This window comes from Lampetra planeri, chromosome 34 (assembly GCF_965212315.1).
Source record: "Lampetra planeri chromosome 34, kcLamPlan1.2.h2, whole genome shotgun sequence".
In the NCBI taxonomy this organism is placed as follows: domain Eukaryota; kingdom Metazoa; phylum Chordata; class Hyperoartia; order Petromyzontiformes; family Petromyzontidae; genus Lampetra; species Lampetra planeri.
Window position 1 is genome coordinate 9,803,387 of NC_136140.1, and position 72,089 is coordinate 9,875,475.

Here is a 72,089-nt window from a genome sequence, read left to right on the forward strand (position 1 = left end):
ATTACCGAAAGAACCAAAGAGTAATTCATGCAGTCACGAAAGCTTAAAATCAAGTTTATACAGCATGCGTCAAGATCGGGTTCCAACTCACGACTTCCTGTATACCAGGCGAGGTAGTTAACGCTTGTTCAAAGTCGCCACGCTGGCAAGACGTTATCTTGTGGTAGAAAACCGGAGAACCTGTAAAAAACCCACCCATACACACGAGGCAGAAACGCTCAAAAGATCTACAGGGATGGATCCCAGAATCCATCACCGTACCCGCCATCTGCTGGCCACCTTGCAGATCCAAAGGACCGCTCCTCGCACTCAAGCTCCGACACGGACGCATACATCTCAGCCGTTTAATTTTTGCGAGACAACCAAAAGCAGTCAAGGCACACAACAGCAAGCATCTGCAGCTCCTGTTAACGCGATGGGAACACATCCAACGTGGGGGGGGGACCCCATTACAAACTGAACGTCATAAAATAAAACATAAAACAATTGCGACGGGCTTACTTCGGGTGTTATCCACTCGGCACCATAGCATCAAGTCCCATCACTCAACAGCGAACGCCACAAGGATAAACGCACGTTAATTTTTGTGAAAAAACCCACTTGTGCAATTCCACCACTCCGGTGGGTAGCTGTGAATTATGGAACGGCTTTGGAATGATACGAAACGTTCAGCACATTTGGGTGCGGGTTTCCTTTGACTCGAAGGTCACAACAAACTACATTTTCTTTCAGTCTATGACGGAATCTACAAAAACAGGTTCACTACTAAATCACCTCCCTGCAGGTGATCGTTTAGAGCTAGCCGTGCTCTGTACGTTTCAGTGTGCATGGGAGAAGGAGTGGCTGCGATTGTTGAAACCGCTCAATGAAGGCACTTGGATCGTTCAACAGAACGTGACGGCCGTACGGCTTCAATGTTACAAAATCAGGACTGACGACAGTTTGCAGCACGAGAGACATTACTTTTAAATCATACAACCGAAGTGGTGAAAACGGGGAAATATCAGATTCCTGAATCGAATTGCTGGGACCCAGAATTGTGTCAACGTGAAATCGCAACAGGGGATTGCATGGATTCAAACGGTAACTTTATTGTCGTGATTAAATCGCGCCGAATTCTCGCGTGCGCATGAGCGATCGGTTACTTACATCTTGCGCAAATTATCTTGCAAACGACTTGCAAATTGCATGGAGTGAACGAGAGTCTACGAGATGGAAATCATTTGAAACAATGCAAGAGCGTTGTCAAAAGCGGGACCAAAGATAAATCACATTTCATCGAATCGCATCAGACAATTCGGATGGCGACGGACGGATTCATTAATAAATATATTGTCTAGATAAACACATGGAATATCGTGTACGGGAATTATTTATAATGTACACAAGAAAGGTACACTCCCAACAATACGCTAATTTTATATCTCAGCTATTGGAGTGAACGAAAGTGTACACACGAGAAGATGCAAACTAAATTGAAAAACAATACAAAGGCGGCAAAAAATATATATATATTCTTAAGTCGAATCCTGAGCGCGGATTTAGACAATCCACAGAATCACTTGCGAGGAGTGAGATAATGAATCGCGACATGCCCAACGAGATACGCAAGCGGTAAACACACACACGGAGCAGCAAAAACATTCCGTATAATTCCACATTTTTTCCCTGCGCAGGGGGCTTCCGAGGCCTGCGCCGATGTGTCTCTTGGAGATGGCCACCAGGCGCGGTCGCACAGGTCGCCAGTCCGCTTGTGGGTCAGCAGAGGTCGAGATCGGGGGCTGGCGCCACGCTCCTGACTGCCACCCCACCGTTGGGATCCGTACCGGGTTTTTTTTTTTGACAAGTCAGTTGCCCGCCGAGCCACACCGAGAGGCAGAGGAGGGGACGGTGACGAACGAAATAAGGGGGGGGGAAAAACTCGGAGCTCCTGCGAAGGTTTTCCATTCGGTTTTCGCCTGGAGTGGCGTGGCGCTCACCCACAAATTGAACGTGCGCCTGGAAACCTGAAAAGAATGAAAGTCCCATGCTGGGCAGCACACTATGTACTCACGCATGCCCGCGCGCGCGTGTGTGTGTGTACGTATAAGTCTCAAGTGTCATGGAGTGGAGCCGCGGTACTGTGCTACAACAAACCCAGTGACCCAAGTTCACTTCCTCGCTCATGGGTAACATCAGCGACGCGTGGTATCTGAACCTGTCATGGACATCCCCTCCCCATTAGGTACCTGGTGCTGTGTAAACGGGAGCACTGCGGAGAAAAAAAGGCGGCTGGAGAACGGTGCCGGCCACACCATGTTAGCCTTAAATGGTTGCTCGCTATACAACATTTTCTGCCGCAGCCCGAAAATAAAACACGTCATCTTTGTTTTTGTGAGAAGCAAGTGAAGTGTGCGCGTGTGTGCTGCCCGCCTGCGCGTGCGTGCATCTCCACCCGCAGGCCGACGATGCCACAGCCGCCATCCCTACCCCTCCATCCCTCTCACAGCGCCGTCTGGAAGCTGGTGCCATTGTCGGTGACGGTGACCCCCGCCGGTATCACGCGCACCTCCCGCGCCGTCGCACCGCGCGCCGCATCCTCGTGTGGTGACGACGGCAGTGACGACTGCGATGACGGCGATGACGGCGCGCACTGCCGCTTTGCGGACCGCGCGTCATCGAGCCTCGCGTATTTTTTATTGGCGTCGTTGTCGCTGCCTACGTCGTCCATCTCCGTGTCATTGTCGTCGTCGTCCTCTTCGTCGCTGGACGAGGGCAGCGAGAGGTCGTGGCCGTAGGTGCGGAACGCGCTCACGACCCGCAGCTGTGGGGGGAGGGGGGGTGGGGAAGAAACGCGCGAGCCGCTTTCGTAAAGCGACCGGATCGATCGTAGGCACGTGGGCGCCGAGACAGCAACCCGCGTTGGAGGGTGCGCGAATGATCACGGTTAAAACTGCGGCGCATGTCAGGGGCGGGTGTGACTCGGTCAAAAATGTCAAAGTGCGACCCTGCAATTACTCGCTCTCGCACCACACTTGAACCGGACCGCACGAGGACCTTGCCGATCGACTTGCCGTGGTGAACACATTTACACAGCGGGGGGTAGAGATTGGCAGGGGGAGTGGGAGGACTTGATTAAACTTGCTTCATTGTTTCAACCACTGCGCCGTCGGGAGAAGAGACATTGCACCGGTGACCTTGGATCGCAGCTTTCAAGAGTGACCCCCCCCAATCTTCCTCATTGTTGGCTGTATCTCGCCGACGAGTTCAAAGTAATAATTCGGCACACTCACCGTTACCACTGCCTCTTAATAAAAAATTAAGTTCTCAACGGGCTGATGTATTCTAGATTGGGAAAACTAATTTCATTAAAACTGATTTTTTGTGCTTAGTTTGTTGTCCTTCCCCCCGCACTTCCAATTAGCACGTTTGGCTATGGATGGTGTGCAATAAATTCAACATACATACAAAAAACGCGGGTTACACACGCGGGACACGGTGCATGCACCTGCAGTATAGAGGACACGCCGCCTTGTTACAAAGAACCTCGCCAACCCCCAGAGCCACTTGAGCATCTCAGAGCTAGTGCTCCGACTTATTTTCACTGCTGTCATCCTTTTCCCACTTGGTTTTAGGTTTTATTCCGATTGTACTCCAAGCGGATCTCTCGCGCAGCAGTTGCAACCTTCCGTGTTCAGAGAACGTCCCCGCGGAAGCGGATATCACAGAGCTGCCTCGGAGATCCATTCTTAGACAAATCGGAGGTGCGGGGAAGGACAAACTAAACATGAAAGGCAGTTCTAAAGAAATGAGTTTTCAGTCTAGATTTAAAAGTGCATAGCTCCAGTGGCTTCCTAATATTGGAAGGAAGAGCGTTCGAGATGGCTGCAGAAGCGCATCTGAAAGCGCGTGATGCATTGATCGTCTTTGTTCAATGGACTAGTCAAAAGCCGCTGCTGCGAGGATGGCCGGAGATCACATGATGGTTAATGCTCTTTGACGAGATCAGCAAGGTATTGTGGTTCATTTGTGGCGAGCACTTTGTGTGGCATGAGTGCGACCTCAAAATGTATTTGTTCGCCAACCAGAAGCCAATGCAGCTCGGCGAGCACTGCACGGACACGGTCGGATCTTGCAGTATCCGTCACGACACCGCGTTGCCGGGAGGGGAGGGGCACAGGTAAAGACAGAGCGTGGTGGGGGGGGGGGGTGCTGGGGAGGGGTGGCGTGCGGGTCGGCGTCGTCACCTGCGTCTGAATGCGGTTGAAGCCGCGGATCCAGAGCAGCTGTGCCGCGCGCAGCTCAGACGCGTGCCCAGGGCCGTCGTACCCCTCCGACGACTCGGAGCTCCCGTCCCCGGCGTCGGACTCCTCCAACTCGGAGTCATCGAGCGGCCCGAGCTCACCGCGCTTCTCGTCCCCACCGGCGATGCGCTTCTTGCGGCAGAAGCGGTTTATGTTGAAGCTCGCGATCAGCTGTTGGCGACGAGCACGCGCAGGCGAGGAATACACTCATGGGTCTCCGTCTGTGAGTCTGCATGTACGTACGTAGAACTTTCGCACCGTACGTAGCCAAACGTGCTCATCGAGGGTGTGGGGAAGGATAACATAAAGTCGATGGGAGTTAATGGTTTTCTGTGCAAATCCATGGGTGTCTGTGCAAGTTTCGGGTCTTGAGGCAAGTCCATGGGTCTCTGCGTTAGTAACTACATGAAATACATTCGTGCGAGCCTAAGGGTCTGTTCTCTCCGCGAGAGGCCCAGAAGCCGTTCATATCGCCACTCGCTACTAACGTTAGCCATCGCCAAAAACCCAAATTCCGCGTCAAACATCATCAGGGCAGTGCGCCAACCACTCCACCACTGCTTAAATCAACGCGACAAACAAAAATGTTGACCTAGCGGAGTTGAGTTTTTGGTACTTCTGTTTGCACAATTGTGGACATGGGGTCCCTGCGGCGGGCGTTACGCTCGCTATCGAACGCGGCCTGGGGCGGCACTCGCGCGTGCTTCACCTGCCCCCACGACAGCCCTGGGGGCGGGCACTTGCACGTGCTTCACCTGCGCCCACGACAGCCCTGGGGGTGGCACTCGCACGTGCTTCACCTGCGCCCACGACAGCCCTGGGGGCGGCACTCGTGCGCACCTCACCTGCCCCCACAGCAGCTCGCCGAGCCCCAGGAAGACGCACCACAGCCACTGCTCGATGGTGAGCGGAGTGCAGCTGAACGGCTGACCTCCGAAATGCACGATAATCACCTGCCACGTGCGCACACCGGCACAACAACAACAACAAAGACAAGAGATCCCTCTCTGTGTAGCCTGTAAAATGAGACTGTTGGGGCAAGCGCTGCGAGTGAGGCACGTATTTAAGGTCGGCACAGCACATGAGGGAAGTGGGTGGCCAGCACCACACCTGGCCGCCTTTGTCTACCCAGTGGTGATGTTAAGCCACTTAATCGAGTGATCATTTGTGGCCAGGTAGCTTCTGAAAAAGAAGCCAATAGCTCAGCGGGCTTTACCTTGTAAAATAAAGAGTTTAGTTTTAAGTGTATATATTTTTTTGATCACCTTTTCTATACGTTACACTACTATCGTGTTTTTTTGTATCGTTTGATGTTGTAACGTTCAGACCCCATGTCCCTACTGGAAATCTGTAAAGGAGATTTACAGCTCATTGGATTTCCTTCAGTACAGATATTGATTTTGTTTACAGACCGCAGCTGCAACAGGTATTCATGTAAGACAAATTCGAACGAGGGGAGGCCTGTAACCCATTCAGATATGCATCACCGACGTTGGCCGCGACCTGGAATCAAAGCTCGGGTCACTGGATTTGTAGCACAGTGCGCTAACCGCTCATCACGCATAGACAGACATATTCCTCATGTAGCCCACACAGGATGTAGGGTCAAGTGCTGTTAACGAGTAGCACCTATGAAGGCCGGCACTGCACACGATGGGGTGGGTGACCAGCACAACACCCAAATTAGACAGAATCAGAATCTTTATCTATACCAGAGAAATCTTATGAGCTATGAAGCTTTTTTCACAGAAGTCCAAGTAGGGGCAGGTCAGGAAGCTACAACAACAAAACAAAAATCGATAGGAGTGCAAAGTATAGGAAAGGTGAGCAAGTCACTAAAAATAAACAAATAAAAATAGTTAAAGTGGTATAACAAAAAATTGCCAAAGTCTATCAATTCCTGCAAATTTTTTCAACAATAAATGCAAGCTTTGGCAAGGCATCAAAACAACAACAACAACAAGTCGCTGACCACAGCAAGACAGCGCACATTACAACTGAACTATCGATTCACGGGTAAGAATCAAAGTTACAAATCACATTGGCAAATGTGGTTGTATCCAGCACCAATCTTCTGTTTCAGGATATTTTTTGATGGAAACTTGAGGTTGTTCCAAAACGCTGGTGCTGCAACGGCAAAGGCTTTGTCACCCATTCCAATTCTTGTTCTTGGGGCAGTCAAGGAGGTAATTAGATGGACGTCTCAGGTTGGACAATGGAGTTAACGAATTCGCCAAGTATAGCGCGGATTTGTCAATAAGGATTTGATGGATGAACAGGGCCGAATGTAGATTTTGTCTTGCATGAAGTGATGTGAGATTGAAGTTTAAGTCGAGGTCACAATGGTGGGTCCTGTATAGCAGGGGTCCCCAACCCCCGTGCCGCGGACCGGTACCAATCCGTGGCCTGTTAGGAACCGGGCCGCACAGCAGGAAGTGAGCGGTGAGTCCGCGTGTGGCCCGCCCCCATTATTTTATTTACCACTTCCGTCCGCACCTCTTTCCCGCACTGCGAACTTGTCTCAGTCACAGTTTTGGTAAGCCCACAAGCTGCTAATCCCAAGCCAAAATGAAAAGGGGGGAAGACCCAATTATGACCCCCCCCCCCGGTCCGTGAAAAAAATGCCTTCCACAAAACCAGTCCCTGGTGCCAAAAAGGTTGGGGACCGTTGCTGTATAGTACATCCAGTGAAGCGCAGAATGATAAAGTGGGTTTAGTCTGTGTGGGGTTTCATTAGTAGCTGATCCGCAAGCAGCATCACAGTCGTCAAACAGTGCTAGAATGATAGCTTCAACAATTTTCAGGCACGATCAAAACGGGAAAAGAACGTGCGTTTCCGTATAAAAACCCTACATTTGATTTTCTTTGAGATGTAAATCAATGCACGGACACGGTAATATCTATCTACATTTTCAGCCCTTTGCTCAATCGCATCGTATTTCCCCCCCCCCAGGCACTTAAAACAACCAATTCAGGAAACACGTGAACTCGAATCTATTACAGCCATGGCAGTGCCGTTTGTTGCTGACAACTTGATGTTCTGGGATATTGGGCCTGTGCTTTAATTATTATTTTGTATGCATAGTGCCCATGTAAGTCTATGGATCTCGATGTAAGTTAATAGATTTATTTGCGAGTCACCTTTGACTGGGCTGAGACCATCAACAATCTCAATACACCTAATAAACCCAATTTAATCAGAGGCCACAGAATCTAATTTAAACCCAGCCCCTTGCCAATATTGACTCAGTTCCCGTACTCTGTACAAGTCATTGATTCCCCACGTGAGTCTAGGGTTCCCCACGCGGGTATAATGGTTCTTTCGGTGGTACCGGCTCTGGGGCCCACCTCTGTTTTTGGTGCCTTGAGGAAGAGCACTGCATTGGAAACGCGATATAAAACCACGATTTAGGATGATGACCTATTGGGGTGGGGGGGGGGGGGTCAGATCAAACTGGGCAGCCGCGGACTACAGCGATGGACGGGCCAGTGACGAGGTGAGCGACAGCGATGGGGCACCTGCGTGGCGGCGGTGCCGACGACGATGACGATGAAGGCGGGGTTGCGGTGGATCCCCGCAAACACGTTCCTCTCGCCGTGCACCTTGCGCGCGTTGATCTCGTTGAAGATCTGCATCATGACGAACGCGTTGAACAAGATGGTGTAGTGCTGCGTGGGCGCCGAGTGCAGGAGCGCGCTGCGACCGCTGTCGATGTCGAACAGGAGCTCCCCTGCAGAGGGACAGGTGGGACAAAACGGACGGACAGTTAAAACGACAACTGGGTTCAACAGACAGACAACCGATTGGACAGGTGGGAGGGACAGACACCAGATCGACAGACACATGTTAAACAAATACTTTTTTGTCTTTTTACTCCGAGAGTCATATTTGGTGTCGTGCTAGGAGCCGAGCAATCCATTGTCATCTCTTGCAGCTCTGTGATATCCACAGAGCTGAGTCCGAGAGCCCTTTAAAAAGTGACTCTGGTCCACACAATAGGGGGCAGCGCGTGTCAACCCACCATGCCACACCAAGTAAAAAAAAACCACGCTGCATTAAACATTTGGCTGCATTAAATTTACACATTATGATGAGCCACTTCGTAGGGCTATTATTTGTGGGCAGGTCGCTTCTGAAAAATAAGCTAAACGTTCAGTGGGCTTTACCTGGTTCGATAAAAAAAAGCTTAGTTTTATTTGTATATTTCTTTTAAGTTATTTTCTCAACTTTCCTATACTTTGCACCTCTATCATGTTTTGTATTGTTCGTTGTTGTAATGTTCTGACCAACCCTTCAGGATATCTTTGAAAAAGAGCATTATAGCTCATCGGATTCCTCAAGTAGAAGTAAATATTGCGATTCTGAGGTCACAGCCCCTGCTCATGAGAATTACAAATACCCACGTGGTCATCGTGCACTCTATGAACCGCACGGAGCTGCTGCTGATAAAACTGGAGCGGTGCGGCATTGGCACCGGACAGACGCGGACAAAAAAAAGGGGGGAGCCGGCGCTGGCGCCCGCACCGGCAAAGAGGATGGTGAAGGTGACGGCGAGCTGGTAGATGGCGTGGCCCAGGATGAACTTGGCCATGGTGCGCGACACCAGCGGGCGGTCGCGCCCGTATGGCCGGCGCTGCAGCAGCGCCGGGGTGGGCGGCTCCGTGGCGAGTGCCAGTGACGCAAACGAGTCCATGATGAGGTTCACCCAGAGCATCTGCACGGCCTTGAGCGGGGAGTCCTGCACGCATTGACCCACCCGGCGACACGCTGGAGCCAAGGATGATGATGTCTTGCTCGATTTCCTGCCACGGGCTGTCCTACCTCCCCCCAACCTCTCAACTGACTACTCCCCTCCACGCACTCTCCTACCTTTCCCTTCTCAGCTCATTCTGCTCCGCTTTGCGTACCCTCCCACCTCTCATCTCTCCACTCCCCTCCACGTACTCTCTGCTCCAGTAACCAAGGCTTTGCTGCGGCATCCTCAGGCTAGCTTCACTCAGTGGAAGGTCGCTCTCTCTTCTACTGCTCCCTCCCACCTGTCATTCGTGCTGTAAACTCCCTGCCAATGTTCAAAATCAGGATCAATACCGTAATTTGTCCTCTGCCTCTATTGAATAGAGGTAGGTCACAAACAGCCAATGAATTCAGATAGTCACATTTCATCATCATCAGCAAGGATGATCCACTGCTGGATGAATGAGTCCCCAATCCATCGTTGTTCTCTCACGGTCCTGCGATATTGGGCAATCCACGTCACTAGAGTGGAGATGTAGCAGTGAACTCTGCTTGTGTGGAGGTCACATTTAAACACGAAACAAACCCACATTGTCCATTTACCCTTGGGACACCACCCATGCCGGGTGCGTTAGCTCACCATGAACACACGGAACGTCATCGGTGTCATGTGGGCGAGGACATTGTGTCTCACGTGATGAGACAAAGGCGGTGCACGGTGGGGGGGGGGGGGGGGGGGGGGGGTGGGGGGGCACGGCAGGGGGGCCGGGGAGGAACCTGCGTGATGCAGGCGCCCGTGAAGGCCACAATGACGGCCGACACGTTGACCGTGAGCTGGAACTGCAGGAACTTGGCAATGCTGTCGTAGACGTTGCGCCCCCACATCACCGCCTTCACGATGGAGCTGAAGTTGTCGTCCGTCAGGATGATGTCCGACGCCTCCTTGGCCACGTCGGTGCCCGCGAGGCCCTGGGTGCACACACGAGGACGAAGACAAAGATCCCCCGTGTAGCCTTAACAGGCATATTAGGGCAAGTGCGATAAGCGAGCACCTACAATGCCCGCAACGGTACACGAGGGGGTGGGTGGCCGGCACCACACGCGACCACCTTCGTCTCCCCAGTGCCAATGATTTTACACACTGCACTACGGTACTCCTTTGAGGCTGAGTAGACCTAGGGGAGGCCCAGGAGCGGTTCAGATAATCGTCACTGGTGCTGGACGAGAGTGCCACACATGGCCCGAGGGGTGACACACTGCCCTGGCTGCCCCTCTGGGGCTCATTGTTGTCATTCATTCTGGGTGCCGGGTCCCAGTTGCCCCGTTCCATGCTGTGGTGTGGCTATGCTCTCCCTCGTCGCTCGCAGCGTTTCCCTCTGCTCGATTCCCCCCAACCGCCCGCCTCCCGCCTCCTGCCACCCCCAACCCACTCCCCGCTTTCACCATCACGCCGTATTACGTCTGCGAAGTGTCGAGGCATGGCTGTGTCGAGACGCGATAGAGAAATCGCAAAAACACCATGGCAAAGCCGATGTCTGCCTTCTTGAGTGCCGGCCCGTCATTGGTGCCATCCCCGGTCACGGCCACCACCTGCCTCCGGTCTGCCGCTGTGCTCTCGATTATTCCTGCACGTCGCACGCGAAGCCAAAAAAAAAGGTAAAGATCATGACGCTTAAATTGCATCACAGGTATCCCTCTGTTGACCGTTGAGGCAAGTGCTGATAAGGGAGCACCTATGAAGGCCGGAGCGGTGCACAAGAGGGTATTTTGTGTTTACACACTGCACCGGGTGCTCATTTGAAGCCTAAGTCAGCCTAGAGGAAGCCCAGGACCGCTAAAGATATCATTCACCACTGATGCGAGCTGCGGCTGGGAATCGAACTCTGGTCGTTGGGTTTTTGCTGCGCATTGCACTCACTAGTGCCACTGCTACACCCCAGCTCAGATAATCTTATATGTATTCATTGACCAAGTTTACAGATTTCCAAACTGAAATTGTTTCTCTTTTAACGGTTCACCTACTCCCCTGCCAGCCCTGCCCACTGCCCGTATCACGAGTAAAGTCATAAGGACAGACCATTTTAAACCAGTGACAATTCTCAGTGTCACAGCAGTTTTGGGACACCCAGTAGAGTCGTTGCCGAAACCAGGACGGACATTCGGCAGCTTTAAAACGCGAGGAGAGCTGCGACGTGATGCGAGTTTTGCGACGGGTCCAGGAGTGCGTGGCGTGCGCGACCTTTGACCAGGGTGTACTTGTCGGTGGGCGATGATCTGGCGAGCACCCGCAGCCTGGGCCACACCTTGTCGAACCGCTCCTGATCCACCTGCCAGGGCATCAGGCGTGAGACGACCGTGAGACGGGAGGGTGGGTGGTACAACTCGCTCACCTCACTGCCCCATTAAAATGGGGAATGTACGACTACCCAGGGTGCCAGTTAGCCAATGAGCTAAGGATGTTAGTCAATATCACCTGGTGATAATGCGACGAGGAATCCACCATAGACAGAATCATTACTACGTACATATCTGTTCATGGACAGTCGTCCTATTTATTTTCACCTTCAGTATGTCTCCTCTCAAATTTGCTTTGGTGTTCTTCCCAAAACTATATTTTGTACCGAACATGGTGGCCTTATTTAACAACATTTTCTCACACAAAAGCTGCCGCGATGAGCTTGCTACGAGACGTATTTCGATGGTATACTGGATAAAACGCTTCTATAAAAAAAAAATCGGTAGCATGATTCGCCACCGTGCGGGTGGTAATGACAAGCCACTTTTGAGTCTATGGCTCAAGGATCCAAGTTGTGACCCGGGGCGAGCCCCAGGAGTATGGGGGGGGGGGGGGGGCATGCACACACCTTGCCACTCTCGTCGCAAATCCTCTCGTTGAACTCCTTGCCTTCGAGGCACAGGAAGTCATTGCCAGGCACCAGGATGCCGCACTTTGTGGCGATGGCACGCGCCGTGCTGATGTTGTCGCCCGTCACCATGCGCACCGAGATGCCCGCCCGTTGGCACTGGGCGATCGCTCGTGGAACCTGCGGCGGGAACCCAGTTGTCATTAAATGTCGGGCTGACGTCGGGCCGACGGTTACAGCCACATGTTCAACATTGACCCAACGTTGCAGGTTTACTGGGAAGATGGATTACCCTGGGAACGTACGCACGCACAAGCGTGGCACACCATCGCGACTTTACACGGTATAGTTTTCGCGATAGAATTTTATAACGCCAATATTCCAAAGATCACAATGTGGCGATTATCGTAATATCAATTACAATAACTGACAATTTCAACTTGTAACGCGGCGGGAGCACCACACGGTATTTCGTTCCTCGCTCTCAAAGAGAAAAAAACAACTCAGGAGGTGCCAAGAGAAGGAATCAGATGAGTCAGGAAAGGCTGCAACCACGTGGCTAGCCGACACCAATTCCTCCCCAAGTTCTGCAATCCATGATGTAAGGTGTTATTGTGCCAGTTAGTGAATGTTAACTCGCTAATCATACTTTTTACAATTTTCTTGAATAGTTTTTTTTGCTAAGCTGAACTTCCAGTACGAATAAATATTACACCAACAGTTATTCAACAGTTCTCTAGAGGCCGACTGAAACTGAATTTGTGGTTTTGGCCAAAACCGAAACCAGACCAAAAGTTAAAAATTCACTTTCAGCCGAAACCGAAAGAGGCCATTTGCCAACTTTCGGCGCCGAAACCGAAACCGAATTTCAGTCGACCTCTAGTTCACTCAACATTAGCTCACCTAAGTGTCCTAATCATTGCTACTGTAGAACCTACAGTAGCTGTTGGGGCAAGTACTATGATTGCTGAGCACCTATTAGCCTCACCCACAAACTAAGTGACTGTGACATTACCACAATGCTCGTTCCAGGCTAGGCGCTCTGAGGAAACGACTGGCAGGAGGTCACAGAACAGGCCCAATGTGCCATGGGTTGACCGACTGCTGAGATGGCCAGCAGATACACCACCTGTGCTCCCCACTGCGCCAACTCGCTGCATCTCAGCCACCCGGCGTTGTTGTGAGCATAGCTCCTCCGCCCTTCGTTGTCACTGGCGCACGCAACTGCCTCCAACTGCCCAGGAGCGACCTTCATGAGCCTCCTCCTCCACCGAGGTCGATGTTGACACCGCCAGGACCGGTCACACCCCCCACACCCTCACCTCGGGCCTCACGGGGTCCTCGATACCGACGACAGCGATGCACACGAGCTGCGCCACGACGCTCTCCTCCTCGTCCCACGGGGGCTCCTCACCGGGGGGGAAGGAGCGGCTTGCGACGCAGATGGTGCGCAGGCCCTCGCGCGCCATCGGCTCTATCACCGCGCGCACCGCGGCCTGGCGCTCCGCCGCCGGGAATGGCACGGGTCTGCCGGTGGCGTCCAGCACCTGGGAGCACCTGCACGGTGGGGGACGACGGTGGGTGCGTGTGGTGGGGACGAGGGCGGGTGGGGAGACACCTACAATGTCACATTCAGGTGGTCGAGGCAGATAACTGCGGCGGGAGTAGCGGAGTGGCATCGCTGCGACGTCTCCTTTGTATTTGTGGATTGGGCATTGCGTCGTTGTAAGGTATCTGTTCTGGGTGACCGTAGTTGCACACTGGAGAGTTTTTAACTTTTCCATTTGTGCATCAGGTATCTGCATCTGCCATGGTTTGTGCGGATGCAGTTGAGGGTGGACCCCAGCAATATGGGTACACTACCAGTTTGTCGATTGGCAAGTCGCATGTGGTGGTGGGGTAAAGTGTAGGTAACTACCACCCCAGCAGTAAGAATGGGTGCACCACGGTTTACTATGTACGGCGCAAAATAAGTTCAACATATACATAGGTTGGTCCGCAGGTCACACGTGGTGGCATAAAGCAGGGTTCTGACCAACACAAGAAGAGTTGGCCAAAATGAATCTCTCCAGAATGTAAGCAAGCAATTGCGGGGCTTCACTTTTACCTTTGAATATGCAGTATTACTTCAAGAAACGGACGGCACATCCCGAAGGAGAGAGAGGGACCCTGAATGTGGGATAGCTCTGCGGATGGACGCGCGAGGCAAGGAGGCGGAAACAAAAACGAGGACGGAGACACAAAGGAGGGCAAGGGGAGCGGTCGTCCGAGGCAGGAGGGGTGCTGCAGCCAGGGCAGAGTGGAGAATGAGAAGCGGAGCTCCAACCCCATGCAGCCACGACGAGGAATTAGAATCGGGAGAGGCCCAGGACATCCGCTGCTCCGCACACCTCTGCAGCAGGATCTCGGAGGCGCCCTTGCTGTAGAGGCGGAATCCGCCCCCCGGCGCGCGCACCACGGTGCTCATGGACTTGCGCGTCGAGTTGAAGGTGTACACCTTGTGGAGCCCCTCCTCGGGAGTGACGTCACGCACCGCCTGGTAGTCGCCCCCCAGCGCCTCCACCAGGCCCAGCAGCGCGCACTCCGTCTTGTTACCCACCTGGCGGGGCAGCCCACCCTCCCGCTCGGGGGGCTAGGGGGGTGGGGGGGGTCGGAGACGATGAGCTTGGAGATGGACCCACGAGGCACGTGACGAGTACAGGCACGAATGAAAACGCACGCATGCACAGACACGTGGATTCATGCACGCACGGACACGTGGATTCATGCATGCACGCACGCAGACGGCACGTGCGTACAAATACGTATGCGTGCGCACCACGCCAGACCACCTTTGTTTCCCCAATGGTGATGTTTACACACTATTCTATTCTTGCGCACGCCAATATATTCAGGAGCTAAAAGCCAATATCGAGGTATATTGGCCACAACGAGAGGGCTTCAGCATGGAGGGAGACTATCTAGTTTAGCCATTGCTCTGTTGAAGGTACACACCAGGTACTCTTTTTATTTTAAAAGGTCGATATTAAGAGGCCCCAGAACTGCTTTAGGTAATCGTCACTGGTGATGGTTGCCGTGAGCGGAAACCCAACTTGAGTCGCCGGATTCGTAGTGCAGTGCGCTACCACCTCTCCCACATACACACGTGTAATGGGTTCCGGAGACTTGTAGAGGGCACGTCTTTATTCCACACACTACGTACTTATACACACACGGACTACGTCTACCACTTATCCCCAGCCTATCTTCTTAGCGTGCCTAGCCTCGTTTCGGTTCCCAGGTCCTCCGGCTACGGTTACCCTAGGGGATGTTATCTGACCCGAGCCAGCCAAGGTGCGGGTCCAGACCACTGGCTTCCTCGGACCTCGCCCTTACATGGGCGTTGGGCCGGGAGTCCCAGAGTCTCACCACTGGCCCGCACAGCGTCCTGGTCTTCTGGCTTCTGTCTGCGACTAGCCCCGAGCTTCTGGGGAGGTCCCCCTTTATGCCACTTGCCCATCGAGGGGCGGGGGTTGTGTGGGATCCTGGAACCCCCGCAGCCCCTCCCCCCCGCTCTTGGGCTGGACAATGCAGCCCCTCCCCTGGCGGTACGAGGTACCGCCGTAGATGGGCCCTGTCCACCATTGCAGGTAAGTGCGGCTCATCTACAGTCGCTACACATGCATTCCCACTCGCATACAGACGCAGCAAAGACACATGCACGCACCAGGATCTTGCTGGTGTAGGCAGAGTTGATGGTCATGGCGTTGCACAGCTCCACGAGCATCGCCGGTGGCAGGATGGGGGGTCCCTGGCCCCCATCGAGCTTGTGATGCTTCCCTCCCACGTACACCTGAACCCACCAACACAGAGCGAGAGATCACCAGTGCGGCCTACACGAACGAGCTTCCGGGGCAAGTGCTGTTAGCGAGCACCTATTACGTAGGGAACGGCACGAAGCATGGCCAGCGCCGATGTGATTGTGGGGCGAGCCTCGTACGCACAACAACACTCGTGTGGTTCATAGTCAGCGGCGAGCGGTTTACCTGCACCACAGTCATGCGGTTGGTGGTGAGGGTGCCCGTCTTGTCAGAGCAGATGGCCGTGGCATTGCCCATCGTCTCACACGCGTCCAGGTGCCGCACCAGATTGTTGTCCTTCATCATTTTCTGCAGACAGAGGCATTCGCTTCAACAACAACACCACGATGACAACAACAATAACAACAGTCTGTATTTACACAGCAAAGCCTCACCGAATGTCAAGACCGTTTCTCAGGAGGGTCCTGCTGCTACACTGGAAGATTTGGCCAATTTCATGAACGACCGTTTTGTAACGTGGAAGGAGAAACCCCACACACGAGGGAATAACCCTCAGGTCAATTGGCGCCAAGAGTGGGCAGAGAGGAGTCGAGTGACATGGGATGGCAGAGGTAGGAGAGTGCATGGAGAGGAGTAGAGGAAGGTGAGAGGGGGAGAGTTAGGAGAGTGTGTGGTGGGGAGTAGAGTGATACGAGAGAGAAGAGGTAGGCAGGAGTGAGTCCATGAAGGATATTGAAGTACGATTTTGGAAATCGATTGCCGACTGCACTGGGAGCTGGTGGAGCGATCGGAGTGTTGCGGCGATGCAGTGGTCTCGTTTACGGGGTGCCGGTGAGGAGTCTGGCAGCCGGATTTCGGGGGACGGATGGGAGCCAGTTGTCAGGTCCAATGCGATGGAGGCACGGATCAGCAGCTGGCACATTCCTCCGAGAGGGTGGGGGGGGGGGGGTTGGACGGTGTTTGGCGCCGCACCTTGACGGAGTAGGCGAGTGCGATGGTGACGGCGAGGGGCAGCCCCTCGGGCATGGCGACCACCAGCACGGTGACGCCGATGATGAAGTACTTGACAAAGTACTGCATGTAGATGGTGGTGCACTGCGGCAGCCACGTGCGGTCCTGCACCCCGAACGTGTCGATCACGAAGTACAGCACCAGGATCACCATCGTCAGCAGCGACATCACCAGGCCTGCGGGGGCCGGGAGGTCGGCAGGGGGATGCAAGTGGGGGGGGGGGGGGGGGGGAGAGGTCAAGAGGTTAGAGGTTTTAAAGCTCTCATTTCACTTCTTGTCATCTTACTCCAGGTGTGAGGATTAAAAAAGATGCCGGTATTGTTTTTGGAGTGGCCGGGTAGCTCAGAGGTCAGAATGCCGAGCCGACATCGCCAAGATCCTGGGTCCTGACACGGTGCCGATCGCACAATTGTGATAGAATCTTGGGGAAAAAAAGACCAAAAAAATAAATGCAAGCGACGCATTTGTGTTTTGTCATTTTTTTCTAACGTGGCTTTTGCAGTGACACAGTGGTCAGGAAGATAAACCCCAACGATCGGCGTCACGGGGCGCGAGCCTTGTGTCTGAGTTGGCCTCCCCCCCCGCCCACGACTTAACAACAAAAGCTTCTCCCCGAAAGCGATGCGATGGCACCATGGAGACAGAAGAGGGGCGCCGGCAGTGGTAGCGTGGGGCGCGGGGGACGCACCGGCCTTGCCGATCTGTACGGCCAGCTTGGTGAGCTTCGCCTGCAGTGGGGACCTCTCCTTCTTCGCCTTCTTCCTTCGTTTCTTCTTTTTAGCCTTCTTCTCCTCCCCCTCCATCTTGGTCCTCTCTCCGCCTAGCGGCGAGTCCACTCTGCCGGCACCGGTGGCGTCGGCGTCGGCGCCGGTGCCGTCTTCAGCGAGCGGCCACATCTCAATGTTCCGGGCTCCTGCGCAGACGAGCGCCAGCACAAGACACAGCGCGGACGTGAGCGCCGGCCCCAGCGTGGCGGTGGTCACGGTTTCCGTCGGGAGCAGTTGCCGGCGCTGCCGCCGCCGCCACCTTCCGGGTGCCGGGACATGCTCACCCTGGGGGGTGTCGTTGGCGACGGCTCCAGTCATCCCTGCGGGAAAGATCGGAGATCGAATGACACGACGACGACGGACCAGGTGCCGTCGCTCAGCCCGAAACGATCACAGTTTCAGACGTGTAGAAATTCACCTCCCCCGATTCACGGTCGATTTTAATTGATGGATTTGCTTTGACTTGTTTTTATGGTTTAATTTTGTTTCTCATCCCTCCCCACCCATCTCGTTTGTACAATTTTGTTCGCTCCATTAGCCTAACATTACAATGTTTTTATAAAAATAGAAAAAAGTTACATCCCTTTGTCAATCCACTGCAAAATTAAGCCCCCCCCCCCCCAAGCCACGTGGGGGTTGTTTAATCCTACTTCACCATGCTGGTTGGGGAAGAAGAGGCCCAGGATTGGTTGAGAAATCACTCGCCATTGACATTCACCGTTGCTAGGAATCCAACTCGGGCCTCCGATTACAGAGCGACTGCGCCACAGCTCCACCAAGCAAATCATCAATATACCAAATACACGTCATTGAGTGTAAAAAATTATCTGTAAATAGTCAAAACATAATGCCGATTTGAAAAAACCAATAACATAAGGATAAGGAAAAAAAATTGGCAACAGATGTTTAATTTTTCCTTGCAAAGACCTTAATTCGATTAGGTAATGAAATGAAAACACAAAGACCCCAGCAAAATAATCACACTTAATTTGTTAAATCCAAACACTTTGAGCCCTCTAAAGAAAATTACCATATGGATATAAGATTTATATTTGGGACCAAATGTCAGAGATTGGAGGAAATTTGATTCGAATTTTGTTTCTGAAGCAACTATTTCAAACGATCAGAGACATGGGGTAGATCTTCAGCGTACATACCGTACATCTCTTGGGGGGCCTGTCCAGGGATGGGAGAAGTGGGGGGCGGAGATTTGGGGGGAGTGCGGGGGATCTTGGGAGTGGCTGCTTTTTTTCCTGAGAGAGCAGGAATTTTGGTAAAAACGGTTTGGGTCGTTTCAGAGTAATTACCACGGGCACAGCCAGAGGCGGGTTTTGTGGTTCATTACACACGGGGTTCAACGTGACGGTGACGCGCGGCAACGATGGGGCAAAAGGGAGAAAAGACAAGGAGGGTTATTAGAGTCACGTCAGAGCTTTGGTGAAACTGGCAAAGGAAATAGTCACCGTCCAATATCCAAATTGGTTGTACAGGCCGTGCAAAGTAGTACAGGAGACATTTTTTTAACCAAAAATGATTCTTCATCAGAGTCCTAAAACGCATGTACTTGAAAAAAAGACAAACGAGGATGAGTAAATGTTTTTTTGATAGGGTAAAATAAAAAAATGTATCCTTTTTATGGATTTCGTTAACTGAAATTACAACAAAAATATCGTCGCCATTGCTGGGTGAAGCTCCTCATGGCATGCAAGTTATGGGGATGTTTGACCATATTTGACCACACTGGTCAGTGTGGGTAGGTGAAGGGGGGGGGGGTGTGGCCAGGGGGGAAGGTTGTGTCCAAGCAGAGTTCAGATATCAGTTGCCATCGATGTTTGTCGTGGCCTGGAACTTAACTCGGGTTTCCTGGCTCATAGTGCAGTCGTGCGTAAACCACTGTGCCACTGCTCCACCCATGCGACTTGCCTAAACACAGCCTCCAATTCAAGAAACTCGTGTTTATACACCTATTGCTACTCCAATTAATCAGATGCAATTGTATCCATCAACCTAATACAATAAACTTTTCACCTTCGGCCATGAATGATACCGAAAAGGGCAGGCTGTCCAAGGTGGCGGTATGACAGTAGGGTCCAATCTAGATTTGAAGCTTTCGTGACTGCAGGAATCCACACTCTTTGGTTCTTTCGGTAAAGTCACGTAGGTGCAAAATAAATAAAATTACGACGTTTCGGGCGCAACACAAGTGCCCGTCATCAGGTTGAAGCAAACCACAGCAATAAACAACTGACGGGCACTTGTGTTGCGCCCAAAACGTCGTGATTTTATTTATTTTGCACCTATGTGACTTTACCGAAGAACCAAAGGGTATAGAGCAGGGTCCTTTATTCCTGGTCTGATTGCACTGTGGGTACATCCAATGGGGGCGGCAGTGGTTTGCGGTTCCTTAAGACTCAGAGGGGGGTCAGAGCACCGATATGGCATCGCAAAGATCCTGGGTTTGAATCCAGGTTTCAGTCAGTTGCGATTAAACCCGGCTCTAAATTGTAATCCGCCGATGGTGTCGGCCACGTCACAAACGATCGCATATGAACAAACCATTGCATTATATTTTGTTCTGCACTTAACTTGCCTAAATTCCAACTGTGAATGAAAATTATTTGGTATATTGGTTTGATTGTTATGCACCCTGACATAACAGGATGGGAAAGTGCTGTGTGGACCAGAGCTCACTTGCAGCAGAATCTGAGGTAGCTCTGTGATAACCACTTCAGTGGGCTATTATCGGACATGGAGGGGGGTTGCTTTGCGATTGGACACGTTGCCTCTTGACGTGACATGGTAGCACAACCCAGATACAACTGGGGGATAAAAGACGAATACAAATTATGGATCCGTATAGAATTGGCTGATGTTTCAAGCAATAGCCCTTCTTCAGGAACAGAATGAGGATTGGTGTTCCACTAAAAGTCTCCAGATGGACAACTTTTTACAATACATGTCAATTAACAACTGCATTTGCCAACTTTATATTTCCCAGTTTTATAATTAACCTATCATTAAGCTTAGCGCAGTTGGTTACGTACGGTGCAAAAGAAGTTCAACAGACATACAAGAGCCAGACAAACCGTACTGCCATTGCACAGCATCGGTTAAATGCACCGAACGACCTTTCCTTAAAGACGTGCGCTAAAATCCACTCGCACACAGACGGTGTGGCGGGCGAGCGAGCGAACGAGTGGGGGGAGCAGGCAAGCGTGGGTGCCGTACTTCGCTTGCGCTTCTTGTCGGGGCTTTCACCGGACGTCGCCCCCAGCAGTGTGAAGATAATGCCGCTCTGAGAGTTGATGCCCACGGCGGTCACCACCATACGGCCCGATCCCTCCATCACGTGCGTGCCTGGGCACAGCGCAGATGCGAGAAAAAACAAGAAAAAGGATTGCCTGGTGGCCCGCGAGCAGAAATCGAACGCGAATCACCAGGGGGTTTCTAGTGTCGTGCGCTACCACTCTCTCACATTACAAAGACAACGATCCGTATAGCTTTAACAGACCGTTGGGGCAAGTGCTCTAATCGAGCATCTGTGAAGGCTGGCATGGCACACGAGGGGGTGGTGTGGCCGTGACACACACGAACCTCATCGTCTCCCCAGTGCCGATGTTTTCACAAAGTGCCAGGTGTCCATTTAGAATGGAGTCGACCTACAGGAGGCCCAAGTCTGGTTCAAATATTTGCCACTGTTATTGGTCACGAGTGGGAATTGAACTCGGGTAACCGAATTTGCAGCGCAAGTGCATTGACTACTGCACGACCGCTCCCACACAAATGCAAACAGGCACAACAGCAACCACCATTCACCACCAAGTGGCGGTGACGCCCCCATGGAGCTTGTGGCAAGCTTGAAGGCTCGTTGGCAGAAGATCACGGGACAGACCCAGGTGTCATGCATTGACCAACAGATGACTGGCCAATGTACTGCCTGTGCCCCCTATGCCAACTTCCTGTGTTTTAGCCGCCCGGCACTGCGCTTGTTGTTGCGAGCATCGCTCCTCTGCCCTCCGCGATTGTTGGAGGGCGACTGCCACCAATTGCCCAGCAGCGTCCTTCACGAGCCTCCTCTACAGAGTCCGATCCTGAAACCGCTGGTGTCAAGATCGGACTCAGTCATCAGCATGTCCACCATGCTCCATATCCTCTTATGCCACATCACCTCCATCTCTTCTCTAGCCATTTAGCCAAACAAAAGCGGTTTGTGCATGCGGTGGCTGGACATGCGGGCTACATGACCCAGCCAATGCAGCCTTGCCTGTCGGAGGAGCTCACCGATGGGACTGAACATGCACATGTACATAGATGCGCACACACACAGACGCACGCACATGAACGAAAAACACCCCATGGAAAGCCACTCAGCACGACCGGTGCGGAATGGGGTGTGCGGCACGTACCAGACAGGAGCATGGGGTCACAGTCGGGGCTCTTGCTCAAGTGGTCCGACTCCCCCGTGAGCGAGCTCTCGTCCACGGACAGCTCGTTCCCCTGCAGCAGCACACCGTCCGCCGGCAGCAGATCCCCTGTGGCACGATCAACCAAGGGGGCCATCGATTTAATTGGGCACAGGGGATGCACGCCCCAACCAATTGGGAGGCCGATCTGCGTTGTGGGAAGCAGACGACAGAGGGGGCAATCCATCCGATTGCCTCGTTAGGCTCTTACCTGCGCGTCCCTCCACGATTTCGGAAATTTTATCTTATCGATCAATAACAGCACAATAATTAGATGGCAAAGCGTTTTAGCGTTTTATGGAGCACTGTGGCTATTCAACATCCTCATTTTCGTGGCTTGTTTAATTACTCCTCGCGTAACCAGCCGCAGGTGCGCTGCGTTTACGCAGATTGTAATCCAGCCCGGTGGCTCCGCGTTCCGAGCGAGCGGCTTGCAATCGGAAGGTCGAGAGTTCAAATCCTCGTTGGGGGGTTGACTCGGGTTATCATCCCTCCGGGGCCGATAAAATTAGGACCACTTTGTGAGGATGTCAGCAGCAGTCATGCTATAAGAAAGAGATATCGCCCCTGCCATAGCAATGTAAAATTTCCCCCTATGGCTCTATAGGGCTGTCAATCGGGGGTGAACACCAATGCCTCAATACTCATTCGAGCAGAAAATCACTGACTTTTTGAGATATCGTTCGTCAGTGGTATCACAAAGTGGCGTTTTGCCTAGACAGAGTTTGTCCCGTAAATCAGGACTTTCCTCGATAAGGCTCGTAAAATAGCGCGGCGGCGTCGGGCGGGCGTACCTCGGACGTATTCATCCGTGCTGGGATGGTGGCGATGGCGTATTCAGTTTCACACACATGTCAAAATCACGGAATGCAACAAATAATTGATTCTTACTCGCACGATTACACACGTGTACTACGAGGAGATCAGAAAAAAACACCACGTTCGCCAATAACAATGTTGCCTCAAACGCAAGAATATGTTTCGAAAAAGGTGACATGTCGGGTAATGTACAGCGAGGGAAAAAAGTATTTGATATCCTGCTGATTTTGTACGTTTGCCCACTGACAAAGAAATGATCAGTCTATAATTTTAATGGTAGGTTTATTTGAACACTGAGACACAGAATAACAGCAACAAAATCCAGAAAAACGCATGTCAAAAATGTTATAAATTGATTTGCATTTTAATGAGGGAAATAAGTATTTTACCCCCTCTCAATCAGAAAGATTTCTGGCTCCCAGGTGTCTTTTATACAGGTAACGAGCTGAGATTAGGAGCACTCTTAAAGGGAGATTAGGAGTACTCTTAAAGGGAGTGCTCCTAATCTCAGCTTGTTACCTTACCTGTATAAAAGACACCTGTTCACAGAAGCAATCAATCAATCAGATTCCAAACTCTCCACCATGGCCAAGACCAAAGAGCTCTCCAAGGATGTCAGGGACAAGATTGTAGACCTACACAAGGCTGGAATGGGCTATAAGACCATCGCCAAGCAGCTTGGTGAGAAGGTGACAATAGTTGGTGCGATTATTCGCAAATGGAAGAAACACAAAAGAACTGTCAATCTCCCTCGGCCTGGGGCTCCATGCAAGATCTCACCTCGTGGAGTTGCAATGATCATGAGAAGGGCGAGGAATCAGGCCAGAACTACACGGGAAGATCTTGTCAATGATCTCAAGCAGCTGGGACCATAGTCACCAAGAAAACAGTTGGTAACACACTACGCCATGAAGGACTGAAATCCTGCAGCGCCCGCAAGGACCCCCTGCTCAAGAAAGCACATATACATGCCCGTCTGAAGTTTTCCAATGAACATCTGAATGATTCAGAGGACAACTGGGTGAAAGTGGTGTGGTCAAATGAGACCAAAATGGAGCTCTTTGGCATAAACTCAACTCACCGTGTTTGGAGGAGGAGGAATGCTGCCTATGACCCCAAGAACACCATCCCCACCGTCAAACATGGAGGTGGAAACATTATGCTTTGGGGGTGTTTTTCTGCTAAGGGGACAGGACAACTTCACCGCATCAAAGGGACGATGGACGGGGCCATGTACCATAAAATCTTAGGTGAGAACCTCCTTCCCTGGGTCGTGGATGGGTATTCCAGCATGACAATGACCCAAAACACACGGCCAAGGCAACAAAGGAGTGGCTCAAGAAGAAGCACATTAAGGTCCTGGAGTGGCCTAGCCAGTCTCCAGACCCTAATCTCATAGAAAATCTGTGGAGGGAGCTGAAGGTTCAAGTTGCCAAACGTCAGCCTCGAAACCTTAATGACTTGGAGAAGATCTGCAAAGAGGAGTGGGACAAAATCCCTCCTGAGATGTGTGCAAACATGGTGGCCAACTAAAAGAAACGTCTGACCTCTGCGATTGCCAACAAGGGTTTTGCCACCAAGTACTAAGTCATGTTTTGCAGAGGAGTCAAATACTTATTTCCCTCATTAAAATGCAAATCAATTTATAACATTTTTGACATGCGTTTTTCTGGATTTTGTTGTTGTTATTCTGTCTCTCACTGTTCAAATAAACCTACCATTACAATTATAGACTGATCATTTCTTTGTCAGTGGGCAAACGTACAAAATCAGCAGGGGATCAAATAAATGTTTTCCCTCACTGTACCTACAGTATTTCATAGCACAGGGACACAGTTGCCATTGCGGGAGCCCTTTCAAATAGAGGATGAGATGTGATGCAAAGTGCTCTGGAGACGCTTTGGGCAGAAAGGAGGGCAAGTCTAAAAAAACTCATCATCATCATCATTGCCATGATGATGATGATGAAAATAGCGACAATGATGCTGATGACGATGCTACCGATGACGACAACAGTGACGACGTATGTCTGGCACCTACCGCCCCCCCCCTTCCCCCCCAGAGTGCGTACGTGCGTGTGCGCGTGAGAGGAGCAACCCTCACCGTACTTGACCTGCGCCACGTCACCCACGACCAGCTCAGCGACGTGCACCTCCACGAGCTGCCCGCTGCGGATCACCGAGAACTTCTGCTCCTGCTCAATGCGGCTCTGGAGGCCGCGGAACTGGCGCTCCTTGCTCCAGTCGTTGAACGCCGTGACAAGCACCACCACGACCACTGTGAGCAGGATGGCAGTGCCCTCTATCCAGCCCGTGTCCGAACCGGCCTCCTCGATGCTGCCCGAGGACTCGCCGCACACTGGCGGGTGTGGGTGGGCGGGGGGGGGGGGGGGTAGGGCATGGGGCAGATGGGGAACACGAGGTCAAGTGTCAGAGTCCAAAGAGGTCGGCTTTGCAAGCTTAAGTCTCTATGACGGAGCATCACAAGGCTCAGAAATTATCGGGTCGAAGTCACGTTGAACAAGACGGCTTTGCAAGCTTAAATTACCGAGTACGCATGGTCAAGTCAAGCCCTTTGAAAAGTACGAGGAACCTACATGAGACCAGGGGTCAGAGAGTCACATTCAACAAAGGATAACCAAGCGAGCTTAAGTCCCTCGCGCAGGATTCAAGGGTAAGCCTTCAGGATCAGAGAGTCACAGTTGAAAAGAACATTGAGAGTTTAGAGGGTCAGAAAGTCACAACCGATATCGTTGGGTTGTGCAAGCTTAAGTCTCTACCCACGAGGTCAAGGGTCAGAGATTAGAGGATCGGAAAGTTCAGCCAGAACAAGATCACTGTGCACGTTTTATGCCCTACCTATATAACGAGGTCAAGGGTCGGAGATTAGAGTCGGAGAGTCGCCGTTCAACAAGGGGTGGGCGACCGCGCGAGCTTCATCCTCTACACACGTGCGCGTGCTACTTAGCCAATCCCAGTGGACAAAAAACGGCAACCCAATATTAAAATAAACAGCTTTTATCTCAAAATCACTCGAAATTTACGAGTGTCCTCTAAATAGACTCGCCCGGTGTCAGACAGCAGAGCCAGGGACACGCCCAAGCCATGTTGTCTGACTCTCCCGTCTTGCGAGCGGTGTTGCTAACTCGGGGATTTACCCCCCCCCCCCCCCCAACTAGATCCAGCGACTTTGAGTCTAACCAACGACAGAATGTCAACGACAAGACGAGTGACAAAAATCGGATCGCCTTTTACGACACGAAGCCGTTATGCAGATTTTAGCAGACGTTCCAGGTGTGTATTGAGGATCACGTATAGGTTTACTAAGCTTGAGTACTTGGCAAATTGGTCCCAAAATTCTATTCTGTTTTGGGACCGCTGGCGGCCAATCCGGGAGATGTTTGGTGGCCTCTCACGTTCCGTGTTCTCGCCCTCGGGTGGCCGGTAGAAGGAGAGGCCGAGGGAGACGACCGCAGCCACCTCCAGGATGATGAGCGTCACGTCCTGCAGCGCGTGCCACACCAGCGCCAGGAACGACTTGGGCTTCTTGGGCGGGATGTGGTTCCGTCCAAAAGTTGTCCGCCTCCGCTCCAGGTCCTCGGGATCCCCCGAAAGGCCTGTCGGTCATCATCATCGTCGTCATCGGCTGTAGCTCGTCAACGAGTTCAAAGTAATAATTCTGCACACTCACCGTTACCACTGCCTCTTAATACAAAACAAGTACACAACGGGCTGATGTATTCTAGATTGGAAAACTCATTTAATAAAAATTGCTTTTTGTGTTTAGTTTGTCGTCCGTTCCCACCACACCTCCAATTAGCATGGTTGGCTACGTATGGTGTGACATTATTTCAATGTACATACAAAGATCTCCCCCGTTTAGCCTGAACAGACTGTTGGGGCAAGTGCTCTTAGAAAGCACCTATTAAGGCCGGAACGGCCAGCAACGCGCCCGGCCTCCTTTGTCTCTCCAGTGATGACGTTTGCACACCATGCCAGGTATTCATTTGAGGCAGAGTAGACCTTGGGGAGGCCCACAACCGGCACTAGTGCTGGGCGGGTTCGTAGTGCAACTCGCCAAGCACTGCACTACCACTCCCCACACAAGTGTACATTGGGCAATGTCCCTTCTTCAGAAGCGGGAAGAGGGAGGGCAGATAGATGGGCCCGAGTTGTAGATGGAGATCACACTTCTTAAACTGTGGGGCTCCAAGAAAACTGGGACGATTTTAAGCCGATCGATGTAGTCGCGATCGGCGTGTGGACGGTTTTCACCGTGAGTAGACCAACTGGGGAGCACACATTTCGTGCTCTCAATCCATGCCTTTGTGTTTTTTTTACCGAGCTCTCATCATACATACACAAAGAGAGAGAGAGATGGCAAGCCAGGGAGCCTAGCAATACAAACTCCGGAGAAAATCATAAACAACAAGCAATCACAGCAGGGGTAGTTTTATAATGCACACATAGGGAGGCAGATTGCAATTTTGACACAATTGCCGACCCATAATATCTCCATAATTACAGGTTTTTTTCGGTTAACAAGCGTAGATAAAAAGTAACATTCATGCAATCAACAAGAATAATAAAGTCAAACTGCCGACAGAACTTTTTTAAAGTCGGTACAATCTGCACGCATCTCGTGATAGTGGAAAACATAAAGTTTTTTTTATGGCTCAGTTTATAAACCACTTGTTTTTTTGTTCCTTCTCATCTTCACGCGAGGCATTATTTTCCAAGAAAACGTGACACTTTATGAAAAAGGTGCAAAATCCAAGGCCGAAGATCGCATCACTTGGTGCTCGCCACTACCCCCCCCCGCTCACCAAGGTGAAGATTGGTGATTCAGAATCAGAATATTTATTGATACTGGAGTAATCCGATGAGCTATGAAGCTCTTTTTCACAGACGTCCATTCGGGGCAGCTCAAAACGTTACGACAACATCCCTTTGGGGTTGTTAAATGAGCATCACGTTGTGGCGGTCTACGGATAGATTCGCCCCCACATGTGGAATTTACGACCACTGACGCTGTAACCTGGAGGAGATGAGCGCCAGCATCGAGGCTCAATTGAGCGGGACGTCACTTTTAGGATTTGTAATCCACAATGCAAATTAAAATATATATTTTATTTTTATTTTACCGAGCTATACATCTCAGTGGGCCTTAGCTGGCCACAACTGATAGCTCAACATGGTGGCTTATCACGTGGAGATTCATATCAGCCGAATAACTCTAAATGCGTGTTTCTAATTATGGAGGGAGGACCTGGAGAAAAATCCACGCGACCACGCGGAGAACATACAAACTCCAAATATACAGCAGGTGTCAAGGGTCGGATTCGAAACCACGACCTCCGGTATACCAGGCGAGGTAGTTAACATATCGCCACCGTGGTACCCTTAGAATTATAATAAATTAGAATAGAGAGTTCAGAGACTGTGCTAGGAGTGATGTGCGAGCACAAGTTGAGTAAATCGCCAAACTGCCAGCCAACAATAAAAAGTTCGTAAAGCATTGAAGAAAATAATCATAATCATAAAGAGTAATGACTGATCACACGGATAGTAAACGTGGATTTGTTATGGAAAAATATAAAATCGAAAGCTGAAAACTGCACTAAGCAGCGTGGAGAGACGGCGAGTGCTTGAAATTACCGAGAGATAGGGAGTGGATTAGAGAAACATTGTAAACAAGTGCCCTTGGGGCAGGAAACGGTCACTAGAATAAAGGATGGATATTCTTAGGGGTGATTCCACAACAATGGAATTCTGTACGACCACATTACCATGTGGTTGTCGGAGTAACAACACTTCAGGATAGACATCGTCAGAAGGGAAGCACCACCAGCAGTGTTTATCACGCACATTTTTTTAAAAACTTACAAAACACTTTTCTCTTTCCTAACTTTCTGTTATTCCGATTTTGCAAGTGGTGTCATGTCATGGGACGAAGCGTCCATTCCGATCCTTTGCAGTGCAGTGTTGGAACGGCCCACGGAAGCGGATACTGCAGAGCGACCTCAGAGATCTGTTCAGCGACGGGAGGCAGTACGTCCCCACTCACCCTGCTACAGCCAAGGTGTGTAAAACATCAATCAGATCTTTTCCCTTCTCACTTACCCGGTATTTAGCCAAATTAAGTTGGAGAATGTTCATACACTTTTCTATGCAATCATTGGTGATCGGGCTGGGAACATCAAATCACTGCACTTGCAAAGCCTGGTGTGTAAAAAAAAAGTAATGATTGGCCGAAAATCCGGATTGGAATGCAAGATCTCAGCGGTGCCAGGCTTGACACTCCGACCTCCGAGCCATCGGGGCCTCCTCGCTATCGACGGCATCAATGAAACATGCAATCCGATTACAATTTTTTTGTTTGTTCAAATAAACATAACGGCTGGGTGGGTCCACACGGATAACGTACCCCGACCACCGCAGCCTTGAGCAGTCTACCCCCAGCCACCGAGATAATGGTAAATTTATATTGGCCCCCATTTGGCAGTCTGGAAAACACAACGTGCCAATGAAAAAAATCGCGAAAGGGCAATAAATGGCGACCGAGGGACCAGTCAACACGGTGGTGGTTGCGCGCGCTCGCAAACCAGCGCCGTAGGGGCAAGGGCTGGTGGATCGCACGAATGTTGCCAACTCCCTCCATGTGGCCGTCGAGGTGCCGTACTCTGGCTCGCCAGGAGAAGGGCGACACGGCAAATGTGAATTAATATCTTTTGTCCTATCTGTGAAGGGATCGAGCGCTGCCCCCTCACACGGATGGGGTTTTCCAGGGATCATCTTTACAAGCGCCTACACGGGGGATCTTTGTCTTTTGAACATGGAGCAATGGCATGTGTGCATGCGTGAAACTCGGTGTGTGGTGGCAAGTGGAAAGTGGTGGTGTGCATGTGTTGCTACACACATCAACACGTGCACGCGTGTGTGTGTGTGTGGTGGTGGTGGTGAGCGGTAGTTAGCACACTGCGCAACGAACCCGCCGACCAGAGTTCGATTCCCGCTTACAGCCAACACCAGTGCAATTAATTCTAGATTTGAAGCTTTCGTGACTGCAAGAAATCATCTTCTTAGGTTTTTTCGGTAAAGTCACGTAGAAAGTAAAATAAAAACAAAATCACGACGTTTCGGAGGCAACACAAGTCTCCGTCATCAGGTGGGACCGTCACAGCCAGATTAGCTGTATCAAGTGAGGCAATGATTCAAGATGTAATCCCTTAAAAGCGAGTTGAGGGGGGAGGGAGAGGGAGGGGGGAGCTCATCAGACTATGGTAGCCAATGAAAGGAACGTATCGGGAGGGAGGGGGGGCGAGGCCAAAAGGGTGGGCGATGGACGTAGAAGCGCTTGTGCGCAAGCGGCCAATTACTGCACACGCCAACACAATGGAGCGATTGTGCGCAAGCGGCCAGCCACTGCACCCGCCAACACAATGGGCAGAGAGGAGGAGGGGAGGTCTAATACACATGATAGACAAAAGAACGAAAATGATGATGGGTACAAACTTAGGGGGAGCTCATCAGACTATGGTAGCCAATGAATGGAACGTATCGGGAGGGAGGGGGGGCGGGGGGGGGGGCGAGGCCAAAAGGGTGGGCGACGGACGTGGAAGCGCTTGTGCGCAAGCGGCCAATTACTGCACACGCCAACACAATGGAGAGAGAGGGGGAGGGGGGGTCTGATACACATGATAGACAAAAGAACGAAAATGCCCATGTTTATACCAATGCTGGCTGAACAATGAAGAGAGTACTGTTAAAATAACTGGGGATGTTAACACTCGGTAAAGTACAGTAAAATAGTGCCTGTCAGATAAGATGGTCCAAAAAAATTTGTGATTAAGTCTTTTTTTTTTGCGTGGTTGATAACATCTTTCCAATGATTACTAAGTTTGTACCCATCATCACGGTTGAAATTATGTCTGTGTTTGTATATTTGTATGGCTTCGTGTACAAACCTTTGATGGTAGCCGGGAGGTTTGCAGAGAACCTTGGTCTCGGAAAAGACAATTTCATGAGAGCCCACCGAGTTGTAGCAATGATCGGCCACGGCAGAAGAATCAGTTCTGCCGTGTTTCAGATCTGACTTGTGCTCGCGGACACGATCAGAAACATGACGTTTCGTTTCTCCAATGTAGCAATCACCACAAATGCAACTCAATTTGTAGACTCCAGGATACTGTAAGTCAGGAACGACATCCTTCACAGATGGAATCAAATCACGGATTTTATGCACTGTACTGAATCGGACTTGGATCTTATGTTTGTTTAGAATTTTGGAGATCGTTTTGGTCACGCCAGCTATGTATGGTAACGTGATGGTTTTGGTCGGAGTTTCATGTGGCTGTTTCTGTGTGGTGGGAGAGACAGCTTGGCGGATAGTACGGTCAGAGTATCCGTTCATCCTGAGGGCCCGATGTACATGTCTCTCTCATCAAAACGCTATACCACAGAGCACATGGCATTTCTGACAAACACCACCTGACCGGTAAATTAAGACATGTACATCGGGCCCTCAGGATGAACGGATACTCTGACCGTACTTTCCGCCAAGCTGTCTCTCCCACCACACAGAAACAGCCACATGAAACTCCGACCAAAACCATCACGTTACCATACATAGCTGGCGTGACCAAAAAGATCTCCAAAATTCTAAACAAACATAAGATCCAAGTCCGATTCAGTACAGTGCATAACATCCGTGATCTGATTCCATCTGTGAAGGATGTCGTTCCTGACTTACAGTATCCTGGAGTCTACAAATTGAGTTGCATTTGTGGTGATTGCTACATTGGAGAAACGAAACGTCATGTTTCTGATCGTGTCCGCGAGCACAAGTCAGATCTGAAACACGGCAGAACTGATTCTTCTGCCGTGGCCGATCATTGCTACAACTCGGTGGGCTCTCATGAAATTGTCTTTTCCGAGACCAAGGTTCTCTGCAAACCTCCCGGCTACCATCAAAGGTTTGTACATGAAGCCATACAAATATACAAACACAGACATAATTTCAACCGTGATGATGGGTACAAACTTAGTAATCATTGGAAAGATGTTATCAACCACGCAAAAAAAAGACTTAATCACAAATTTTTTGGACCATCTTATCTGACAGGCACTATTTTACTGTATTATTTGTTTCTTTCGGTTAAGTCACGTCTAAAGATAAAATAATAAATTAAATTAAATAATAGAATACGACGTTTCGATTGCAACACAAGCAATCATCATCAGGTATAATGAAATAGCGACATAAAATCTAACCAGAAAACTATAGACAGACATATTAGCAGACAGATATCACCAAGATACATAGCGAGAGCAACACAGGTAACAGAGAGGGGTGATCGTCTCTGTGTGGTGGCCTTAAATAGACAGGGGGGGCGGAGGCAGAGAGAGGGAGGAGGGTTAGAGAAAAAATTAGCATATCAATGAGTGGTCAACAGACGTGGTGCTGCGAATGCGATGGCACGGCAAGCAAGCCTGAAAATCAGGAGAAGGACACACTAAAATTAAATAACCTAGTAAAATATCGAAATGTAATGTAATACAACACAGAGGGTCGGTCAACACACAATTAACGCATAGCCTGGTTGATTACGTATTTCAAAGATTGCTAAGTTAGAATTTAAGTGTGAACAATCTAAAGAGAGGACACAGGCAGAGAAAACAAGTCGCTATGTATCTTGGTGATATCTGTCTGCTAATATGTCTGTCTATAGTTTTCTGGTTAGATTTTATGTCGCTATTTCATTATACCTGATGATGATTGCTTGTGTTGCAATCGAAACGTCGTATTCTATTATTTAATTTAATTTATTATTTTATCTTTAGACGTGACTTAACCGAAAGAAACAAATAATAATTCCTGCAGTCACGAAAGTTCTAAAATTAAGATTGAACCACTTCTACGGGGAAGTTTTAAGCTTATCTTTTTCTCTCTCTCTGGCGACTTGTTTTCTCTGCCTGTGTCCTCTCTTTAGATTGTTCACACTTAAATTCTAACTTAGCAATCTTTGAAATACGTAATCAACCAGGCTATGCGTTAATTGTGTGTTGACCGACCCTCTGTGTTGTATTACATTACATTTCGATATTTTACTAGGTTATTTAATTTTAGTGTGTCCTTCTCCTGATTTTCAGGCTTGCTTGCCGTGCCATCGCATTCGCAGCACCACGTCTGTTGACCACTCATTGATATGCTAATTTTTTCTCTAACCCTCCTCCCTCTCTCTGCCTCCGCCCCCCCTGTCTATTTAAGGCCACCACACAGAGACGATCACCCCTCTCTGTTACCTGTGTTGCTCTCGCTATGTATCTTGGTGATATCTGTCTGCTAATATGTCTGTCTATAGTTTTCTGGTTAGATTTTATGTCGCTATTTCATTATACCTGATGATGATTGCTTGTGTTGCAATCGAAACGTCGTATTCTATTATTTAATTTAATTTATTATTTTACTGTACTTTACAGAGTGTTAACATCCCCAGTTATTTTAACAGTACTCTCTTCATTGTTCAGCCAGCATTGGTATAAACATGGGCATTTTCGTTCTTTTGTCTATCATGTGTATCAGACCCCCCCTCCCCCTCTCTCTCCATTGTGTTGGCGTGTGCAGTAATTGGCCGCTTGCGCACAAGCGCTTCCACGTCCATCGCCCACCCTTTTGGCCTCGCCCCCCCTCCCTCCCGATACGTTCCTTTCATTGGCTACCATAGTCTGATGAGCTCCCCCCTCCCTCTCCCTCCCCCCTCAACTCGCTTTTAAGGGATTACATCTTGAATCATTGCCTCACTTGATACAGCTAATCTGGCTGTGACGGTCCCACCTGATGACGGAGACTTGTGTTGCCTCCGAAACGTCGTGATTTTTGTTTTTATTTTATTTTACTTTCTACGTGACTTTACCGAAAAAACCTAAGAAGACCAGTGCAATTATCCGAATCGGTCCTGCGCCTGCCCTAGGACGACCAGCCGCCTCAAATGAGTACCTGGTACAATGTGTAAACATCGCCACTCAAGATCAAGTTCATTTATTAGGAATAGCCCTGTGAGCCATTCGGCTCTTGAATCGGATGCAACCGCAACAAACAAAAAACATTAACAAGAAAACAACTTAAAGTGAATGTGTGACTAAGTGCAAACAGAAAATCCAAGAAAAGACAGACTCGGGAGACAAAGGCGGTCGGGCGTGGTTCTGGGCACCCACCCCCATGCGTACCGTGCCAGCACTCTCATAAATGCTACCTTACGAACAGCACTTGCCCCCAACAGTCTGTTAAAGGCTTCACGGGTGATCTCCGTCTTTCGTGGTGGCGAGTGTACTGCGGTGAGCATGTGGCGGAATCATTCGCGACCACCCCCCCGTCCACGTCCGCGTCAACCTCACCGTCCGTGGGCGACGTCCGCAGCCGTCGGCACAGCTCTGTCGCTCCCTGCACCGCTGTGTCGTCGTCGCCGCCGCCGTGGCCCACCTCGTGCCGCCCATATTCCTTCACGATGCGCCCCACCGCGTCTCCACCGCGGAGCTCCATGAGAGTGCGCAGCTCCGCCAGGGAGCAGCCGAACCCATCCTGAGGGTCACTCATTATCGATCCTACAATTGTCCAAGTAGAGTTAATTACACTCGAGGGGGGTGGGGTAGGGTGGGGGGGCTCTCCAGAACTTCCTCTGGTGGAGGCCGTTCCGCCTGCAGTGGCACAAGCGAGGAATTGCAGGCCTGCACCTTGATCGTATTTATATAGTATCGCTATACTGGAGCGCCTTTGATCATAAATAATGTGAACACTGGGCTATGTGAATCAATGTTGAGCTTAGGCGAGCTCTGGTGTAGCGTACGATTGTATAGTGTTGTGTGCCTGTGTGTTAATAGGGCACCCTTAAGTGCTATGGGGTTTGGGTTGTGTTCGGTGGGAGTGCGATCATCTGTCTGGTGTCAGAGAAAAGCCCAGAGTCAACTCCGTGTGACCTGCAGTCATTTCCTCAACTCCCAGTTGAGCCAGGCCGGGCGACGGGAAAGATCTGTGGACACAAAAGGAGAGAGACACAGGCAAACAAAGACCCCCCCATGTAACCTTCACAGATTGTAAGAGCAAGCGTTGCGAGTGAGCATCTATGAAGGCTGGCACATCATACAAAGGGTGTGGGTGGCCAGCACTACGCCCGGCTGCATTAGTCTCCCGAGGTGACAATATTTGCACACTGCACCAGGTACTCATTTGAGGCCGAGTCGACCTAGGTTGGGGTGGCTCAGATAATCGTCACTGGTGTTGACCGCGAGTGGGAATCGAACTCGAGTCGCTGGGTTTGTAGCGCAGCGCGGTAACCACACTCCCCTAACGCTCCCTCAACAACAACAACAGCCATTCGCCACTGAGTGGCGGTGACGTCACCAGGGCGCTTGTGCCAGGCGACGTGCACTTTCAAGCCACGTGAAGTGTCGAAGGCCCGCTGGTAGGAGGTCATGGTACAGACCCAGGTGCCATGGGTTTGGCCGACTGGGATGGCTGGCAGATGCACCAACTGTGCCAACTTACTGTGTTTTAGCCGCCCAGCGCTCTGCTCCCCCTTGCGCACACAGGCACACGTATGTATGTATATGTCAATGAAACGCTGGACAAGTGTGTCTCTGCGCCGTGCTGGTTATTTGACCCGACTTCACCATGCTGGGTCAGTGCGAATTGGTGCAGGTTGGGGGGGTGGGGGTGGGGAGGAATGCCCAGGTCTGATACTTCTGATATCCAAGTTGGCCGTGGCCAGGAATGGCAAGGCAGCATATAAAGTACAACAATTGATTTTGTAGCACTGCCCACACAGCCACCTATAACTCTTTTATATAAAAAACATATATTTATTTTACCAGGTAAAGCCCACCGAGCGATACAGCTCGTTTTCAGAAGCGACCTGGCCACAAACGATTGTGCAACTCAGTGGGTTATTACGTGGAAATGTATAGCAGCCAAATACTTTAAACGCACGTTTATTCTAAATGTGGGAGGGAAAAACTGGAGAACCTGGAAAAAAAATCCACGCTACCACGGGGAGAACATGCAGACTCCAAATATACAGGAGTCTGTTTGTTTTCCAGGCGAGGTATTAAACATCCTGTCATCGTGGCGCCCAGTGGCGAAATTCACTATGCTTAGCCTCAGTTTACAATTAACCAAGTAGCAAATGGAACAAAAACCGATGCGTGTGCAAAGCAGCAGAGAGATGCACAACGTACATACAAACGTTTTCGGGCGACAAAGTCATCATTTGTCATCAACAACCACGAGCAATCCACTGCCCGGATGAAAGCTTCCACAATGTCACCATCCTCGAGTCCCGCAATGCAACAACGATCCACCCGGCGCCTGCACCCGAGCCGATCTCATCATTCCATTTACATGACAGGCATCTCCCCCCCCCGCTTTGGCGCTTAACCCCCCTCCGTTTGGCCACCACTCCGTAGCTCCGTTCCTGACGATTGGCAGTCCCCTCTTTATCTCATCGTTTTGGACTCCATTCATCCTTCAATAACCGCTCGAGGTGCAAACATCCTCCTGCGTTTTCCCAGTTGCGTCCATGCGACAGGCATTTTCCAGACCGAGTTTGCGTTTGCTGGACCCAAAATGCACAAATCCCCAGCAGACCCCGACACATAGCCAAGGCAAGTGGTGTCAGCAAGCGCCTAATCATGCTGGCATGGCACACGAGAGAGAGGTGGCGTGGCCAATAACCACGTCTAGCCACCTGACGGTCACACGCAATACCAAGTGCACAATGAAGGCAGAGTCAACTGAAAGGAGACTTAAAGCAGGTTCCAAAACTATTTTACACAGATATAACACACGCAGGTACACACTAAAGGAGAAAGATTCCCCCGTATAGCCTTAACAAACTGTTGGGGTAAATGCTGTTAGTGAGCACCTATGAAGGTCAGCATGGCAAACAAGAGGGTAGATGGCCAGCAACACGGCCGGCCGCCTTTGTCTCCCTAGTGGCAACATTTGCACTCTGCCAGGTACTCATTTGAGGCCGAGTCAACCCACAGGAAGACACAGGGCTGGTTCAGATATCACTTAGCACTGATGTTAGCCATGGCCAGCGATTGACCTCCCATGGTCAGCCACATGGCCCATCAGACGCACAAACCCAGACTCGCCGTGACTTATACCTTCAAAATGAAAGAGGCACTGGGATCAGATGGAACAGGGCCGACCTCTCGACTGCAAGTCGAGTGGAACATCCGTTACACCATGGCAGCATCCCCCTGCACGCCGAAATGGTTTACTTAATTCGTTAACAATCCCAAACCCCGATCAGCAGAGCGGTCCACGTGGCAGATCACCTTTCAAGCAGCTCGGCCGCCCCTCAAGCACAGTGACCGCAAACTCAAGCCACTGCCCCCCCCCCACACCACCGTGCTCACCTCCGCCGCTTGCCAGTGGTGGAGAAAACACGAACTGGCCTCAGACTCATTTATTGATCGATGTTCCCCGGTGGCTCGAGACCAATGAGAACGCTGGCGAGAAAGACGAGACGCTCGGCTCTACGATGAAGGCCAAGAGCCCGGTCTGAGCTTCGGTGCCTTGTCGATGACAGCACGTGGAGAGATTAGTCATTTTTTTTACTAGTTGACGAAAGCGGTCAGGCATTAAGTCTGCTCCGTTATTTAATGTTGGTGCAAGGTGGGTGGGGGGAGGTGGGGGGATTCATCCCCCACCTTTGCCCCCCCCACATCCAATGTTATCAGGTCGGTCAAATAAGTGAACTCAGCCGGACGATCTCAGTCCGAGTCTTCACTCAGAATCGTTAGTTTCGTCTCGCCAAGCTCATTCGTGCTCCGATCTCCGGTTTAGGATTCTACGATCAGTCGGCCGTGATTTGCTTTGGGGCTTCGCAAGTAGTCGTAGTCACCGTCACGTTTGACGTTTCTCATCCACATCGCTGGTGAACATGAAATCAAAACACAAAAAACACGCGTCGCGAGGAATGTTTTCGTCACCCGATTCTCGAAGTATATTACCAGTCGCACCGACGCCGAGCAGAGCAGAAGCCAGCTCTGCTCTCCGTGCTCTGCCAGTGCCGTCACCTCCACTGTGTTAGCCGCTGCCCGATTTGCACCTTGCCAACATCCAAGCCAGAATGAATCAAAACAAAGCCAGGCGGGGCTCCGTCTATTTAAGTCACACGAGCGATCTGCTGAGCAGGCAACGACCACGATGAACCGATGAACCCGTGCAACCCCCCCCCCCCCCCACTTTTATTTCCACCACATTCTCTCACCCATAGAGCAGCCCGTGTTCTAACCACAATCCCTCCCCCCTGCTCACCCTGGTTCAGCGTAAACTTTCATCCCTGGCCAGATCAATGAGTAACAGACACCGGCCTGCAAAGCTGCAAGAGACCCCAGGTCTCCGTGTGCCAGGTCTCCCTCTCTACAAAAAAATGCATCTCGGTACAAATTAACTCGCGAACTGAAGAGCACACATTCGCGCACGTGTCTCTCAACCCAGCCTCCGTAGGCATTACGTCTAGTAACACCTGCCACGGTGGAATGGTCAGTCGGCGCTCTGGAGTTGGGGACCCAAGAGCATCGCCACTTCAAATCGATCCACCGGTGCATAAAAGGGGACAGGTTTCTGAAATCCTCTCCACCTCCTCCACCGTCAACCAAGCAGTATAAACGGTATGCCACAGTTAGTTGATGGGGAAATAAGGGGATAATTAAAGGCGATTGCTGTCATGCAACCCAAACATTAAACCCCTTGTAGTTTGCGCTCCTTCAATGGAGGAACAGCAAACCCACGAGAACTTTCTCTGCTGTAGCCCTCTCGTCGTGGTTTTGTGTTCAGTTGTTATTTCCCCGCTCCTCTGATTAGCACGGTTGGCTACGTACGGTGCGAAAAGGGTTTAACAAACATACATAGCAGACCTCCACATTGCCATCATACAGAATAAGAGAATTAAGAAGATAAGCAAGTGAATATATTCCAACACCAAAAAAGCAGAAGGGAAAAAATAATTTCCAGGAAGATTTCAGCACCAATTATCAAGAGGACATTGGATGATGTTACATAAGCAAGGTCAATGGAAACTAAGCTAAAGTAATTGTGCTTAGTGATTGTGCCCCTCCGACAAAAGTTTTCTTCCCCATTCGAAAGTTTTTTTCCCATTCGTTCAACCAACTCGTATACGACTTGTTTTGGTCGTTTTTATCTGTAGCCTCACGAGGCAGCCTTCTCGATCAAGTGCTTCAATCGTTTCCCATAGTTCATTACAAATTGCTCATTATAATGGCTGCCATCAGCGAATCTGAGAGGACTACTCATGCTAGTGACGTTTATCTGTGTGCCCTTATTTCTAAAATATAATTGTAAGAAATTATATTAGAGTCTCTCTGTGGTATAGGTTTGGCGAGACCCGATCTCCTTGCCTGGCTCCTCTTCAGACTTTTATTTTATTGCATCTCAGGGAAACTGTTACATGTTTTATAAATGTGTGTGTTTTTTTTTTATATAATTTATATGTTTCTAGACATTTTTGGTGAGGCAAGTCATTGAAGGTGGACAAAGGTCAAAACTAAAATGTGGGGAGAAATTCATCAAGCAGTGGATAAACTATGGTTGGGTGTCGTGGCTTTAATCAATTGAGATTATTTACACTATTAGTTATTTTTTCTACCAGGTAAGGTCCACTGAGCTATGTAGCTCTTTTTCAGACGCGACCCAACCGCAAATGATAGTTCAATGGAGTGGCTTATCATGTGGAAGTTTATAGCAGCCAGATACCCTAAATGTATGTTTCTAAAATGTGGAGGGGAAAACCGGAGGACCCGGAGAAAAATTCACGCAACCACGGGGAGAACGTGTAAACTCCAAATATACAGCAGGCGCCAGGGTCCGGATCGAATCCACAACCTCCTGTATACCAGGCGAGGTAGTTAACATCTCGCCACCGTGGCGCCCCTACACTCAGCTGCAGCAATCATCGTCCTCTCCCTGGCAGACTACCCCCAAGGTCGCTCTTGCAAATGAGATTCGATCCTGGTCTCTTGTGTTCTCACCTGGTTTCACAACATCAACCCGACAATATCCGAAGGAGTAGTTTAATTACATTACCGTATAAATACATCTGTTCAGGTGAAACTAAACCGGGGTTATTGGAAATATACCACAGGTAAGCGGTTGCAAAAAGTGGAAATCGTAATTTAATATAGCTCAGGTAAAAGCACAAGGTTAATGATTACAATGAAAATATTGATAGAGATTATTGAATCCAGATTGGGGGGGGCAATATAAAAAAGCACCACAAGTGGCGTGCACTCATCCGGCAGTGGATAGATCATGGCTCGTGCTGCTGATGATGATAGGCATAGACATGTGGGATGATGTGGCTGCATCTCAAGCCGCTCAATCTCCATTTCACGACTCCACCCACGCCATGGGTAGTCTATTGTCAGATCTGAGGTTTTGCCTTCAGGTCTAGAGACCAAGGTTTGGGGCAAGTTTTATATGGCGAGATGTTAACCACCTTCGCCTGGTATATAGGAGGTCGTTAGTTCAAATACACACGTTCTTATTGCTGTCTCTGAATGCAACGCCAAGCAATCATCTCTCTGTGCTTTTCAGTTTGTGTTTGTGTGTGTTGGGAGCCAAGGTGGAAATATGTTAACTCCAACGCCTGGTATACAGGAAGTCGTGTGTTCGATCCCGACTCCGACGCCTGTATATTTGGAGTCTGCACGTTCTTCCCCTATGTGCGTGGATTTTTCTCCAAGTCCTCAGGTTTTCCCCCCCTCCACATTTATAAACATGCGTTTAGACTATGTGGCTGCTGTACATTTCCACGTAAGCCACGAAGTTGAGATACCATTTACGGCCATGTCGTTTTTGAAAAAAAAAAAAGAGCCATTTTGCTCAGTGGGGACTTACCCGGTAAAAATATTGTTTGGGTTTAGTGAAAATTACCCAAAATGCTCTAAACTGCAGCGTAAAGTTGCGTTGCTATAAGGAATTGGTCCGAACAAAACACCGGCCACATTGATGAAAGTCTTGCGCGAAACTTTGGAGACTAAACCAGAACAAAGAGCACTTCAGCACAATACTATATTTGCAAATATGCAATCGCGATTTGCCCGGACAGTTACCCGAAGGCTTCCGTTCTACTAATGAAAGCACTTCCGAATAAAATACCGCATGCTGTGTTTATTTACGGTGTCACATAATCCAGCGCGTATGCGCGAGTAGTCGGGTTTAGACCATGACCGTGGTGGCTATTCAATACGAGCGGCTTCGCACAAACACTAAACGACAACAACAATGTGATACGGTTTTTTCGGTGAAGTCACGTAAGTGAAAAAAAGAAATTAAATCACGACGTTCTGATTGCAACACAAGCAATCATCATCATCATCAGGTGTGACAACCACAGCAATAAAATCTTAACTGAAGTGGAAGAGATGCCGGAGTTAAGGAGTTTATATAAACTTTAAATCTAGAATGATACGAACCTGCCAGCTCACAACAATAATCTCATACTTATTAGAGGTGAATGTCTGTAGTTTACCGGTACACAAGTGAGATATGTTTTGGTTTAACGGTGTAAGGCGAGCGTCTTTATGGTGGGGTTACCTGTATACAGCATTCTATGGCGTTATATAGTAGTTGTACAAGTGCGCATGTTGAGTGTAGGAGTTCACCTGTACACAGACGAACGCCCATGTGAAGCTTTAGCCGTTCACAGCAGGTGAGCGCGTCATGTGCCCTTTTTAAATGTGCACAGGTGAACGTCTGTATAATTAATTGCACACATGCGAGCATCTATATAGCTTTACCTACCTACAGGTGACCTGTGTGTGGGGTTACCTGTGCACAGGTGAGCGACTGTTGGATTTTCCTGCATTCGGGTGCCTATGGCGTTACCCGTGCACAGGTGATCGTCCATGCGGAGTGCCTCATGGATTGTTACGCCGTACGACCGTGAGAGATGGCGATGGCTTTGGGAAGGCCTTTCGGCATGGTGTATAAATCACGGCTGAAAAACGCATGGCTTTCGTTATGTACATACAGTACCGCGTACATCATTATCTGTGTACAGGTGATGAGCGTGTGTGCGCGCGCGAGTTTACCAGTGTTCAGGAGAAACGACTCCGCCCGTGTTGTCTCGGTCGCCAACTCTCAAGGTCTCTCTTATCATCAGCAACAACAACAAACAACCAACAGCTTGCTCTGCCATCAGCGTGAGAGGTGAGCTCCAGCAGAAACCAGACGATGCTTGCCGAGCAAGTGTGCAACAGAGGTGAACCGCCACGCAGCGCAGAGGCACAGGTGTGCCCATTTATCGGGATGTGCGAGCGCGTATCTCTCTCTCTCTCTCCTTTATCTTCGTATTTTGGACCCCCTCCCCCCCATCATTACCACGCATTGCCCCTCCACGTGGTCAGAGGAGCTCGCTCATTGGTGAGCGCACGCACCCTGTGGGGTGGCAACTCCCGCGCACGACGCCACGGAGATGTCAATGACATCACCTGCTTGGGGATGGAGTGGGTGGGTCGAGCGGGTGGGGGTGGCGGTGAGTTTAGGCCCTTTCCGCCAGCAGTGGCGTGAGCCGGCTATTGCAGGGCTGCGCCTTTAAGCTGTGATTCTATATACAATACGGGGACTCCTCTACTTACGACCACTCGACTTACAAACTTTCAGAGATACGAACAAACCTTGTCCGTATGTACAGTTTGCCTGTTCGGGCCGAGAGTCGTAAGTTTAACCGCCGCACAATAGATGGCGGTGGTGGCATTTACATCTGCAGAACGTGAAGAACCGGTGGCATCTACATCTGCAGAACGTGAAGAGCATCTACATCTGCAGAACGTGAAGAAACAGTGGCATCTACATCTGCAGAACATGAAGAACCATTGTCATCTACATCTGCAGAACATGAAGAACCTATGGCATCTACATCTGCAGAACATGAACAACCGGTGGCATTTACATCTGCAGAACATGAAGAACCGGTCGCATCTACATCTGCAGAACGTGAATAACCAGTGGCATCTACATCTACAGGAGATTGTACAACTATTAAAACCATTACCCGTGTTTAGTGTACACGCCGTACAACATGTTTGAATCGACAGGAGTAAAGTTGGACTTACGAACAAATCGACTTCTGAACACACCTCTGGAACCCAATTCGTTCGTAAGTAGAGGAGTCCCCGTATACAAACTGCAGTACTGCCGTAGTTTGGAAGGGTGCAGAGCGGCCACTAGTTACATTCAGGAAATACCGTGTTCGGTTGACAGCCGTCTGTCAATCCACCGCTAGATGACAGCTTCCCCAAGGCTGCGGGGTTTAGGGTGGCTATTATTTCACCATACTTCACCGCGCTGGACACTGCTGGCTCGATGAAGGCGGGAGCCAGTAGCGAGTACAGTACAACAATGGGAAGTTAGGGGCCGTCCATAAATGACGTCACGCGATTTTGGCCGATTTTTGACCCCCTTCCCCCCCTCGTCACACATCGTCACAAATGTCTGACCCCCTCCCCCCCTAGGTGAGTGACGTCATTTATGGACGGCCCCTTACCGCGCTGCCCCTATTCTATTCTATTTACAACGTAGCCCCGGCAGAAGTTAGAGAACGACGCTTCAGGTGGAGAGGTCACCTCGTGTGTGTGTGTGGGGGGGAGCGGTGCCGCAGTGGTTAGCGCATTGCGCCTACGAAAGCCGCCGGCCCGAGTTCAATTCCCGGTCGCGACCTATAACAGTGGCAATACATATATATGAACCAAGTATCAGAGCTCTCCTAGGTCGACTCAGCCTTAAATGGGTACCCAGTGCGGTGTGTAAATGTCAGAATTGGAATTACAAAGGCGGCCGGGCGTGGTGTTGGCCACAACGACCCCCTCGTGTGCGGTCTCGACCTTCATAGGGCGCTCGCTAACAGCACTTGCCCCAACAGTCTGTTGAAGGCTATACGGGGGATCTTTGTGTTGTCCCTCGTGACGTAGGGAGAACCCCTGATTGCATTGCATGACCGAGGTATTGTTCGTGTACGTGTCCCACTTATTCAAATTACCATACGCATCTTGCGTGTGCATATACAAACATACACACAGGGTGCTTAAAAAAATGTTAACACTTCTGAGAATTTGCAACGATACCACAAGAAATGTGCCTCCGAGCTCTGGAGACCACATGGAGAAGATTCCTGACATGTGTTGACAATGATGGCGAACAAGTGGGAGACTCTTTGACTTTTTAAAGCTATTAACATTACATTTGTTTTCACTTTACAGTGTATTATCCGTTCTTTTTCCATTATAAACGATAGTCCCATATAAGTTTAAAAAATGTTTTACGAAGCACCCTCTATATACCCGGCGATCCGAGTTCGATTCCCGCTCATGGCTAACACCAGTGCCGATTATCTGAATCGGCTCTGGGCCTCATCTAGGTCGACTCAGCATCAAATAATGTAAATACCGCCACTGGGAAGATACGGTCGGGCGTGGTGCTGGCCCGACCTTCATAAGTGCTCGCTAACAGTCCTTGCCCGAACAATCTGTCACGGCTATGCGGGGAATCTTTGTCTTTGTGTTTCCCGGGTAACATTATTTCACGCGTTCGCAATCATCAGGCGGGCGCGTGCAGCGCGGAACGATTTCATTTGAATGAATTATCATCAGTCTCCATGGTGTAAAGATATTTGTATCCACTCTACCTCGCTGGCTTCTCCACTTGAGCGGGGCCATTGCCCGAAACGTTTATCATCAAATGTTTTTTTACATTTAAGGCCACACTTTTAATGACGAAAGTGTTGACGTCTTGTTGTTGTTGTTATGATTATCTGTGCTTGTGCACCGCTGCCAGTGCAGCTGAATCATCAAAGCATTTGTTCAACTTTAATAAAGAGTGGTGAATATAAAAAAAACGTCGCGATGTTTGGGGCTGTGAGTAGGCCTCGGCAAGGTAAAGTAAATTACCTTTTTTAAAGGGTAAAGGTTTCGACATGCCAAGGGGTAAGGTAAAGGGTAGGGTAAATGTAGCTCAGAAGAATTACCCGGTAGGGTAAAGGTAGCGCGAATAATTACCCGGTAACTACAGTACCTTGTTTACCGCTAAAAGCTCCGTGGCGCAGTCCGTGGCCTCTATTTTAAATTGCGATGATTGATGTCGGACTAGATGGAGACGGTCCACGTTCTTGAGGTAGAGGTACTAGAGGACGAGGTCGAGGATGCCAGCAACGGCATTTTTGGGGTTTCTGCGAACAGCAATCGAAAGAGGCAGCGGCATGCGTTCCCGTGGGAGCACACGCAAGTGGTTTTCCACCCACACGAACGCGTCGGGGTGGAGAGCCCACCTCAAGAAGCACAACGTGCTCGCCCCAGGCAGCGAGGTCTGGACGTCGGCGTCGGCTGCCTGAAGGTTCCGTCTAACTGGGCCGGAGTGGCGCAGGATCTTATTGCCTGTCGTTCGTCCGAGGACGATGGCAATGACGAACTTGATCAGGTTGTTGATGAGATCGCCATCGACCAAGACGACTGGGACGTGGAGGTTATGGAGGACGGTGTCGTCGACAGCCTCAACGCCCGATTCGAGAGTATTTTATATGAATAAAGCGCTCTACCTAGCATGCATCGTTATAAACCTTTTCATGTGTTGTATCCCAGTAATTTCCCTGTAATCGGGTAATTTGTATGGGATAAGGGTCGTTGCTTTTTACATTTTACCTTACCTGCTAAAGGGTAAAAGGTATGGTAGAGCGATTGTATTGTGGTAAGGTAAAAGGTAGGGTAAAAGTAGTCTTGTTTTTTTTACCGTTTAACTTGTATCTTACCTTGCCGAGGGCTAGCTGTGAGTCTGCAGGATGGGAATCTCTCCAGTCATATACAGGACCTACAGCGTCCCCTACTGTGCAGTCAAGTAACATCGTAGTCTTTTGTGAATAATAATACCATGGGCGATGTTTCGGGCAATGACCCTTCATGTGATATGTTTTTATTTCATGGCAGTGTTACAGAAGAACATGTAGTGTCCTTTTTTACTTGTGCTTGCGCCTTACTGCCAACGCGACATCCGATTAGCAAGGTTGGCTACGTGTGATGCGAATGAAGTTCAACATACATACATCACAGGAGTGATTCGCCTAGTGGAGTGGTTATTAACCTTCACTGCAACCTTGTGCCCCTTTGGTTTTCAATCGTGAAACATTATATAATGTTACTAAACCAAGGCCGTAATTATAATATGATAATATTTAAATATGCTCAAAATGTCCCCCCCAATATATTGCTATAAAAATAAGTAATTGCTATGTTATGTAAATTAAACAACAATTTGCTCAACCTTGGCCACAATATCTGGACTTGTCTTCATATAAATCAATGCATAGATTTCTGTTCATATGATTGTGGTTACGGTTGTACTTTATTGATCCCTAATCTCTGCCATTACATACAATAAAACAAGAAATGGTAAAAAAAGTAAAAACAGAGCAATGTAATACAATACACTATTATCCCATGTGTTAGTGAATTTATTTTAGGCAGGAAATGAGTTTTCAAATTTAGATATTTTTCTGGGTTGGGACCCCCAGACACCCTAGAAGATTTGGTCCTCCCCAATGTTGACTCTGTGGTGCCACAGCGACGGGGCCGCTCGGCCGAGCCAGGGAGCCGCCCGGCTTCCACCGCCGCACTGCCCCCATCACCCCCCCCCCCCACATAAACACGCACCCGCACCCACGTAGGGCCTCGTGGTCGGGTCACCTACCCTGAGTTTTCACCCGAGGGCCCCCTAGGGGGGTTACCCCACGGTTTCTCAGGGCCAGGGAATTGGACAGGACCCTTCCCAGGCCAAGTAACACTGCGGCGCCGTGGGCGGATTTGAGATCGCACGACCACGGCGAGCTCAGAGAGCCCCGCAGTTAGAAACGCACACAAACACAAACACGGGTCAGCAAGGCAGATAGCTGGGATCAGGACCCGGGACGACTGATTGGTCGAAAGTTCAAAGGCCGGCGGGATCGCAAAAGAGCGGGAAATCCTAGGCTCAGGATTGGTCGAGAGACCAAGGCGGTCGGGACGGGGGCGCCTAGCCTTTGATGTGAATAGTTTAAAAGAAAACGCAGGGGCAGTAGGGAACTCTCTTCTTCTGGAGTTCGGACACGGGGTCAGCGACGAAGGAGTCATCGGGCGTGCCGCTAGATTGTCTGCAGGACGATCTGAGCGCCGCAAGGTCACCAAGGACTACAGACGGTATCGTGTTGCGCGCCTTACAACACCTCAGAGCGGAGAGTAGGATCCGTAGGAGAGGGTTAGTTCGGGGTAAGGACGAGTAGGAAAGCGGTTTAGCAGAGAGCGCAGCATAGAATAGGGCTACACGGCACCAGAGTGTGGGTTAGAAGCGCCTTGCTGGCCCGCACACACACACGGGTGGCTCGGTTGGTTAGCAAGGGCTAATAAAATCTCGAGCGTAGTAACAAAACCGTGTTGTTGGGTGTTTTTGGAACGTGGTATTAGCGTGCACTGCATTCGCGAGTGTGTGGTCGTTGTATGCATAAAGGCCGTGGTCTCTGTACGATTGTGCGGGTACGGAGGTGTGTGCGTTAACGCCCGGGGAGAGCACTTTTGTGTGTTGGCGTGACTACGCAGCCGTGTGAGAGGAGAATCGTCCTTGTACGATATTTGTGTTGACGTGCACGCGCGAGTGGGGGAGGGGACGAGTCGTCGTGTCGGCGTGTGCCCCGCTTGCGTGTGCTCGTTACTTGCGTAAAGTGCGGCGCGGTGGTGGACCCCTGACCTCCGACCCCGCGGCTCGAGCGCGTAATCGGCTGCGCATTGTTGTACGGTTTGTCTCGCGCGCACGGCGGCGGCGGCTTGAGTCGTTGTGTCGGCGTGTGCCCCGCTTGCGTGTGCCCCGCTTGCGTGTGCTCGTTACTTGCGTAAGCTCTCGGCGTGCGTAATCGGCGTACCCCAGGTGCGCGATCGTAACGTGAGCGGCCAGCGCGGCGCAGAGCGGCGCAAGAGTGGGTATCGCGTGTGGAGCTGTATGTGTGTGCGCGCACGTTCACGACGTGTGTAACACAGGTGCGCGATCCTAACGTGAGTGGTCAGTGTTGGGTGAGTGCCGTGCAGAGCTGTGTGTGGGTGTGCGCGTACGTGGTTAACCATGCCTGCTACGCGGACCCGCGGTGGAGGGGAATCCTCGGGTGACGGCTCCCACACCATGGGTGAGGAGCCTAGCGGCGGTTCGCTTAGCAGCGGGGGGGCGATTGATGATGTTAGTCCGGCCGTTAGTATTATCGAGGGAGGGATCTCGGGGGCTAGCGACCCCCACAACTCCATGGCTACGGCCTTGTAATAAACATGTAGGTTTAATGAAACAAAGTAGTTGTGCTTACGTGCCCATGTTTAGTTTGTTTCGATTAATTACATTATAAAAAAATCTGGCCATGTCTCGCACCCCCAGAAAGGTCATCTCGCACCCCCAGGGAGTGCGTGCACCCCAGGTTAAGAACCACTTATCTAGTGCGTAGGTTTGGCTCGGAGCTCGACTCATTATGCAATATCAGAGCAAGATCTAAAGCTATTCTTTGGTTCTTTCGGTAAAGTCACGTAGATAAAAAAAAATAAAGTTAATTAAAAAAAATACACTAATGTCGACTGTAGCCTGGTTCTAGATCGGAGTGAGTGTACTGGCAGTCTATGATGTAGACTGTAACAATGGTTATTAAGCTGGGTGAGCTTACTGGCAGTCTATAATGTAGACTGTATCCTGGTTTTTAAGTTGGTGAGCATTTTGGCAGTCTATGATGTAGACTGAAGCAATGGTTATTAAACTGAGTGAGCATACTGGCAGTCTATAATGTAGATTGTAGCCTGGTTCTCACCTGAATAAAATAAAAATCTAATACAATTTTAAAATAAAAACAAAAACCACGACGTTTCGATCGCAACACAAGTGGTCGTCATCAGGATAAAGGGGGGTTAGTCTCTAAAGGCAAACTGTTTATAAAGGTTTAGAGATGGGCGTAGCCCAAGTGTGTCAGCAGCATGGGCAGGCAGCTAATTTTAATGTGGGAAACACCTACTGTAAGCAGTTAGTGGGTCTCCACCAAAAGGGCCCCCAAACAATCATTGCACCTTGCTCCACACACCCACACTGCTGACGGTGGAGGGTCACAAGAAAACACAAATCAAGTCATGACCCAAAGTGGTTGATGACATCTTTCCGATGATTGCTGAATTTATAACCATCCTCTCGGTTGAAATTGTGTCTGTATATATGGATGGCTTCATGAACAAATATTTGTTGATAGCCAGTAGGCTTGCAAAGTACCATCGTCTTAGAGAAATGCATTTCGTGTGAGCCAGCCGCATTAAAATAATGATCAGCCACGGCAGAAGTATTGGTCCTACCGTGTTTCAAATCTGCCTTATACTCACGAACACGGTCCGAGACATGTCGCTTAGTTTCCCCAATGTAACTACTGCCGCAGATACAGCTTAGTTTTTTTAGACGCAGGGATATTGCATGTCAGGAATCTTGTCCTTCACAGATGGGATCAGATCACACATTCATGCACTGTGTTTAATCGGACCTGGATCTTGTGTTTGTTCGTGATTTTGGAAATCGTTTTGGTTACTCCTGCTATGTATGGCAAGGTGATGGTTTTGATTGGATCCTCATATGGCTCCTTCATCACACGAAATTGATCCGATTTCGGTTTTGGCAATAGCTGCACAACTTTAGACTAAGATGTCGTTTCCATCGGATCACCTTTACAACAGATATCATGCCCCCTCATTAGACAGACGGACCGGACGGAGCTAATGGGATGGACGATGCTTATCAACCTCAGTGAGATAGAAAAGCGTTAATTTGAACAAACCAAACCCCCCAACGTGAACGTGGACAATTGGCTGAGCCACGCGAGCCCACGAGAGGGAAGCAACACTCAAACCGTGTCGACGCCGCCGTGAAATTTGCCAAGTGAAAGCGGTGTTCACTGCAGGGGTTCTTCACTCATTTGCAGAGGGGGGTTGGGGAAGCTTTCACCGATAAGACATCATGAGCGTGAGGGGGGTTCGCCACACATTTGAAACTATTGGAGTTGGTGACAGCACGATGGGGGTTTGCGTGAGAAACCTTACTAATTGGCTGTGTCGGGTGGTGGCGGGTTTAACGACGCATTTATATTTGCGCGATCAACCCAAAAAATGAACCTGTATTATGGATAGTATTGGTCGCGAAAGCCTACGTGTTAAAGAGGCGATGTTTTCAACATTCGTGTATTGTCAGGGGCCGCACTAAAGGCCACCACCAGGGGCCGCCAATGGCCCGCGGGCCTTCCAATGAAGAACACTGGTGTACTGCAAAGGAGTTTACACTTTTTTTGTTGCCAACGACAACCACCTACCACCTTGACCTCGACAAGCTGGCTCGCCGCTGCCGACTCAAGTACCGATCCCATTGCTTCTAGGATCGCGCCGTCGCCATCCGACACTCTCACACGGATCTGGAAGAACGCCGGCTGAATAGAGTAAAACTGCACGGGCGTTCAGAATAAACACCCCATTCGAGACCTAAACATCGCCCCTTCTGGTTTTGACATTCCCCGAAGACACTGGTGGTGTGAACATCAACCGCATCAAAACATCACCAGACCGATGCGCACATTTTATTATATACGTGGAAAATAAAAAACCGGCCAAAGCAGAGCGATTGTGACCAAGCAACCCACACTTTAGAGTGTATTGTAAACCGATGAAGTATTGATCCCTTGCAATAGGCGTCTATTTGGTGTTTGAACATCTTAACCTCTGTATTATTATTATTTCCGGAAATGGTCAAACTTATTCTTCGATTTAAAGCTTTCGTGACTGCAGGGATTCATCTTCTTGGTTCTTTCGGTAAAGTCACGTAGAAGGGAAGTAATAAAATAATAAAAATAAAACATATTACTTCCCTTCTACGTGACTTTACCGAAAGAACCAAGAAGATAAACTTATTCTTCTTTCATAATGTTGATACCGGCAAAAAAAATGCTCCCGTTGCATGTGCTCATTGAAGAAGGAGCAGCGGAACTACACAAACTCTCTCTCGTGATGCCCTCTCGTCGCGGCCAGCAGACCTCGAACATTGGCATCGAGCCCCTGACCACATCGCCGTCAGGCACGAGACTTGAATTGCTGTGCAGTACCGCATCTTGAGACGCGGGTGCTGTGTGACATTTAAATCTCGTCGTATACCTCTCCACGGCCAACCTTTGCTTAACCAGATGAGCGCCCGCTGAGATTACGAAAGGACGATGGGAACCTCAAACAACGCCGCATGCGTATTACATTCAACGACCGCATCTCATCAATCAGGAAATTAAGATGAACTTGGATTTGTTTGCTAAGACTATCTGAACATAAATACGTTTTTATAATTTCCCGTCAAGTTATCTACTCTTTTTCTATATATAAATTTCTACAACATACATGTAATCAATGTGTTTATATTTCACATTTACATTGGCATCTAGCTCCTAAACATATAGCCATACGCAATAATATAAAGTAAAAAAAAATAACCCGTAAAAACTAAGTTTTTCACTCTAAATCCTTTATATGCGTGGCGGCTAGAGTGCTTTCGTCCTCTGGCTTGAGATGGCTGCCATCTATGGGTCAGATGATTGTCTGCCAGCATTAAGCAATTGGTAATTAAATATTTAAATTTTTTCCCTAAACAGTGTAAAATTTTGGAAAATAATTTTCACGAAAATTAATTGTCACGCACAACGAATCTGTGTGGAAAATGTCAGCTCGATTGGATCACGGGAAGTGGGTTAAAAAACGACCGAAAGATTTGCACGGTCGTAAGCAAGCAAGTGTAGAGGTGGTACGCGCAGGCGGGGAGGATCGTGAGACGGCGCGTAGTGGGTGGCTACATCACGGTCCGCAGGCAGGTGTCCACATCGCGGTCCGCATAGGCCCCGCCCCCTGGCGTGGAGGGCTATGTAATGCGATGCGCAGCAGCGCTGGAGGAGAAGTCAACCAGTGAAGACAGAAGACGGAGGAAGAGATAGGCCCTGAGACCCCTAGCCCCGCTGCCCTTGTAAGGGCCGGGACTCTGTGCGGCTCAGAGGCAAGACCTTGGGATTCACGGCCCGATGTCCTTGTAAGGGCCGGGCTGTGTAACCCAGAGGTCGAGGTCTGTGCCTGGCAAAGCGGGTCCGATAGCTCCCCGTGGGGAGAGCGTAGCCGGAGGGCCTGAGAGCGTGGCCGAGTTAGGCACGCGTAGCATAGGCTGTATCTCGGCTGTACCTGTTACTGTTGCATCAGTGTTAATAAATAAGTGCTGCCCCGTCAACTCGTCTCCCGCCGTAATAGAGATATTACAACTGGCGTCAGAAGTGAAACTGTCTTCGAAATATGGATACCAGGAAGACAAATCATACTCACGAGCGAGACCGGGAAGACGACCACGACGAATCGGGCCAGCGAGCTTCGGGAGGAGAGGAAGAGGAGATGCCGACACCGCAGCACCTTTTGGGGACGCCCGACGCTCCGCTCGGGTCCGACACCGGACTCCAGGATGCGCACTCGCGCCTGGCGGAGCTGCTACTTGCCGCGGCTTCTATTTTGGCGGAAATCACCGCATCTGGAGGAGGAAGGACGACGGCGAGCGTGGCGAAGGGACGCGCTGGAGATTCCTGCCAAAATGTGCTTCGCGCCTCGGACATTGAAAATGGCGCCATTTTTACAGATCGTCCGTCGGTTGGCGGGAATCGCGACCACCATGTGACCGGGGACCTCCACTCTTCACCGCCCGCGTCATCGGCGTGCGCCAAAAGTCGCCATGAACCACCCATAGACGGGGCCGCCATTTGTCATACCGACGGCGCAGCGCGGGAAAATAATCTATCGGAAGACGACCAGGTGTTTCAACAGCGACTTCCTGCGTTGACGGCCTTCAAAGCTGAGGGGGGTGACTGGGGAGCCTTCCAGTGGAGATTCCTCGCCCATCAGGAAATGTCGGGGTGGTCCGACGCTATGGCGCTACGTGCGCTACCAGCGACGCTGGACGACGACGCGCTCGTGGCCTTCAGGTCCACCCCAAGATCGGGCCGCTCCACACTCAAAGCCGCGCTGGGCCTCATGGCCAGGGTGTATGGACCACCCTCGGCCTGCCGCCACCAATTCTACGGGCAACGGAAGGGTGACACGGAAACTCCACTCGCCTACCGCACAGCGCTGCTTGCTCTCGCCGACACCGCCTTTCCCCGCATGGACGAGGAGGGGAAGGACGCCATGGTGATGGAACAGCTGCTGGCGTTGGCTCAGGACCTGGGGGTCCCTATCAACACGGCGGACGAGGTGGACATTTGTTCCTTGTGGGTTGCTACAAGTATCCATGCACACGAGGTCCTGAAACGGAAGCGGACGGTCGTCTGTGCATCACCCGCGGTTTCAACTCCTACCTCGGCGGACGCCGACCCCCAAGTCGTTCTACCTCGGGAAGAGGCATTCGCTACAGCGAGACCGGGGGATTGGAGGTCTGGAGGTCGTTCGCCCCTGCGATCGGCCCGCAAGCTGGAGCAACCGAAACCTGTGACGTCTCTCGTCATGTGCTACAACTGCGGCCTTCGCGGCCACGTTGCGTCCGGGTGCCGCGCTCCGCGTCAGCACGCCACGGGATCTCGGCTGGACGACGACAAAGGCCCAAAGTCATCCCACCTACCCCCGACAAGTCGCGGCACGACACATGCTCGGTCCACATACACGTCGCACGTGGGTCGCCGCTTCGCGGCGGAAGGAACGCGCATGGGGGCCGGGGATTCAGTTCGGCGAGGGGGGTTTGTACAGGGGCTGGGAGCGGTCAAATGGTCCGAGTTGGCCCACAGGATGGTGGCTGCGTCGGCCGGGTCGTCCGTAGTTACGGGATTTATAGACGGAGTTGAGGTCCGGGTGCTGGTTGACACGGGTGCGTCGGCAACTATCATTTCTGACCATATTTATAACATTCTCCCCGTCCAATGTCGACCCCTGCTCCCGGTAGACGTGCCATGTTATGCGGCGAACGGGGGCTCCTTGGGTATTGTCGGCCAGATTCGGGCGAGCATTTGTATCGGGGATATTAAATTGGCGGGACCTGTTCTGGTCTCTTCTTCCCTGGCGGTTCCATGTTTATTGGGCACGGACTTTTGGCTAAAATGCCGATTAAAATTCTCGTCGATCAAGGTTGTATCGAGCTCCCATCGGGTCGCCGTATTTCATTTTTGTGGAGCCCTACAAAACTGCGCATGGTTTGTGGGACGGTCCAAGCGCTGGCAACCCGGACGGTGCACGTACCCCCGGGATCGCAGATGCTGGTACCCCTCCGGTTACGGAAGCCTTTGGGGGGGAATACGGTGGAACAGGGCGTGCTGTTGGGTCCGTCGAACAGGGCTGTTGGGGGTTTGGACTTGGCGGTGGCTCAGACGATGGTACGGGCGGACAGGGATCCATTCGTCATGGTTTTGAACGCGGGGTCGCGGCCAGCCGTCATTTCACAGGGCACCATGCTTGCTCACGCGGCGCCGGTGCCCGTGGATGAGCAGCTCATTGCGCACATTGATCCCACTCTGGGTCCGCATCTTCAATCGGGGGAAGATCAACAGTGGTTGGACTCGTTGTGTGCGGGCTCCAGTAACCTGTCCAGTGTGCAATTGGGGGCGCTGCGCGCCCTGCTACTTGAATTTTCGGACGTGTTCAGCAAACATAAATATGATATTGGGTGCACTGACCTGTTACGCCACCACATTGAGACGGGTGATGCGGCCCCGATTCGGCAGAATCCTTTCCGGTTAAGCCCAGCCGAGAAAGAGCATGTGCAATCGGCCGTTAATGACATGCTGACCGCCGACATCATTTCGCCCTCATCCAGTCCATGGGGAGCTCCCATCGTGCTTGTTAAAAAACAAGACGGGTCCTTGCGATTTTGTGTTGATTTCCGCCGCCTAAATAAGATCTCGGTGGCTGACGCGTATCCGCTCCCCAGAATGGATGAATCTCTGGATGCCTTAGCGGGGGCACGTTATTTTTCAACGCTAGACCTGCTATCGGGATTCTGGCAATTGCCGCTCGGTGAGGAGTCCAAACCAAAGACCGCCTTCCGGACGCCGGTAGGCCTATTTCAGTTTAATCGGTTGCCCATGGGACTTCATTCTGCTCCCGCGACGTTCCAGAGGCTAATGGAATTGGTTTTGTCGGGCCTCCAATGGGATACCTGCTTGATTTACCTTGATGACGTCATCGTTTTCAGTCGAACTTTCGAGGAGCACCTCCAACGCTTGATGGGGGTGTTCCTCAGAATGCGATCCGCTAATTTGAAGTTTAAACCGGCTAAATGCTACCTACTTCGGGAATCGGTATGGTACTTGGGGCACATTGTGGGCCGTTCGGGGATCTCCACCGATCCCGCGAAGACACACTGTGTCAGTTCATGGCCAACGCCCACGTCAGTTACTGAGGTCCGCAGTTTCATTGGGTTTGCCTCCTACTACCGCCGCTTCGTTGAGCACTTTGCCACCATAGCCAAACCCCTTCATGCTTTGACAGCGAAAGGGGTGAGGTTTCGCTGGGGGCCGGAGGAGGAGGCCGCGTTCTGCTCCCTTCGGAACGCCTTGGTGAGTGCTCCGCCCTTGTGTTACCCTGATTTTACAAAACCACTAGCATAAGTACCCGGCGTTGCCCGGGTGAAAAATATATTTCTTAATAACCTTACATATATACACAGATGGGCTGCTACCCCTGCCACCCCCCCCCCCCCCAGGCACGATCTCCTCGGCCGCTGTGCAGTAATATGTACGGCCTATAGTGTGGTGGGGTGTCGAGGCCTAGTACCGTGCAGAGCCTCCGGCCTCGCCTAGATTGCCCACCCGGCTGAGGCTGGGTACCGGGGCCGTTACCCCCCCCCCCCCCGCGCTACAATAATACTGTCTAATCGCTATAATTTTATAATCTACCGACCCTATAATAGTAATTGCACACATTGTGGTGGGGGGGGGAGTGAAGAGGACATGAAACTTTGATGAATTTACCTCAGAGTCGCGTGTTAATGCGTGCGCATATTTTTAACGGGAATTAAAAATGGCGTCCACCCCGCAGCGAATGCGTCGCTACCCATTGCCAGGGGCAACCGCCGTCCAATGAAACTGCGTATGGTCCGGCGACACACAGACAGACAGACAGATTTGCGATTTTATATATATAGATTCATGCTCGACACAGATGCCAGTTACACGGGTATTGGGGGGGTGCTCTCACAGGTGATCGGGGGAGTCGAACAGGTGGTCGCCTATGGTAGCAGGGTGTTGTCGCCAGCGGAACAGCGCTACTGTGTGACCCGTCGCGAGTTGCTGGCGATCGTTTTTTTTATACAGCAATTCAGACCGTATCTCTACGGCCGTCATTTTACTGTCCGTACGGACCACGCGGCGCTTCAATACGCGTTGCGTGTCGCCCAACCCTCGGGTCAATTATCACGATGGTTGGAGGTCCTCCAGGACTACCAATTCACGACCACTTACCGTAAGGGATTGCGCCACACCAACGCGGATGCCCTGTCGCGGTTGTCGCCTCGCTCGAAAATGTGCATGTCTTCTGGGTTCGGCGCGTTGTAAGCCGCATGTCGCCGTCCCCGGGGGAGAGTTGGTCGCTGCCGCCGATGCACCTCGGCCCGACGTTCCCGCTACCCCCACGGGCCGGGACTCGTTACTCGCGTTGCCTCTTATTGAGTGGGGCCGACTCCAAATGGCCGACAGCTCCCTACTCGCATTGCGTCGAAAAGCAAAGGGTCCCGAGGGAGGGGAAAAGGGAGTCGGCTCCTGGGTGGTCAAACAGGGCCTCCTTATGAGGTGGGACAGTATGTCCCGGCGACACGCGCTTGTCGTGCCGTCTGCTATGCGGGGTAGAGTCATTCTGGCCGCTCACGAACGGCTCTTGCATCTGGGAGTCAACAAAACGCTCGCCCTGCTCCAGCGGGACTATTATTGGCCGGGTATGGGGAGTGATGTGGTGAACATACTCAAGGGGTGTGTGGGGTGCGCTCAACGAAAACCGCCACCCATGGCGGCTAATCCACCGCTACAGTCTATTCAAGTCTCGCGCACGAACGAACTTGTTGCGCTGGATATCTTGGGGCCCTTTCCGGTAACGCCTAGGGGTAACAAGTACCTGCTGGTTGGCGTGGAATACTTCACTCGATGGCCCATGGCGTGGCCGCTTGCCAACCAGTCGGCGGCGGCCGTGGCGGACGCCTTTGTCCAGGGCTATGTCTTGGACAAGGGTGCCCAGAACGCTTGCTGACCGACCAGGGAAAATTTTTTTCGAGCGTTTTGTTGCATGAGGTGTGCGACCTTTTGGGTACGAAAAAAGTGCGTACCTCCCCGTACCACCCACAGACTGATGGGATGGTGGAGCGACTCCACAGAACGATTACTTCCATGTTATGCCAACAGGTATGCGAGGCTCAGGTTGACTGGGACTTGCAGGTTCCTGGTGTCCTCGCCGCGTACAGGATGGCCCCCCATGCGGCGACAGGATTTTCCCCATTTTATCTCATGTACGGTCGGGAAGCCGATCCGCCCATGGAGGCCCAGCTGGGGATTCCCGATCCACGTGCTAAATCTAAATTGGCCGACCATATTAAATTTAACATTGCTAAACTGACCGAGGCGCGGGAAGCTGCGAGGCTGAATTCAAGGTCTCGCCAGATTGCTAACGAGCGGTTGCGTGCGCAGAAGGTGTACATGCACGAATGGAAACCGGGCAATAGGGCCTGGCTGCACTGCCCGCATGCGCCGAAGACCAGAAAGTCCATAATAGAGTTTTTTTGGGGGGGGGTTAGATCGTGTAAATATATAAATGTGTCGATAAAACCCGCCACCACCCAATACAGCCAACTAGTAAGGGTTGTCACGTAAACAAAACATGCCAATTCGTCACTAGTACAGCACACCGGTGTGTTGGAGAGCCAAGCCACAACATTTACAATCCGAGTACGACGTTTCGCTAGTAATTACAACTAGCCTCATCAGGCAACAGCCAGATTTGTGGAGAAGTCCACCTGTTTCGTTCCTTATATAGAGGCGTAGATGTGGTGACCACACTTCTGCACTCTTGCGCAAAGTGGGGGGGGGGTTTCAGACCAGGAAGGATCAGGGGAGAGGGGGGGGGGAACTCCCCAGTTAACATGCCAAACGTTGGTTAACGTTGGAATGTGGTTGTAACCATTGGGCCAGCGTTGGTTCCAGTGTCTCGAGAGAAGTGGTTCTCAAAGTGTGGGCCCCGGTAACAGCGGTGGTCCGCGGGGCTGTGATGCAAATGCAGGCTGATCCGGACAGTAATAGCAATGTTTGTATCTTCTGTTTCGTACACGAATTCATTTTTTACTCATGGTATTTAATGATAATTAAAAAAAATGTTCCAGTAAAATGAATAATTTTGTATTACTGGCGTTTAGAGAGAGAAGTGAATGCGTTTTGTCACCAGGGCGGGCTGGCTGGGTAGTCCGCAGAAATATTTATATCGGCTGAGTGGTCCGTGGGCCAAAATAAGTTTGAGAAACACTGCTCCAGAGTAAACACCCAACAGGCACTCTTTTGCACAAACTACAGAGCTGCTTCAACATGGAACGATCTCACAGACTCACTCAACTATTCCGCCAGCCTCTACTCACCAATCATCTTCATTGAAACTCACTCGAACAACATTTGGTAACTGATGCAGCTCGAGTACATTTGATATGAACCGGCAGTTTGCATGATTAACAAATTAATGTTTCTCTGAAAATGTTTTTAATAGGTTTTACCCTTTCTGGCAATAAAAAAGGTGTAAGATGTTCAAACACCAAATAGAACCCTTTTACAAAGAATCAAGTCTGCAATAACCACACGTACTTGTGGTGAACATGCAAAAAACATGCTCTGATAATGTATGCATTGTCTTTGAAACGGATTGACCCACACCAGATACAGCCTTCTTTACGTCTTAACACCTGTTTTATTGCCAGAAAGGGGAAAACCTTTTCTTATTTTTTCGTACTTTGATGTTGGCACAAAGGTCCCAATGAATGTTTCTGTTTGACAGGGAGTGATGTTCATCGCGTGAATGGGTCCTGTGTAAGACAGGGATCGGCAACAAATCAGACAAGAATAGACATTTTAATCTTGATTTGAAGCTTACGTGATTGCAGGAATCCATACTATCCGGTTCTTTCGGTAAAGTCCCGTAGATAGAAAAAATAATAAAAGAACACGACGTTTCGGTCGCAACACAAGCGTGTGTCGAGAATAAGCATTTTTTGGTGTTTTTGTCTTTGACCACAATATAGTTCGAGAGCCGCATCCCAGGCAGAGCTACTTGCACACATGCACAAACTCACGGGTATACAGCAGATGACAAACTAATTACGGCTTAAATAAACAAAATAGGTGAGGGAATAAACTATGTCTATTTTAGTTTTTGTCCCCCTTAGTTATTCTTTAACACGACAGTTTGACTGTTGGACATTTTGTCGAAACCTAGACATTCCATAGTGACCCATTCCCTGCCGCGTTTAATCAATTGTCGTTACATTAAATTACGTTTAAGATTCACTTTTTTTTAAACCGGCTGCCCGCATGGGGGCAGCCAAAGAGCCACCGCATGCGGCTCCGAAGCCGCAGGTTTCTGACCCCTGGTTTCACATATACATTTTAATACACGTGTCACTATGTCACTACGCGTGACACGTGTCACTACGCGTGACACTTGTCACTACGCGTGTGCTATATGTGTGCCACTTCACATCATACGTTACTGCTGGCTGTAAGAACTCTTTGCAGGTGTAAGGAACCGGGTTTTCCCCAACCCAGGTGGTGATTTAGCGTGTCAACATTTCGTGCACGCATCAAAAAGAATGTCAGCCCCTGTTGCGTGATCATGACTTTGGTGACTCTAGGTGAGAATTTGAAAATCCCCTGGGATTGAAATAAAAAATAGATTAAAATCATGAGGAGGCATTTCCTCATTTTGCAGGTATATAAGACGCATTGGGATGCGATCTGGACATCCACTCCAACCTCCGCTGTTGCTGCTGCTGTCCACGTAAGTTTATAAGCTGGTGTCACTGCTCCTCAAATTCTCTTTCGATTGTGCTGTCGGTGTCATGCAAGGTTCCCGTGTAACCATATATTTCGTGATACGATGCCACGTTCATTCTCTTCGTGACAATTACAGTGATATCGCTTTCCTAAAACCTTGTACGGTAATTGTATTTCACACTGTTATTGTATCGTTATTATGCTTTGTTGTGTTTCCAATTCAAATTTCATTTTGTGAATAAAGCTATTCGACTGCCATTAATTCGACACGAGTCTCACCGAAGTGTTTTAATAATTGCAACTGCACAACCTATATACAGCTTCTAGCACACACGCTGTCTGTTCTATAACAAATACACGTTTGGACGAGCTATGGAACTAAGGAAGTTATGTGACCAACATGTAGTGAAATAACACTAGAGAGTACGTTTGCAAAGCACTCATTTGACGGACAATAGGACGTCTTTTGGTTTTTCTCGCATATTTTATCAGGATATGAAACATCAAAAAATATGATAGCATCCACAATAATCACGACATGTACGGATGTATCGTGGAATCGCGACGTCGTGGCGACCCGGTGTCATGACGTGAAAGATCTATTTTGGAACTCTAGCAGAGCAGTGTCGGCCTTCAGGATCGAGGATTTCCGACAGAAGCGGAGATAGCCCGGGGCTACCTCTGAGATGCTTTCAAGTGATCTCTGGTGGTCCACACAGTAATAAACACATTGCTGCTGCGGAGGTAGCTGGTAGGAACGTTGGGTTGCTCGGTCAATGGCCAGGGTCAACAGCGGCGTGGTGTATTCCGCAAATAGGCCCGACTGTGAGGGCGGGCACAAGCCGGCGTGAGTAGGTTAAACGTTGAGTTTTATAAGGGCACCACGGGGTGAACAGCCCCTCCTCACCCAGCCCCACCCCTCCCACCCCCCACCCAGCCCCACCCTCCCCACCCAGCCCCTCTCTGCACGACGGACACAATAATCCCCTGTGGGCTGGTGTAACGAGGAGGTTCCTACCAGTATAATTTAATTTTTTATATAGCGTCATTCTAGCAAATTGCATTTCATAACACTTTCCAATAATTCTATATAAGGGCTAAATACTATTTATAACAATTATTAAGTAAATGAAAGCCCTCAGAAAATATATTAACAATCAAATACTTGTTTTTGTTATGCTACTTTCCCACGCACTGCCATATGAGAGCAACGCATGTTGTTTGACAACCAAATGAATATTTTCATTCGCAAGAAATGTAAATTAGTGAAATTAAATGCAGAACTAAGTTTAATGCGACGATTTATTGTGTGTTTGTGTGAAGGCATGTGTGGCCTGCTGGAAAACCGGTTTAATCACGGGTGGCGGCCTGGTTTCAAACCCAATATCTTTGCGATGCCAGCTCGTCACTCTGCTGTATCATAAGTAAGTTATCGTAACGTCATATAACTGACACAGCCCAACAAATATAGTTGTCAAATTAACTTTGGTGGCATATCTTTAGTCAATCTTTCGTCAACCACATCTCTTAGTAATTCAATCGATTGGTCAATTGGAGCAGTGAAATATAAGTCAGATTTTGCGTGGATTGACTTTGAACAAATGGACTGGTTTACTCAAAGCAATATCAGTTGGCATGGACTGTTCATACGACAACCTGATTTGTTGGAGAAGGGGGCACAACACCATTTATATTTAAACTTACGTGATCTGACCCCAAAGAAAAAACAATTATGAATCATAATAGAGATTATGAAAGCGTACGTGTTAAGTTGATTTTGTTTGTTCATGTTGTTGGGTCGTTACTGAACGAGCGACTACTGTATATAAATATGCACACAGGATGATACTCCGTTCATAGATGCCCAACTGACGTTTAATGACCATTCTATTTTATTTTGCTGGAGATTGAATATTGTGAAAGTGATGGCCTCGTATTTTTCAGAAGGGGGAGTTTGAAGATTGTGTGTGTTTGAGATTGGTGGGAGACGTATGGACTCTAGAGATGATTTGGAATAAAATGTTTGCTGGTTACATTCTCCTTATTACGTCAAAAAGGTGTTAATAAATGTATATTATGAGACATCATCACAATAGGTAGACGTGTACACAGAGTTTTTTCCCCCCCAAACACACTCAAGGTAGAAGGCAAGAGACACCTCAAGGCAGGAGCAGGAACCAGTGCAGCGGGCTTGGATGATACTGAGCGAACTTTCCTCTGCCGACAATGGGTAGGTAATCTTACGTACCTCGAGTAATATTTAATGATGTTTGTCATAACGTACTCGTGCATGAAGGAAATGCAATTCATGCAATATTAAGGTGTGGTTATACTGTGCATGGAGTGGTGCAGCAGCCTGTGTTCGATTTACGACCATGGCCGACATTGGTGGCATAAATATCAGAGCGAGTCCTGGAAATCCAGGACATGTGTAATGTAGTAACTCGGCGGGAGACGACTTCACGGGTAACACACTCTTTATTTTATCAAACTCGTTCACAGGTGACTAACACCTACTTTGTATATCGGGTGACAAACACCCACTTAGTATCTCGGGTGACAACCACCCACTTAGCTACTTGGCGACTAACGCCCACTGAGCTACTCGGATGACCAACATCCACTTAGTATCTCGGGTGACAAACACCCACTTAGCTACTCGGCGACTAACGCCACTGAGCTACTCGGATGACCAACATCCACTTAGCTACTCGGCGACTAACGCCACTGAGCTACTCGGGACACTCCCTGCCCGGGGTATCCGTCTCGACTGTGGGTCCCCAGCCCGACCCACGGGGGCGTCGGACCCCGGGTCCCACAGCCTCGCCTCCGAGCCACACAGGGCCCCGGTCCCCACAAGGACGGCGGGACTAGGGGTCTCGGGGCACTAGGTCTTCAGCTCCGTCTTCAGGTCTTCAACTGGGTAACTCTCCCCGAGTGCTCTCGCGCGTCCCCCTTTATACCCCACCTGCGGACGTCGCTGCGAGCACCCACTTATTCGACCAATCGCTGGGCGCTGGCTACGATCCTCTTTCCCCACATCTCATCGTGCCTCACCACCCACGCCGCGCCGCCCCGTCATCTGTCACTCCCGGCGCGCGCGTCCACACCACGCCCACACGCGTGCCCAACCCCGCACCCCGCGCCGCCCCGTGATCCATCACTGTCACAGTCGGCGCACGTCAATACCACCACTACATCACCCCCTACCACATAGCTCGCAGCCGACCCGGCTGCTATAAAAATATACAAACCGCCCTGTGTGCCCCGTAACACAACACAACAACAAGAACAACAACTAACGTAACAACACAACACGACGCGAACACTACCATCCGCAACCATCAACCAATGCCACCGCGACAATAGAACAATATATACAAACCGGCGAGTGACAATAGCAATGTGTATGCAGAAAGGAAAATAAAAGGACAAAATTTTTTTTTTTTCTTTCGACTCGTGCGGTGTCCCCTTCTTTCCGAGCGTCCCTACAACGGGACAATACCCCGGCAGAGGGGAACACCGGGCGAGCTCGGTGTAGAGAAAAAAACGTCTTCATGAAAATTGTTGAGCCCTAGCCCGAGTCCGCCTTGCCGGTCCGTCGTACGGCACCCGACGCGGTTGAACGTCCGGTGGTGCCGGCGGTTCAGGAAGACATCGGCCAGGCATCGAGGACCCGTGCGTGCCCCGGGGTTCAGGCTCCCGACGGTCAGCCGCCGTCAAGCCCGAGGCACCTGGGGGTGGGTCAGGTGGAGACACGTGAGGATCAGCCTGCGACACCTCCCTCCCCGAGTCGACGGTCACATCACACGCCCGGTCGTCACGGCACAGAACGGGGTCACACGGTGCCGCATAGGGCTTCAGTCGGGAGGGGTGCACATACCAATGGCGTTTCCCCCATTTAATCTGTATACTCTGGGGTCGTGCAACCCGCACAATTTCCACCGGTCCCCTCCAAGGTCTCAACAACTTGGGGGACGTAGCCAACGGTGCATGTGGACAATGCAGCCAGGCCTTATCGCCCGGTTTCCAATCATGCGTATGCACCTTCCGGTCATGCAATCTCTCGTTCGCAATTTGCCGCGACCGCGAATTCAACCTCGCCGCCTCCCGCGCTTCAGTCAATTTGGCGATATTAAATTTGATGTGGTCTGCCAATTTAGATTTTGCACGTGGCTGGGAAATCCCCAGTTGGACGTCCATGGCCGGATCGGCCTCCCGCCCATACATAAGAAAAAATGGGGAAAACCCCGTCGCCGCATGAGGGGCCATTCGATAGGCCGCGAGTACCCCCGGCACCTGTAAGTCCCAATCAACCTGATCGTCGCAGACCTGTTGGCACAACATAGACGTAATCGTCCTGTTCAGACGCTCAACCATCCCGTCAGTCTGCGGGTGGTAGGGGGAAGTACGCACTTTCTTTGTACCCAACAGGTCGCACACCTCGCGCAACAAAACGCTCGAAAAATTCTTTCCTTGATCCGTCAGCAAGCGTTCGGGGGCGCCCTTGTCCAAAACATAACCCTGGACAAAGGCGTCCGCCACCGCCGCAGCCGACTGGTTGGCGAGCGGCCATGCCATAGGCCATCGGGTGAAGTATTCCACGCCAACCAGCAGGAACCTATTTCCCCTTGGTGTAGCCGGAAAGGGCCCCAAGATGTCCAACGCTACCAATTCGTTTATACGCGAAACCTGAATGGATTGCAGCGGTGGATTAGCTGCCAATGGTGGCGGTTTCCTTTTGGCGCACCCTACGCATCCCTTAAGAATATTCGCCACGTCGTTACCCATCCCCGGCCAATAATAGTCTCGCTGGATTAGGGCGAGCGTTTTGTGAAAACCCAGATGCATGAGCCGTTCATGAGCTGCCAGAACAACCCTACCCCGCATAGCAACAGGCACAACGAGCACGTGACGCCGGGACATGTTGTCCCGCTTCATCAAAAGGCCCTGTCTGCACACCCAGGAACCGACCCGCGCCTCCCCTAGCTCGGGAGCGCCAACTTTCCGACGTAGCGTAAGTAGGGAGCTGTCGGACATCTGGAGACGGCCCCACTCAACGAGGGGCAACGACAACAGCGAATCCCTCCCCGTGGGGGCGTCCTCTCCCGGGGTGTCAGAGGCGGCGAGCGCAACTCCCGGGGTGCCGGCGACCGGGGGTTTGCACCGCGCCGATCCCAACAAACATGTGCCGTCCGTGCACGGAGGCAACCGCGACAAGGCGTCCGCATTTGAGTGTCGCAATCCCTTGCGGTAAATCGTCGTGAATTGGTAGTCCTGAAGGACTTCCAACCATCGGGACAATTGGCCCGATGGCTGTGCCACGCGCATAGCGTATTGTAGAGCCGCATGGTCCGTACGGACCGTAAAATGACGGCCATAAAGATACGGCCTGAATTGCTGTGTAAAAAACACAATCGCTAACAATTCACGACGAGTTACGCAATAGCGTTGTTCGGCGGGGGAAAGAACTCTACTACCGTAGGCGACCACCCGTTCAGCCCCCCCGACCACCTGTGAGAGCACCCCCCCGATACCCGTGTTGCTGGCGTCTGTGTCAAGCAAAAACGGTTGTGTGAAATCGGGGTAACACAAGGGGGGAGCCTGCACCAAGGCGTCACGAAGGGAGCAGAACGCAGCCTCCTCTTCCGCCCCCCAGTGAAACCTCACACCCTTAGCCGTCAAAGCGTGCAGGGGCCTGGCTATGGTGGCAAATTGCTTGACAAAACGACGGTAATAGGAGGCGAAACCAATGAAACTGCGAACCTCTGTGACCGAGGTTGGCGTTGGCCATGAGCTGACGCAATGCGTCTTAGCAGGGTCCGTCGAGATCCCTGAACGACTCACGATATGGCCCAAATACCTGACCGATTCCCGAAGCAGAAAACATTTAGCCGGTTTAAATTTAAGCTTAGCGGAACGCATCCTGAGGAACACCGCTCTCAGTCGCTGGAGGTGCTCCTCGAAAGTCCGACTAAAGACGATGATATCGTCGAGATAAATCAAACAGGTATCCCATTGGAGGCCCGACAAAACCAATTCCATGAGTCTCTGGAACGTGGCGGGAGCGGAATGTAAGCCCATGGGCAAACGGTTGAATTCAAATAGGCCACCAGGTGTCCGGAAAGCAGTTTTAGGTTTAGACTCGTCATCGAGTGGCAATTGCCAAAATCCAGAAAGCAGATCGAGTGTGGAAAAAAACTGTGCTCCCGCCAAGGCATCCAGCGACTCATCCATCCTGGGGAGCGGATACGCATCCGCCATCGAGATTTTGTTTAAGCGGCGGAAATCGACACAAAACCGCAAGGACCCGTCCTGTTTCTTTACTAGAACAATAGGAGCACCCCACGGACTAGAAGAGGGCGAAATGATATCGGCCGCCAACATATCATTAACCGCCGATTGCACATGTTCCTTCTCGGCTGGGCTGAGCCGGAAGGGATTCTGACGAATAGGGGCCGCGTCCCCTGTAGCTATGTGGTGGCGCAACAGGTCAGTGCAGCCGATATCGTACTTATGTTTGCTGAACACATCAGCAAACTCGAGTAGCAAACCCCTCAATGCTCCCAATTGCACCTCGGACAAGTTAGCAGAACCGGCACACAACGAGTCCAACCACTCAGTCCCCTCATCACTTGGAGGATGCGACTTGACAGTGAAATCTGCTTGAGCCACGAGCCGTTCCTCAACGGGTAGCGGCGCGGCGTGAGCCAGCACCGTTCCCTGCGCAATTACGGCCGCGACCCCGTATTTAGGACCATTACGAACGGCTCACTGTCCCCTCTCACCATGGTTTGAGCAACCGCTAAGTCGAGGCCCCTTCTGGCCCTGTTAGACGGCCCCAACAGCACCCCCTGTGCCTCCGCACCCACCTCGAGTGGCTTCCTGAACCGAAGGGGTACTAACATTTGCGATCCCGGGGGCACCCGTACAGTGTGAGTTGCCAGCGCCTGCACCGTCGCACAAACCGTGCGCATTTTTGTAGGGCCCGTCAAGAACGCAACCCGCCGACCTGACGGAAGCTCTATGCAGGCCTGATCTATAAGAATTTTGATGGGCATTTTGGACAAAAAGTCCGTACCTAGCAAACAGGGAACGGCCAGCGATGATGATACAAAAATAGGGCCCGCCAATTTGATGTCACCAATGCAAATAGTCGCCCGAATCTGGCCGATGATCCCCAGGGATCCCCCATTCGCCGCATAAAATGGCACGTCTACTGGCAGAAGGGGTCTACTTTGGACGGGAAGAATGTTATAAATAAGGTCCGAGATGATGGTGGCCGACGCACCCGTGTCAACAAGCACCCGGACCTCAACCCCGTCAATGAACCCCGTTACCACGGACGACCCGGCCGACACAGCCACGATCCTGTGGGCCAATTCGGACCACTCGACTGCTTGCGGGCCGCGTACGGACCCCCCTCGCCGAAATGAACCCCCGGTACCCAGCCGCGAACCCCCCACCGCCAAGCGGCGACCCGAATGTGCCGTGTTTGTGGACCGAACGTGTGAGGTGCCGCGACTTGCCGGGTTTTGTTGGGATGACTTGTGGCCCTGGTCGTCGTCCCGACGTGGTCCTGTGGCGCGCTGACGCGGGGCCCGGCACCCGGCTGCGACGTGACCCCGAAGGCCGCAGTTGTAGCAGACGACGAACGTCGTAGGTTTCGGTTGCTCCAGCTTGCGGGGTGAACGTGTGGGCGAACGACCTCCCGTTCTCCACTCCCCCGGACGCGATGCAGCGAAGGCCTGCTCCTGATCCCCAGCTGGCTGAGGTTCGGCGATCGTGGCGGCCAGTGCCGCGTTCCCCGCCCATTTGCAGACGACCCCCGGCTTGCATTTGAGGACCTCGTACGCGTGAATGCTCGTGGCGATCGCCAGGGAGCAGATATCCATCTCGTCCGCCACATTGATGGGGACCCCCAACTCGTGGGCCAACACCAGCAGCTGCTCCGTCACCATGGCGTCCTTCCCCTCCTTATCCATGCGGGGAAAAGCTGCGTCCACCAAGGCGAGTAGTGCCGTGCGATAGGCGAGCGTCGTTTCTCCAGCCACCTTCCGCCGATCGTAGAACTGGTGGCGACACGTGGAGGGCGGCCCGAACACCTTCGCCATCAGGTGTAGTGCGGCCTGGAGCGTAGAGCGGGACGACCTTGCAGCAGATGTGAAGGCTGCAAGCGCGTCGTCGTCAAGCATCGCTGGCAACGCACGCAGGGCAGTGGTGTCGGACCACCCCGACATCTCCTGATGAGCGAGGAACCTTCGTTGGAAGGCTCCCCAGTCGCCCCCATCCGCCTTGAACGCCGACAGCGCGGGCAATCTTTGCTGGAGGACCCGATCGTCGTCGACGTCGGAGAGATTTTCCCGCGCTCCGCTGTAGTTGTGTAAAATGTCGGCTCGGTTGTCAGGCGCAAAATGGAGAGCTCCGGCGCGCGCTGATGACGTGGGCTGCGCTGAGCGGAGGTGTCCGGCCACGTGGCGTCCGTCTTTCCCGCCAATCGGTGGCGGCCCCCCAAAAACGGCGGCAACTTCCAGACTTTTGGCGCGAAGCGCCTTTTGGCGGGATTCCTCCAACGTCGCTTCCTCCACCAACCCCGCAGCCGATTTTCCGCTCGCCGGAACGGAGATGTCGGCCAAGACAGCGGCGGCGGCGAGTAGCAACTCCGCCAACCGGGAGTGCGCGTCTTGGAGGCTGGTGTCGGAGGCAAGCGGAGCGTCGGCCATCACCGCGAAGTGCTGCATCGGCGGCAACTCCTCGTCCTCTCCTCCCGAGGTTGGTGTCCCCGGTACGCCGTCGTCGTCCCGACCTCGCTCGTGGGTACGGGTAGTCTTCCTCGTGTCCATACTTTTTGAAGACAGGTTTACTTCTGACGCCAGTTGTAATGTAGTAACTCGGCGGGAGACGACTTCACGGGTAACACACTCTTTATTTTATCAAACTCGTTCACAGGTGACTAACACCTACTTTGTATCTCGGGTGACAAACACCCACTTAGTATCTCGGGTGACAACCACCCACTTAGCTACTTGGCGACTAACGCCCACTGAGCTACTCGGATGACCAACATCCACTTAGTATCTCGGGTGACAAACACCCACTTAGCTACTCGGCGACTAACGCCACTGAGCTACTCGGATGACCAACATCCACTTAGCTACTCGGCGACTAACGCCACTGAGCTACTCGGGACACTCCCTGCCCGGGGTATCCGTCTCGACTGTGGGTCCCCAGCCCGACCCACGGGGGCGTCGGACCCCGGGTCCCACAGCCTCGCCTCCGAGCCACACAGGGCCCCGGTCCCCACAAGGACGGCGGGACTAGGGGTCTCGGGGCACTAGGTCTTCAGCTCCGTCTTCAGGTCTTCAACTGGGTAACTCTCCCCGAGTGCTCTCGCGCGTCCCCCTTTATACCCCACCTGCGGACGTCGCTGCGAGCACCCACTTATTCGACCAATCGCTGGGCGCTGGCTACGATCCTCTTTCCCCACATCTCATCGTGCCTCACCACCCACGCCGCGCCGCCCCGTCATCTGTCACTCCCGGCGCGCGCGTCCACACCACGCCCACACGCGTGCCCAACCCCGCACCCCGCGCCGCCCCGTGATCCATCACTGTCACAGTCGGCGCACGTCAATACCACCACTACACATGCACTGGCCATCGTGGTGAAATATGGTCAACCAACGTCCATGACAACACGCCATCGGAAGGGCTTCATCCAGCAGCGAATTGAAAAAGGGCTAATTAATTAATATTTTTATAGTGGGTACATGGCAATAATTATGAGCCTATAATCATTTACAGCTCTCTGTAAATGAATTGTTGGATGAAGGCCTCCAAATACTGTGTCGATCATGGGGATTTTTAAAAATCATATTTCACCGCACTAGGCAGCACTGGTTTGTGAAGAGGGTGGCCTCAACTGGTACAGAACTCTGATCACTCAGTTTACGGTGCATTACGCCAATCACTAAGCCGCCATTCTGTCCATACGTGTTGTTGTTGAAACACAAATTACTATTTACAAATTGAGTACATTCATAACCATATTATCTACCAACACTATGTTGCGAGAATGTTAAGGGTCTAAAACACATGCCCAAAAGTGTGGACATTCCGAGTTACCGGTCCCATTCTGGGACCCATAACTCAGCACCCCAACTAATAATGCTTTCTCATTACATCTGATATTACATCAAAATGGGTTTCCTATTACATAATCCTGCTCCGTTATGTGGATTGATAATGTTACAATTCTTAAAGAAGAATTCCAGATCCCGTGCACATAATACCACTGGGAAATGGTTATTTCCAAATGTATAAAAGTTTATGTTTTAATAAAACGGTAGATCTTAGATGTTTCTAAACAAAATGGTGTCACCCGTGAAGCCTCCTCTACAAATCTGGCAAATATTGATAACTTCCTCATCGATTTTGTGCAACAATAATCGTGATTTTCAATGGTATCAACACGGATTTTTGAGGTCGTCTGTGACAAAAACTATCCAACTCAATATATTCCGAATTCAGGCTCATATCCTGAGAGATAACAATGCTGTGAAAGTTTATCCAGATATAACTTTTCTCCTTAACGCTATGAGACAAAAACGCCCCTTTGGCGTAAAGTGCTGATGCACACATAACTACATCTGTGCACATTGCGCTGCTCTCTATTGCAGCAATGTACTACAGTTGCTTGCATACTGCATGTTAAAATCATGGTTGTCTTTTCACGCAGGGAATTCACAGGCAAAAAAGGAACAGAAACAAAATGAAATAAACGATTTAAAGGAAACCGCAAAGAATTGCAAAGCTGCCTTATTGGATTGTACATGCAAAAGAAAGAATACCAACAGAATATTAATTATCATTGCGGATGACATAGCCAAAAGAAATACAAACTTAGAATTAACGAGCCTGCTCGGAAAGGTCGTTTCTGGATTTGGAAGTGTGCTTTTCTTAATCAAAACTGCGTTAGGAGCTGCTGCCATTATTTTGCCTGCTGGAGTCGCAATAGCTAGCCTAAGCATAACTGCAACTGGAAGTACCGCATTCGTCTCTAGCAACGTGCTCAAGATATATTTCAGGAAAAAAGATTTCGATAGGTTGAAAAAACTCGTCGATGCAGAAATTCCTGCTCTCGACCTGTTGCACGAGTCACTGAAAGATCTGCTTCATAAATACATCGTGCTCAACGCCAAATACCCCGATCACCCCACAGTTGTTTCTTTTACAACTGCGTTAACGGATTTCTGTACAAATATGCGCCTGGAAATACCAAATATACGCACCGTTGACAATTTTGTCAGACGCATCTTTGAGGGCGTCGGGATCCAAATTCCCAGCCGTCCGTTTGTCGATCAGGCTACCTTCATCAGCGCCTTTGAACTGGGGCATGATTGGGAGGTTGTGTCCAAAGGCAGTGAAGCGGGAGAGAACGGGGCTCAGGCAGTAGCATCAATAGTGGATGGGATCGATGTAATCGTCAAAGACGTAGCAGTGGAGGGGTTCTATCTCTATCAACTTTTTTCCGGAGCATCGAGTGTCCCTGTAAATATACGAAACAATGTAAAAATGTTTGAAGAAAATTCAAAAGTGATTAAAGCATTTATCGACTCAATCAAGGTTGACGAAAATAGCGAGGGAGTGAAGGTTGCCGTGCAGCAGTGATCAGGGCACTGCACTGTTTGGGGCATTCATCTTGCCAAGTGAGTGCGTTCTCCGCTTGTTGCAGAGCTTCACGATTTTAATTCAGCAAGCTGCCCTGATTATAACTGCGAGTGTAATAACCATTAAGAAACGCGGCCGTCTGCTTCACGGTGGACATTACACCCCCCTGACGTCATGGTTTCACATGTTAAATTCGAAAAATTACCCAAAACGTACTCAGTTGGGATGACCTATAGCAACATCGCCTCCCACTGTTAAACAACTGCAGACTATGGGAATCAACGTATTCGTGGTAGCCTTGTGCTATAAGGATAGTACGAATATCAAATGCACTAGATTAATCTTGAACCTGGCACCTAAGTTGGATTCACGGGTCACGGTTAATATCAGTGGCAAGTGATATGTGGACCATTCCTGGGTTTCATCTTCACCAATAGGTGCTGACCATCACCCTGTGACAGGGAGACCTTTTTACCCACCAGTAGATTGACACAAATCAAGGCCTAAATAAGACTAATTTAGGATATAAAAGGAAACGTTCACATGAACGGAACAGCCACACTAATTGATGTG

At 50.7% G+C, this 72,089-nt stretch overlaps 1 protein-coding gene and 1 long non-coding RNA gene across 9 annotated transcripts in view; one reads left to right on the top strand and one right to left on the bottom strand.

Moving 5' to 3' along the window:
* Nucleotides 1-330: 330 nt before the first annotated feature.
* Nucleotides 331-42,124, bottom strand: LOC144730124 (plasma membrane calcium-transporting ATPase 2-like). 8 transcript variants are annotated; one of them, XM_078610700.1, is made up of 23 exons: nucleotides 41,864-42,123; nucleotides 34,139-34,770; nucleotides 26,158-26,358; nucleotides 24,846-25,100; nucleotides 21,867-21,992; nucleotides 20,689-20,817; nucleotides 18,618-18,713; nucleotides 17,745-17,780; nucleotides 17,382-17,606; nucleotides 16,655-16,869; nucleotides 15,908-16,030; nucleotides 15,589-15,714; nucleotides 14,273-14,514; nucleotides 13,205-13,439; nucleotides 11,883-12,062; nucleotides 11,258-11,345; nucleotides 10,537-10,643; nucleotides 9,796-9,987; nucleotides 8,809-9,022; nucleotides 7,803-8,014; nucleotides 5,129-5,236; nucleotides 4,227-4,454; nucleotides 331-2,803 (listed from the first exon to the last, which is right to left on the bottom strand). In XM_078610700.1, the coding sequence occupies exons 2-23, from the start codon at nucleotides 34,335-34,337 to the stop codon at nucleotides 2,483-2,485; spliced, it is 3,858 nt and encodes a 1,285-aa protein (XP_078466826.1). In that variant the 5' UTR covers nucleotides 34,338-34,770; nucleotides 41,864-42,123; the 3' UTR covers nucleotides 331-2,482. The 8 variants fall into 8 exon arrangements, with proteins under 8 accessions (XP_078466826.1, XP_078466822.1, XP_078466827.1 ...); XM_078610696.1 differs by having other exon boundaries at nucleotides 17,382-17,780; nucleotides 41,864-42,124; XM_078610701.1 differs by lacking the exon at nucleotides 18,618-18,713 and having other exon boundaries at nucleotides 41,864-42,122.
* Nucleotides 42,125-60,832: 18,708 nt separating this feature from the next.
* The window catches only part of LOC144730125 (uncharacterized), a 12,629-nt gene continuing 1,372 nt past the window's right edge, over nucleotides 60,833-72,089 (top strand). The window contains exons 1-2 of the long non-coding RNA XR_013587789.1: nucleotides 60,833-62,077; nucleotides 70,585-72,089. The exon at nucleotides 70,585-72,089 is cut by the window's right edge and continues 1,372 nt beyond it. This is a non-coding gene — a long non-coding RNA (uncharacterized LOC144730125). The remainder of the gene's footprint in view (nucleotides 62,078-70,584) is intronic.

Bases quoted from the DNA above. Each gene is read 5' to 3' on its own strand.
- LOC144730124 (XM_078610696.1), bottom strand. From the start codon at position 34,337: ATGAGTGACCCTCAGGATGGGTTCGGCTGCTCCCTGGCGGAGCTGCGC. The intron at 20,818-21,866 runs GTACGTGCCGCA...CGCTGTGCCCAG, and splicing joins TGACCCCATGCTCCTGTCTG to GCACGCACGTGATGGAGGGA. The intron at 11,346-11,882 runs GTGTGTGCATGC...ATGCCCTGGCAG, and splicing joins TTTGCGACGAGAGTGGCAAG to GTGGATCAGGAGCGGTTCGA.